This window comes from Mirounga leonina, unplaced genomic scaffold, assembly GCF_011800145.1.
Source record: "Mirounga leonina isolate KUSES-001 unplaced genomic scaffold, KU_Mleo_1.0 Mir_151, whole genome shotgun sequence".
In the NCBI taxonomy this organism is placed as follows: domain Eukaryota; kingdom Metazoa; phylum Chordata; class Mammalia; order Carnivora; family Phocidae; genus Mirounga; species Mirounga leonina.
The window spans coordinates 43,937,121-44,009,209 of NW_023270377.1; the positions used below are offsets into that span (position 1 = coordinate 43,937,121).

General features: G+C 36.7%; 1 protein-coding gene across 2 annotated transcripts; it reads right to left on the reverse strand.

The window, feature by feature from the left end:
* Window positions 1-3,510: 3,510 nt before the first annotated feature.
* Window positions 3,511-38,229, reverse strand: WDR75 (WD repeat domain 75). 2 transcript variants are annotated; one of them, XM_035007552.1, is made up of 21 exons: window positions 38,080-38,229; window positions 32,315-32,444; window positions 29,272-29,337; window positions 28,082-28,172; window positions 24,574-24,698; window positions 23,019-23,089; window positions 21,918-22,037; window positions 21,508-21,596; window positions 16,261-16,419; window positions 15,355-15,414; window positions 15,148-15,263; window positions 13,713-13,888; window positions 12,222-12,379; window positions 11,581-11,761; window positions 10,652-10,746; window positions 9,735-9,830; window positions 8,928-9,097; window positions 8,316-8,375; window positions 5,650-5,796; window positions 5,047-5,138; window positions 3,511-4,352 (listed from the first exon to the last, which is right to left on the reverse strand). In XM_035007552.1, the coding sequence occupies exons 1-21, from the start codon at window positions 38,163-38,165 to the stop codon at window positions 4,148-4,150; spliced, it is 2,493 nt and encodes an 830-aa protein (XP_034863443.1). In that variant the 5' UTR covers window positions 38,166-38,229; the 3' UTR covers window positions 3,511-4,147. The 2 variants fall into 2 exon arrangements, with proteins under 2 accessions (XP_034863443.1, XP_034863444.1); XM_035007553.1 differs by lacking the exon at window positions 38,080-38,229 and adding an exon at window positions 37,606-37,713.
* Between the last annotated feature and the right edge of the window lie 33,860 nt (window positions 38,230-72,089).

Sequence of the window (72,089 nt, forward strand, 5' to 3'; positions counted from 1 at the left end):
TTTAATTTCTTCATTAATCCATTGGTTGTTTAGTAGCATTTTTTTTCCTTGTGATTTTTAGTTTCTTGCCATAGTGGTTAGAAAAGATGTGTTATGAATTCAGTCTTAAATTTAGTAAGACTTGGGGCACCTGGGTGGCTCAGTCAGTTAAGCATCTGCCTTCGGCTCGGGTCATAATCTCAGGGTCCTGGGATCGAGCCCATCGGGCTCTTTGCTCATCGGGGAGTCTGCCTTGCCCTCTCACTCTCTCTCAAATAAATAAAATCTTTAAAAAAAAAATTTAGTTAAGACTTGTTTTGTGGCCTGTCATCTATCCTGGAGAATGTTCCATGTGCACTTGAAAAGAATGTGTGTTCTGATGTTTTTGGATGCTATGTTCTGAATATATCTGTTAAGCCCATTTGGTCTAATGTGTTGTTCAAAAACAGTTTCCTTATTGATTTTCTGCCTGGGTGATCTATCCATTGATGTAAGTGGGGTGTTAAAATTTCCTACTATTCTTTTATTAATACTATCAACTTCTCCCTTTATGTCTGTTAATAGTTGCTTTATGTACTTAGTTGCTCTAATGCTGGGTGCATAGGGATTTACAGTTGTTTTATCTTTTTGTTGGATTGATCCTTTTATCATTAGGTAATGCCCTTGTCTCTTGCTATAGTTTTTGTTTTAAAGTCTATTTTGTCTAATATAAATATTGTTACTCTTTCACTTCCATTTGTCTGTATCTTTTTTTTTTTTTTAAAGATTTTATTTATTTATTCATGAGAGAAAGAGAGAGAGAGAGGCAGAGGGAGAAGCAGGTTCCCAAGGAGCAGGGAGCCCGATGCGGGACTCGATCCCAGGACCCTGAGATCATGACCTGAGCCGAAGGCAGATGCTTAACCATCTGAGCCACCCAGGCGCCCCCGTTTGTCTGTATCTTAAGGTCTGAAGTCTCTTATAGGCAGCACATTAAATCTTTCTTTCCTCCACCATTCTATGTCTTTGGATTGAAGTATTTAGACCATTTAAGGTTAATTATTAATAGGTATGTACTTACTGCCATTGTTGCTTTCTGGTTTTCTTAGTACTTCTCTGTTCCTTTCTTCTCTTGCCTGCTTTCCTTGTGATTGATGATTTTCTTTAATGTTATGCTTGGCTTTTTATTTTTTGTGTACCTATTATAGGTTTTGGGTTTGTGGTTACCATGAGGTTCATCTATGACATTCTAAGTATAGTCTATATTATTGATAATCACTTGTTTGAACACATTCTAAAAGAACTTTTACTCCATGTTTCATGTATAAACATTTTCTATCTTTATTCATAATTTTTCTATTTCTACTTTTTTTTTCATTTAAAGAAGCTCCTTTTAACATTTCTTATAAGGCCTGTTTAGTGGTGATGAAGTCCTTTAACTTTTATTTATCTGGGAAACTTTATTTCTCCTTCAATTCTGAATGATAACCTTGCTAGGTAGAGTATCGTTGGTTGTAGGGTTTTTTTCCTTTCAGCATTTTTTTTTTTTTTTTTAAAGATTTTACTTTTTATTTGACAGAGAGAGACACAGCGAGAGAGGGAACACAAGTGGGGGAGAGGGAGAAGCAGGCTTCCCACTGAGCAGGGAGCCTGATGTGGGGCTCGATCCCAGGACCCTGGGATCATGACCTGAGCCAAAGGCAGACGCTTAATGACTGAGCCACCCAGGTGCCCCTCCTTTCAGCACTTTCAATAGATCATGTCATCCCTTCTGACCTGCAGTTTCTGCTGAAAAATCAGCTGATAGCCTTGTGGGGTTTCCCTTTTACATGACTATTTGCCTCTCTTGCTGCTTTTAAAATTCTCTATCTTTAATCTTTGACATTTTTTATTTTTTAAAGATTTTATTTGACAGAGAGCAGGAGAGCACAAGCAGGCTCCCCACTGTGCAGAGATCCCAATGTGGGGCTCAATCCCAGGACCCTGGGATCATAACTTGAGCTGAAGGCAGACACGTAACCAACTGAGTCACCCAGGTGCCCCGAATCTTTGACATTTTAATTATGTGTCTTGGTATCGACCTCCTTGGTTTCATTTTGTTTGGAACTCTTTGTGCTTTCTGAACCTGGGTGTCTTCCTTCTTCAGGTTAGGGGAGTTTCCAGCTATTCTCTCTTCAAATAAGTTTTCTGCCTGAAACTTTTTTCTTTTGGGGCCCCCTATACGTGAATGTTTGTTGGCTTGATATTGTCCAACATATTCCTTATCCTATCTTCAGTTTGTAAATTTTTTTTTTTTTTTTTCTGTTCAGCTTGGGTGCTTTCCATTAGCCTGTCTTCCAGATTGCTGATCTATTCTTCTGCATTCTCTGTTGATTCCCTCTAGTTTATTTTTCATTTCAGTTATTGCATTCAACTCTAATTGGTTTTCTGTATTTTCTCTTTATTGAAGTTGAGTTATTCTACTCTTCTTTCCAGTCTGGTGAGCATCTTTATGATCATTACTTCAAATTCTATCAGGCATATTGCCTATCACCATTTCACTTAGTTCTCTGAGGTTTGGTCTTGTTCATTTGGAGCATATTCTGTCTCAATTTGCTTGACTTTCTGTGTATGTGTCTATATATTAAGTGGATCCGCTACTTCTCCTAAACTTGAATGGTCTTGTGTATGGTCATCTTCTATATAAACTGTGTATGCCTGGCGACTTTGGCTGGCTGGCGCTGTGGCTGGCATGGGCTGGAGATCCCAGTTCACTCTGCTGGGGCTGCCCTGGTAGGATGTCTGGGCTTGGAGTGTTCCAGGGTGCTCTGCACCCATGTCACCTTGGCAAGATGCCTGGAACCACAATGAGGCCTGAACAGGGGTGTCCAGTGTATACCACACTGGGGCCACTTTGGTGGGATGGCTGGGGCTGGTATGGGCTAGGGGCCAGGGACTCACTGAAGTGGTAGGCTGGTTAGGGTGCCCTGACCTTACTCCCATCCATGCTATCCAATATGGAGAGAGAACATAAACTGTGGCACCCACCAGGCCTTCCAACTTGGAGAAAGTTCCAGCAGCTCTCCCACCGGTTGGCAGTTCTAGGGCTGAATACTTACATTCTAGTTGCTCTTTTAAACCATGGCTTTTGTTCCTGTGCCCCAAGGCAGACAAATCTGCTTGCATGTGGTTCTTCAGTATTATCTCACCCCACTGCAGTTTGCTCTTCATTACTGTCTCTCTTGCTGTTCTGTATGTAGTCTGTCTTTTGTTGTGCAGAAGCTGTTCAGTCAGCCCTCAGTTCTTCTGGAAGTGCTCCAGAAACAGGTATAGATTTGGTGTGTCTGTGGAGGAGGTGAGTTCAGGGTCTTCCTATGACACTATCTTGGACTGTAAAGTTGTATACTTTACTGTTTTTGTGTTAACTTTTTAATGTCAGTTTAATAGGAGTAAAATAGGAAAACTCCAAATGCTAAATGGTTAAAAAATAGTCACCTCACTACTTAAATATAATACAGAGGCTTGGATCCTAGTCTACTAGCAATGGGACTTTGGTTAAAAAGTAGTGGTTCCTACACCCATAACACTGACAAAGTAATAGCAGCTCTTATATCTTCCAAGGCTTTCCAAGTAGAGTTAGATAAGCCCTTATCTGAAAGGCTTGGTGCCAAATGATTTCACTTTAGAATTTTTCAGATTTTAGGCGGCCCATATTATTATTATGATTTAATACCCTCGATGTGGTCTCTGGAACACCACATAATCAAATTATTTCTCTAAATTTCTCTGAGTAATAAACACACTAAGATGTATGAAGCAGGACTAAAGAAAACAACACATCTGTTTAGGTCCTATTGGCCACCAAGTAAATTTTGCTGTTAACAATATCATCAACAAAAACTTTTGATTTTCAAAACTTTTTTGTATCTCCAACTTGCAGATAAGGCGACATACGCTGTAATTGCTTGTGAAGAAAATAGCTAGATATTTCTAAGGCTGTAAAAATGAGATGGTGTGTATATGAATGCACCCAGCAACTCTAATGCATGATGCAAACACAGCTTTGTATTACCAATTATTTAAAAAGTAAAGCCTGTTCATATTTAATATTTTAAGGAGAGAAATAACATCAAGTAGATGTTTTTGGAGTATCAATATATAATTAAAAAAAAAAAAAAAACAAAATGCAAGAACCTTCCATCTCCAAGGCTCAAAGAACAGTTATCCAGCTGTAGTCTACTTTCCTGAATCTTCTTAGTTCTTTTTCTTCAGATTTTGACAACTGGTGTAAAATGTCTTCTCCCAAATCTGTGTCGTTTGTATCCTGGGTCTTTTCAGTAAAATCATTTTCTTCATCTGAATCATCACTTTCTTTTTCTTCTTCCATATCTACATCATCAGGGACCTCTTCACCACTTTCATGATAAGAGAATAAAATATAAACTATTACTTAAAAAGTTTCTAAATAACTTTCTAATTTAAGACACCTATGTAGAATTATAACCATACAGGGAAAGTAAATGAAAAATCTTGTTATTGAGTGCACTTCAAAAATGGGTTCTTATAAAAGAATAGGTGAATTTACAAAGTGTAATTTTTAGTTATATCAATTCCTTAAACCACACACACGAGATCTAATAATTATTTTCAATGTATTTTATTCACTTGGTTTAATAGTCTTATGTCCTTTAACTGCATATTAAAGCTAAAATAAAGAGAAATACAGTTGACCTTCAACAACATGGATTTGGACTGCACCCATCCACTTATACATGGATTTGATACAATACTGGAAATTTATTTTCTCTTCTGTATGATTTTAATTTCTCTAGCTTACTTTATTGTAAGAATACAGTATATAATATACATAACATATAAAATGTGTGTTAATTGACTGTTCGTTATTGAGACTTCCAAGCACCATCAGGCATTAGTAGTTAAGTTTTATGGGAGTCATAAGTTATGTGTGGATTTTCGACTATGCAGGGGGTCGGTGGTCCTACCCCACACACTGTTGAAGGGTCACAGTTTAAGAGTATTCTAAGAAAGGGTAACAAACTATCCTGTTTCCCAAAACAGTATCTAAACATATTTTAAAAACTGCTTTACCTCTTTGTCTCCTTAGACAGCAGCAATGAATTTACAAACTTGGAGCACAGGAAAGAAGCAGATGGCAATACATGGGCTGGAGTATGAAGAAGCTAGAGTAAAAAAACCCAGAAAAATAGGGCTTCATTTAAAAAGACTTAATGCCACCAGCTAAATGCAACAGGCTTTTTCCACAGTAAAACCAAACCAAAAAAAAAAATTTATGCCTGCCTTCTGACAATTATACAAACAATCCTCTCTCCCCTCCTGTCAGTTCAGACCACAGTAATCTGGAATCATAAATTTATGTTATTTGGTTTGCGTATTAGAACTGCACAGTATACAAATAATTATTCAAAAGTTATCTGTTACAGGGGCGCCTGGGTGGCTTGGTCTTAAGCACCTGACTTGATTTCGGCTCAGGTCCTGATCTTAGGGTGGTGAGATGGAGCCCTGTGTCAGGCTGTGAAAGGTTTTCTCTCTCCCCTTCTGCCCCTCCCCCTGCTCACACACACTCTCTCTCTCTCTGAAATAAATCTTAAAAAAGTTATGTTACAAATTATAGAAACTCTAACTTAAGGTGCTTTAATGTATTTAATCTGTTTCATATTGTGAATTACTTACCTCACTAATTGCAGGTATGTTTTCTGTTAAGGGTAGTTGTACTAGTTCACTCTCCAAAGCCTCATTTATTTTTTCATCCTGCTGTTCCCTGTGCTTTCCCAATATGAAATAAAACGGTGTTGTTGGAAGACTTTCTTCTGCTAGTAGCTATAAGGATTTAAGACAAAGGAAAATTTCTTCAATTAAAAAGGAGGAACTGCCTTGGACTCAATAAAAAGTGTTGCAGTCCTAAAATGTCAGGGATGAAAGGAACTTTAAAAATTATCTGGTATGATTCTTTTCACTTTACAGGTAAAGCAACTGAGGCCTAGCAGCCCATTTATTAGGGAAAAAGCTAACAGTGCACACTTAGATGACAGAAAAAATACACACTACTGCTTCTCCCCCAATGAAATGACAGCAAATGGGTTTTCAAAAGGACATAAACCCACGGTGAGAAAGAAAATGGGTAAGATGCTGGAAGGTGGAAAGCAAGTTCAAGGGTAGTAGGTAACTTAGTAGACCTGAGAAAGAATTCTAAGCTGGCTGGGGGGAAAGCCAAGAAACATCCCAATTTATACTGCTGAATCCTGCAAATGCTCAGGAATTGGTACTAATAGTAACAGTACCTTGGAAAAAGGCTAATAACCAGGTAGCCTGGCTGAAAGTCCATTTAGAGAGCATTCATATTCCTAGATCTCCTTCTGAGCCCCAAGAGAGGGCTGGAAGTACATTCTCTGGAGAGTGGAACAAAAGTGTGTCTTTAAACTGAACTGCCTGGGGGGCTTGGTGGCAGTGTCTTCACAGCTGAAGGCAGCTGTGCTTCATAGAGGGTGCTTCCAGGCTGCTAGCCTCCAGGCAAGAATTTAGAAGAATTTTATCTGGGCAATCTGACCAGCCTAAGACAAAAAACCTAAAAATAATGACTTTGGAGACTTTCTCAAAAACAGCCAGTGGTAGAGGCCAGCAGACAAATTCCACCTAGGCAGAGACCTTCCAAATGGCTTTTTGGATCACTTTTAAATAAAAGCAGACAGTCGAGAATCATGAGATTCTGATGAAAACCTGTGAAATGAAAGAGACTAAAACAGATGGAAAACAAACAAATGATAGAAATGGGACTATGCAAAACAAAAAAAGCAGATTAGATGATAAAGATGAAACAATCTCCCAGAAAACAAAGAAAATAGATGATAGTTCAGCACTAAATAACAAGGGTTCCAGAAAAAGAACAGAAAATGAAGGAAAAGAAGTAATTCATTCTTAGTCATTTCTTGGATTAAAACTCTCCAAGGGGCTCCACATATTACTCAGAGGAAAAGCCAAATTCTATTTTATTCACAAAGCCTACTTTGCCTGGCCTACATAAAATGGCAAGCTGCACCCCACACCCTTTTCCTCTATTCCTCCACCCATTATTCTTATCACTTCTAAAGTACTACATTTCACTTATTTAATGCTTGTTGTATTTTCCTGCTAGATTGTGAACGCTGTTAAGTTTAGAGAATTGAATGTTAGCTCACTGAGTGTATTCCAAGCATCTAGAACAGACCCTGGCTTATTGCGGTTCAACAAAAAATTGTTGAACAAATTCAATTAAGTTTTCAGAGGATAATAAAGCTAGTTTACACATAAAGGAACAGGAATAAGAATGGTATTAGACTTCTAATAACACCCAAAGCTATAAAATAGGACAATACCTTCAAAGTTCTAAGAGAAAAAGATTTTCAACCTATAACTTTATAACTCGACCAACCAATCAAGTGGGAGAAGAGAAACATTTCCAAACACACAACGTCTTAAATTTGCCTCACATGGCACTAACAGAATGTGCTTCACACCAAAGCAAAGAAGTGATCGAAGCAAGGGGAAAGCTAGAAGTGAAATGATTCCCCAACTGATGGCGAATGTAGATCCTATGCCTCCTGGGCAGCAGGTATTCATAGAGCAATCGGTCCAGATTGAAGCAAGTCAGAGGCTCTTGGAAATATTCCTTTAAGACTTGAAAGAATACCTAATATATCTGAAATACTGAGAGAAGATTTAAACAACTTGAGTTTGGGGGTGAATTAGATGAGAAGTAAATAGAAAACTATGCAAATAAGAAGGTGGCAATCATTAACTCCAGAGAAAACAGTGTTGCAAAAAAGAAAACAATCTGTCTGGTTACTACATGACTCAACTGTGTTTACACAGTTATAATGAATACGGACCTGATTTATCTATACTGAGAAAACTGAGGAATAGGAAAGGTGTGTGTGTTATGTACATGGGGGAAGTGGTGGTATGAAAAAGAGTAATAACTTGAATAATCAGACAGTAACTAAATCTGAAAAATCCAGAATTAGCAATATAAACACGTTTCTTAGGAAGGCAAATAAAAACTCCAGCTAAAAGAGTTGAAAGTGATTATCTTTGCGGGTAATGGCAGTGGTGTTAGGAAGTTTTCCTGAAAGTCTTGTATAACTATTTGACTCAAATCACAAGCATATATTTTTGACGTTACAAATTAAAACTATATTTTAGAAGAGTAAATATAACCTCAAAGAGGCAAAGTAGCTTTCAAGTGTATGTTTAATTCCATGTTAGGGCAGGTGGAACATTTTTCTCATAGCTAAATTTCAAACAGATAAGGTTATCTCTGTAGGGAGGCAATGCAGTCTGCACCATGAGTGGCTAAAACATACCTGTTTGCTTGTTGGTGTGAGTTTCTCTTCTGGAGACTTTGTACTGAATGTCAATAAACTCTGAAAAGAGAGATTAATGATGCAAAATCTAAACAAAAATGTTATAGTTAAAAAATGAGGTCCATTTTTCATCTTGATATATATACACACATATATATATCTGCCCAAAGAAAAGTAATAGAAGGCTTAAAACATAATTGCTGTGACAGTTACAAGATTGTTCTGAGAACACTTATTTAAGAACTGGTAATGAAATAGATTCAACTGATGGATCAAACTGAAGCCAGTTTTTATTATAGCAAATCAAATACTAAAATTAAAAAAAAAAAAACACACTAATAAGTACCATTTAAAGTATTTTTTTTTTTTTTTTTTTTGCTGTCATGGAGATAATGCAAACAATACTTAAAGAGCCTCAAAGGTGTGGGGTAAAGTTGTGCTAATACACTTAACACTAGTAATACTGTTTTATTGAGCATATTAGATTACTTCTTTTGGGAAGTAATCCTTTAGTACTACTGTTCCACCTGTTATGAGTTATTACTTTCAAATATAAAACGAACTGAAAATTACATATACAAAGTGGTTGCCTTTTTGAGGTGGGATGGTTACCTGTGACTTTGTTAGGAAGTAAAACTGGGATCTGTTCAGCCACTGGTAAGCTTCTGAGGTGAATGATTCAGGCACATCTCGCGGAACAAATACTCCCCACTGAACTTCCTCTCTGGAGATATTCTTTTGAATATACAATGGTCTTGGCTCACTGGGTTTAAATACAAACACTAGAGGGAAAAAAACAAACAGACCATAACATTTTGCATGCAAAGGTTAGTTCCAGCCTCAGGTTGACAGCCCACACTAATCCTGGGACTTACCCCATTGAGTAAATGGTCCAAGTCATGATTATTTTAGGCTTTAATTCAAATATCTACTGGATGCCTGCTATGTGCCAAGCAGTTAGGAATGAGGGCTCTGAAGATGAAGAGGAGGAAGAAGAACCCCTGCTCCAGAGACCAGGGTGGCCAACCGCAGAAGACTGACACCAAAATATTGTGATATTTTGTCTTAGGTACTGGAACAGCGATCTGCAGATAGTGCTTCAAGAAGACGGGGGAAGACTGATTAAAGCCTCTTAAAATGCTCCAGAGGGGCAAAATCTCTCTTGGGACGTTCTGAATGTGGAGTGGGACTGGCATGGTGAAAATGAGAGATGTACTGGAGCTCTCCCAGAAGTCAGTATGAGTGCACACAGAACAAGACGTCGCGGTAAGAACTCAAGAGAGAACAGTACCTCTGGCAAAATGGCCTAAAATAAACATTTGATTTAAAGGCAGTTTGACTCACTTTATATTAAAGATGTTAAAAAGAAAATTTAGGTAATAGATCTCCTCTTATTATCAAACTATGGTCTGTACTTACAGTCTGAACCCACCGAAGACTGAGAGATTGCAGCAATATTCTCTGAATGAGGATCAGGTTCCATAACTCTAATGTTTAATTTTGCACTCCATTCCACTGGCGGGAAAAAAGAACAATTCATTTCTAGAAAGAGATTTACCAGAAACTTTTTTAAGCTTGTTATTTAAAGTAGGTACTCAATTTTTACTGGGACAATTCTATTCTTAGGAAGAGGGATATTAGACTTCCAAATAACACATGGAGACAAACTGAAAATGTCTGTGGAAGCCTGCACTAGAGCAAGGGGCAGGAAGCAGAACAACCAAGTACTCCTCCCACATACTATGAAATGGTTATTATTATTTCAGTGCAACTACTGTCTGGTGCTTTTGGCAGCTTAACACAGGCAAAATGTTAAGAATCACTGTAGAGAATATATATAAACAGAGTATCATACATGTTCATTACTAAACCACCACGCCTTCCAAGCATACTCAAATGTGTAAAATGCCAATAAGTAAAAATGAGTAAAAACGAAGTCCACATTTGTTAGGAGGCTTGTGAAAGGAGACATTCAAATTTAAAGCTGCCATGGATGCTGCATGTTAATACAGGTTACATTTCAGCAGAAACATTCCTCAGGCTGTTATGAGAATAGAGAAGATGGAGGACAACAGAAAGTTATACATGGCAGAGAAAGGCAAGGATAATAGAAATCAATTTATGGCCAATTAGGCAGATTACAAATAATGTACATCCCTTACAGGCTCAGCACTTCAAATTTTGATGCATAATGTGACATGTGAAAAACTGTAAGTACTCTCTGGATAGAGACATGAAGATATGATCCAGAAGTCCTAAAATACCAAAATTTAATGGCCATTTATCATATGATTTGTCAAATCACTTTATAGTAAAAAAAAAAAAAAAAATCTTACATGCACAACTGAGCAGATTCCAACAGCAAAGAATGCCATTTTCAGTAGCACCAAGAAGATACTTTGAACAAGTCAATCTCCCAAAGCAAAGGTGCCTATGTTAAAACCACAAGAAGTTAATCATCAGTTTTAGCACGCTGAGTTTCGGACTGCAGACTTCTAGTATAGTTTTATGCAATGCAGACTTTTAGAAAGATATATTTTTGTTCACAATTATCCTGCAGGAAAAAGGGACTAAGGAGAGCAAAAGGAGAGGTTTATTTAGCTATTTTGTTTCTTTACAAAAACAAGTTTGATGACCAATTCTTTGCTCTAATATGCTGTATAATTTATTGGCACACACTATAAGCAATATGTATGTGAAATGTACAAAGTCATTTAACAAAACCCTTTTTTATGCTCGTTTAACCTAGAAGAAAATTTGCAGTATAAATTCTGAAGAATTTTTACAAAGCAAATTCAGAATCAGGTATGTTGGGAATTAAAAACTGTCTTGTTAGCCCTCTGCCATTCTGTCCTCAAATGCCAGCTGCCTGAAGTGGCAGATGTTGCTGTTTTTTCTTTTGCCCTTTTTGAATACAAACAAGGTTTGAGCATGACATTGTTTTTATGGGAAAACAGAAGATAAGCATTGTTTGGATCCGTGGAGGCTTATTAGCGTCTATTTTTAGGTAGCACAACCACGAAAAGTATCTATTATGAAGAAAAAAATCTGTAGGTTAAGAGTTAAATGTTAATCCTCATTTCAGAAATGGGTAAAACCATAGCAAATAGTTCACATACCCAAAATTTTTAGCTTCCTACCACTTTGGTTTGCTACTGACCACAGACCACCTTTAGAAGAAGCATAAGTTACTACTAAAAGTTTATGTGGAAAGACTCATTTAAATTAAAAACAAACAGTATGACATACTCCCCAAATTATTTACCTTATATTCCCAGCTCGTTGACAAAATGTACATTTAAGTTCCCATGTCTCTGAATCCCATATTGTAACTATTTCCTCAAAACTAACTGCTAGTAGAGAACCATCTTCAGAGAAACAACAGTTAGTTGCTTGGTATTTGTGATAACTACCCACAAAGTCACAGGTCCAGCCAACAGCTTTTTCTGTGGAAACATAGATCATATAGTTCAGAAATGGTATAAATGCTAGATAATACTTTAGGGTAGTTATAAGCAGTAAGGATTACAGAAGAAGCACAACAAAAAACCTTGGTCCTTGAAACTTGAGTTAGAAATGCTCCAAAGCACTGACTGGTTTGAAATATATACCTCTTCCAGAAAATCTTGACCTCCCTCTAGTGGAACAGTGAAAGAACTGCCTTTTTTCCCCAACACTGTACCCTCACAGAAATAATCAGTACATGATTGATTAATCAAGACTGTCATAAAAAAATACAGATTTTGGGGAAAAGGCATGTAAAATGTAATCTCTTAAATCAATTAGGCAATAACCCACAGAAGTTAAATAAGGTAGAAAAAGTCCTCCTGGAATGGACACAATTCTTAAAGATATCAATTCTTAAAATTATGCACTCTGTAGACATACCATATTTAATTAACTTACTGTATATATCAGAATCATCTGTTAATATCCACACTTTGAAGTGACCATCTTTACTAGCTGTAACCAAGGTGGGGTTTTCAAATTTTTCTGCATTACAGAAACAGAGAGCTGTGATGTGGTCTTCATGTGGCATGTTAATCTTTGTATTAAGAACAAACCTAACAGAAAGGAAATCATCAACTTAGCCTTACATCAGAACAGTATTATATACTGTCATATGAGTACAAGAATTTTTTACTGTACATTTTATAATAGTATCTTTAAGAATGAGCAACGGATACATTATCATCTAGAATGACAAACAATTGAGTGCTCTACCTCTAATGGCCACAGGATATAAAGAGTTCTAACACATTATCTCTGCCTTTGTGTAACTTATACAATATAGAGATCATTATGTATACTGTCAACTTGTACAAAATGAATATAAAATAGGAGTCGTCACAGAATGATACATGAAAACCTACCACATTAAACTCTGTAAGAAAATTGTACAGAACTCAGATGATTATCTACTTTCAAAAATAAGCAAAAAATGGAATGGCCGTGAAAGCCCCTACTTGTGACAAGAAAATACAGAAAACTACCTCTTCAAATGCAGGATAACCTAAGCTAGCACACTGTTCTTAAAAGAACATTGGGGCAAGACTGTGCTGTGATTTTTTATTTTTATTTTTTAAAGATTTTAGTCATTTGACAGAGACACAGCGAGAGAGGGAACACAAGCAGGGGGAGTGGGAGAGGGAGAAGCAGGCTTCCTGCGGAGCAGGGAGCCCGATGCGGGGCTCGATCCCAGGACCCTGGGATCATGACCTGAGCTGAAGGCAGATGCTTAACAACTGAGCCACCCAGGCGCCCCTGTGCTGTGATTTTTTAAAAGTCCATACTACCAGAAGAGTGACTAGCGATAATCTATTAATCCCTCTCGGCCTGTTTCTTTAACCTGTAAAATGTGGAAAAGAAATTTATCTTACAGTATTTCTATGAAATTGGTAGGACAATAGATACAAAAGCACTAAGCCTAGGTCTTAGCACACAGCACGGACTTGATAAACGGCCACTATAATCAAAGTCTGAGAAACCAGTGAACTCTATGTAATCAAACATACATGCTACACTACAGTATACCTCTGCTGCCTACCACTGCCATGCTCCCCGAACGTAGTATAATGTGAATAGAGGAGCAAAGGGACTGAGAAATTTGGATTCTAACTCTGGCTTTGCTTGCAATTAGGTCTGATGTCCTTGGGAGGCAGGGGGGTCACTTTCCCATGTTTCCTCATTTATGTGTGGAGATGACATTACAACTTGGGGGACACCAGTGCTTTCTCAGAGCAAAAGCTGACAGGCTTTATTAGGAGAGTAACACCTCCCTCATTGGTCTAAATCTAAAATTTACCAAAATGAAACATTCTAAAGACAAATGAAACATAAAATACAAAATCACATATTTTCTACTCTGAAGTTAAGTAGCCACATAGGTAGTATTACCCTTGTGTTTTCTTATTATACATCCACAGTTTCATCTGCAAGTCAAGCTCTGTTTCCTTTTCTTGACGTTGTTCCACTGTTGCAAGCCAGTTACCATAGCAGCCGAATGCAGCCTTTGTTAGCTCAATCTGGATCAGACCATAATCATTGATATATTCTTGCTGTATAATATCTAACTGATGGATTAAAAAAAATCCAAAATGCTCATTAATGTAAATATGTAAATGTTAAAGTTTTCAAGGAATGGTAACTAACCATAAACATAACTTCTAGAATCTATAGTAATAGGTTCTCAGATAAAGGAAAAAACAAACTATTAGTTATGGATATCAAAACTGCCATTAAAAAAAGCACATTATATAGCACCAGTTCAGTAGCAATTATTCTTTAATGACCTTTAATTTTAGTGATGACTGACTGACCCATGTACGTGATACAACAGAACGCTTAATTGATAGTAATGCTTTTCTCCCTTGTTTCTATCAACAAAAAGCTTTACATAAAATCCCAAGTTAAATTCCACATCACTAAAAACAAGAAAATAAAATCTACAATTTTTAAGTGGTGAAGAAAGATAGCAATGTTATAAGTAGACTTTTATTTATGATTTTTATCCCATTCCCTTGTCTACTTACCAAACATATATTGAGTAATTATTATTTCTAGTCACTGTACTGAAAATGTACAAAGAATTAAGTTTCCTTTCTTTGGGGGGTTTAAAGGCAAGGGAAAGAAAGATCAAGTGTACAGCTGCTGACGGAAATAAAGGATACTGTGGGGCACAAAGTAGAAAGTCTGGATCAATAAGATCCCTCTTTAGACTGAAAATTTTATCACTGGTAGGTACACAGGACAACACTTTAGCAGAAAACAGAGACATATTTATATTTATAGTCCTTATATTCTTTTTTTTTTTTTTAAAGATTTTATTTATTTATTTGAGAGAGAGAATGAGACAGAGAGAGAGAGCACGAGATGGGGGAGGGTCAGAGGGAGAAGCAGGTTCCCCGCCGAGCAGGGAGCCCGATGCGGGACTCGATCCCGGGACTCCAGGATCATGACCTGAGCCGAAGGCAGTCGCTTAACCAACTGAGCCACCCAGGCGCCCCTATAGTCCTTATATTCTTATTTCCCTATTCTTGTAACTCAAGGCACAGGTATGTGACAGCTAATTAGACTGCAGTCTGAAACATAATTAAATGGAGAGCCAGCACAGGAGTGCCAACTGACTTACGTGTAGCCTTATTTTGCCACTGTGGCCTCATTAGAATTATGCTGTAAACAACTAAGTAACCAAAGACAGTATTGATAACTGTTCAAGCAAACAATGGCACAGGATCTTGTTTTAGAAGCTACTAAATAAGTTACTTAACCCTGGTGGTGCTGTTGGAAACTTTCATTAGTTTTAAGGCCAGTTAATGGATCAAAATCTTACATTGTATAACTGCTTATCATGCTGCAGAGAATAAAACTGCAAATGGCCAGGTTTTCCATTCAAAACCAAAGCTTTAGTTCTGGGATCAATCATCAAACCGGTAAAGATACTGCTGTCTGCAAAAGAAGTGACAAACAATAGTTAAAGTCATACAAATATTCATTTTTAAGTTGTGTATGATTACAAATCCACTGGGTTTTGTAATACCTTTCACTAGGCCTTGAATTACTGCAGATGCCTCAAGGTTTCGGTGAATTATTATAATCTCTGTGGGTAAAAAAAACAAAAACAAAAAACAAACCATAAATTGGTCAGAACTTCAAGGTCAAAAAAAATCAACTGAATTTATGTCATTCTAAAATATACCAGATTCTAAAACAACTTAGTAAGTTCAGGAACTAAAATCAGGAATAAAAAAAGAAAATCAGGAATATATTTTATGATTTAGCTAAAAAACGGGCTGGGGAAGAGGGTTTTTTTTGTTTTTTTTTGGAGGCTTTAAGGTTTATCAGTTGTGCCTATGAATATATTTTAAGTGTTAATTCAGAAACTTATATACTCTAAAAGAGACAGTTTACTTTGAAATGACTCATTGCACTAACGGATTGCTCAGTTATGGGTTTTTTTTTTTTTTTTTTTTGAAGGGAAAGGAGGCAATGGGCCCTGAGATTTACATTTAGGCTGAGTAGTAACAGGATGAGCAAAAAGTTTTGGAGGTATACAAGACTGCCTCTATTCCTGTCAGAACCCATGGGACCCCCACACCAAGTGTGGCTACATTAAGTGTTCTTTTGAAAACATCATTACATTTGTGAAGGCACAAATGCCCACTTCAAAAACCCTCCCTCTATTATCCCCACATCCACATGTAAAGGTTTTGAAATGGAAATGGTACAAGAACCAAATACACTTGGCCCTACATTTTTATCAAAACAATCCTGAAAATGTTGGATTTTGGTGGCATCTAGAGTCAAAAAAGGAAACCGAGAAAAGAGGAAGAATGGAAGAAATAATGCTCATTAAATCTTACACTCCTCTTAATTAGTTTTATGTCTCTTATTTTCCATTCCCTAGTTGTACAATTCTATCTCCTCACAACAAAGTCAGACTTACTGTTATCAGAGTGAGAAGTACAGAACAAATCCCCTGCTGGTGAGACTGAGATATGTTCAATAGTAGCTCCCAAACGGGGGAGGAACTCCTTATTCTTCTCTGTTGCATCTCGCCACTCTACAAGGACAGATTCACGACCACCACTCAGAAGACTGGTGCCTTCTCATCCATCCACGGAAATGAAAAGGACAGTATTTTGGGGAAAAAAACCAAAAATATAATTAACACTTAAAATCTCCCTACTATGTTAGAGATAGAAACTATTTTTAAAAATACGCAAACAAGTATCTTCCTATCTTTTAATAAACTTAAGACAACAGACTTTTTAATTATTAACATATAATGTATTATTTGTTTCAGGGGAACAGGTCTGTGGTTCATCAGTCTTACACAATACACAGCACTCACCATAACATATACCCTCCCCAGTGTCCATCACCCAGCCACCTCATCCCCCTACCCGCCTCCCCTCTAGCAACCCTCAGTTTGTTTCCTGAGATTAAGAGTCAACAGATTTAACAGTCATTGATTCTGGGATTTTCCTTTCCAACAATATTTAACTAGTTTGTTGCTGATCAACTCTTCTGCCAATAACAGAAAAACTGAATGACAAACATCCTCTAGGACCAGATGGCTTCAATGACAAATTTTTCCAGACATTTAAGAAATGAACCAATTTTATACTCTTCTAAGTAACAAAAAAACCCCAAAAACAAAGAACACTTCCCAACTTGTTTACAAGAACAACATAATCCTTTACCAACCTAATAAATTATAAGAAAGTTATAAGCCAATTTCATGATCGATGAAAATTCCCAAAGTATTAGCAAGCTGAATCCAAGGATATATTAAGAGGATAACATATTGCAGAGCTGAGTTTACCGTAAAAATGTGAGGTTATCTTAACACTTGAATAATAAGTGTAATTAATTCCATTTACATAATAAAGGGAATAATCATAAGTATCTTAATAGATGTAGAAAAAATAAATGATAGAATTCTACTCCCATGATAAAAATTCTCAGTAACTTAGCATTAACTGGAGGTCCTAATATACTGACATGAGACAAGAAGGCATTAAGGATTGGAAAGAACTAATTACTTCAGTGCTCACACACAGTGTGACTGAGTGCAAAGTACAGCCAAAACAGTTTATACTGTTCATATTTGCCTGAACTTATAACCAGTTCTCAAGGCAACTATACTTTGTAGCTCATTTACATAGACAACTAATTTTCTTCTTGTTTTCTCTTACACAGATAGATCAATGCTGACATTTTACTGACAACCCTGTACTATATGTATATGTATATACATATATAGGTGTGTGTGTATATATTTTTAAAAATTTTATTATTTGAGAACACCTGTGCACACGAGAGCAGGTTGGAGGGACAGAGGGGGAGAGAATCTTAAGCAGACTCTGAGCCCAGTGTGGAGCCCAATGCAGGGCTCAATCTCACAACGCTGGGATCACAACCCAAACTGAAACCAAGAATGGGATGCTCAACTGACTGAGCCACCCAGGTGCCCCACATGTACTATATTTATTCTTATTTACAAATACTCACATGACTTATAAAACCAGGAATTCAACACTCTAATAAGCCAAGATTAGCTGCAGTACCTCCTATACCAAAGCCTTGGCTCACGGTAGAGGTGCACTGTATTTTTTCCTTCCCTTTGAGTGCCAAATAGTCTACTCCTTCTTCCCCAAGACCCATCTGAAAAGGCCAGGCTCAAATGTTCCAGGGCTTAAGTAAAGCCCCCCCAGAGAGCTGTGACTGCTAACTGGTGTGAGAGGAGGCAGACAAGATGAACAAGGTAACAAAACAGAGAAAAGTCAGTGACAGTAGTATCAGCTGGTCTTGGCCCAGATTAGGGCAGGGGCCACAGCAGAGAAAATGAAACTGAGGATGAAAGGCAGAATGATGCTGCATGGAATATGACATCCGTATGTACACACACATGCCCCCACCATTTGTATTTTGTGGAGGGGCTTGTGAGAAGGGTGGAAAAGATAAGAGCAGCCTACATCTTTTATCCAGAGGGTTAAATATCCTCTTCATTCTCTATTCTTACTTCCCATATCACAACTGTTATACTACTCTGTCAGGGTCCCACCCCCATATACACCAGTAACTGTTCCCCACCCCAACCCACAAGTAGGCTGAAGATGCCTCCTACTTCCTGAGGCTCCAGTTCCAGTGAGTTAAACCCAAGTAACCCTGTAAGGATCCAGAGCACATGGTATTAAGACTTTTTCTGACAGTTCCTAGGAAGAACTGCTGAAAGAAAATTCACTTTCTCCAGGCACATAATCTTCTTTAGCATCCAGTCCCCCTTTTCAGAAACCAGCCAAAATATACTGATATAACTTTTACTACATAGGTGTGAGGGTACTAAAAGTAAAGACAAAATGTACCTCCCCAAATTTATGTTGATCATCCTATTTTCAAGGAAGACTTTTAAATATTTTTAATAACTTTTAAAAAGTTTTAACTTAAATTCCAGTTAACATACAGTGTAGTTAGCTTCAGGTGTACTATATAGTGATTCAACAATTCTATACAACACCTGGTGCTCATCACAAGTGAACTCCTTAATCCCCATCCCCCCACCCACCTCCCATCTGGTAACCCCCCCGTTTGTTCTCTTAGAGTTTGTTTCTTGGTTTGCCTCTTTCTCCCTTTGTTTCTTAAATTCCACATATGAATGAAATCATATGGTATTTGTCTTTCCCTGACTTATTTTGTTTAGCATAATACTCTCTAGTTCCATCCATGTCTTTGCAAATGGCAACATTTCATTCTTTTTCTATGGCTGAGTAATAGCCTATTGTATATATACCACTACTTCTTTTATCCATTCAGCAGTCGATGGATACTTGGGCTGTTTCCATAATTTGGCTATTGTAGATAATACTGCTATAAACATTGGAGTGTATATATCCCTTTGAATTAATATTTTTGCGTTCTCAGGGTAAATACCTAGTAGTGCAATTGCTGGATCGTAGGGTAGTTCTATTTTTAACTTTTTTTTTTTGAGGAACCTTCATATTGTTTTCAAAATGGTTGCACCAACTTGCATTTCCCACCAACAGTGCAAGAGGGTTCCCCTTTCTCCACATTCTCACCAACACCTGTTATTCCTTTTTTTTTTTTTTTTAATTTTAGCCATTCTGGCAGGTGTGAGGTAGTATCTCATTGTAGTTTTGATTTGTATTTCCCTGATGATGAGTGATGTTAAGCATCTTTTCATGTGTCTGTTGGCCATCTGGATGCCTTTTTTAGAAAAATGTTCATGTTTTCTGCCCATGTTTATTCTGCGCAAGGATTATTCATTTTTTGGGTGTTAAGTTGTATAAGCTCTTTATATATTTTGGATATAACTTTTATCAGATATGTTCATTTGTAAATATCTTCTCCCATTTCATAGGTTGGCTTTTGGTCTTGTTGACTGTTTCCTTTGCTGTGCAAAAGCTTTTTATTTTGATGAAGTCCCAATAGTTTATGTTTGCTTTTGTCTTCCTTGCCTCAGGAAACTATCTGGAAAAATGTTGCTACAGCCAATGTCAATGAGGTTACTGCCTGTGTTCTCCTCTAGGATTTTGATGGTTTCATGTCTCTAATGTCCTTAATCCATTTTGAATTTATTTTTGTACATGGTGTAAGAGTGTTGCTCTTCAGTTTTCCCAACACCATTTGTTGAAGGGCCTGTCTCTTCCCATCCCGTGTTCTTTTCTGCTTTGTCGAAGATTAACCGAACATAGAATTGTGGGTTCATTTCTAGGCTTTCTATTCTGTCCCTTTGATGTATGTGTCTATTTTTGTGCCAGTACCATACTGTTTTGATTACTACGGCTTTGTAATATAATTTGAAATCTAGAATTGTGATGCCTCCAGTTATGCTTTTCTTTTTCAAGATTCTTTGGCTATTTGGGGTCTTTTGTAGTTCCACAGAGATTTTAGAATTGTTTGTTCTAGCTCTGTGAAAAAATGCTGTTGGTATTTTGATAGGGAGTGCATTAAATGTGTAGATTGCTTTGGCTAGTACTGACTTTTTAACAATATTTGTTTTTCTAATCCATGAGCATGGAATGTCTTTCCATTTCTTTGTGTCATCTTCAATCTCTTTCATCAGTGTTTTACAGTTTTCAAAATACAGATCTTTCACCTCTTTGTTAGGTTTATTCCTAAGTAACTTACTGTTTTTGGTGCAATTGTAAATGGACTGATTCCTTAATTTCTCTTTTTGCTGCTTCATTATTGGTGTATAGAAGCAACAGATTTCTGTACATTGATTTTGTATCCTGCAACTCTACTGGATTCGTTTATCGGTTCTAGCAGTTTTTTGGTGGTCTTTTGGATTTTCTATATACAATATCATGTCATCTGCAAACAGTCAAAGTTCTACTTCTTCCTCATCACTCTGGATGCCTTTTATTGTGTGACTGCTGAGGCTAGGACTTCCAATACTATCTTAAATAACAGTGGTGAGACTGGACATCCCTATCTTGTTCCTGACTGCAGAAGAAAAGCTCTCAGTTTTTTTGCATTGAGCATGATATTGGCTGTGGGTTTTTTCACATATGGCCTTTATTATGATTAGGTTTGTTCCCTCTAAGCTTACTTTTTGAGGGTTTTATCATAAATGGATGTGGTACTTTGTCAATCACTATAGCCACACTCTCATGCAGCTTAAATGAAACACAAGTTCTGAATTAATTTTAAATTGTGAATGCAAATGAGGCATTCTAATAGTTAAAAACAAATTTTTGAATTAGACCTAGGTCCAAATCCCACTTACTAGCTGTGCGACCTTAGGCAAGTTAGTTCTCAACTACAAATCTCACTTCATCTGCAAAATGATGCCTATTTCATAGCTTCAAGAATTAAATTAGGTAGTGGATGTAAAGCATAGCATAATCATTTGTACAAGATAAACTATAAGCTACTCTTATGGACAACAAGCACTTAGCCATGGCTAATTATAATTACATTTTAAAAGACTAATGTAATTTAATAGGTTCTTTATGTTAACAACAAGGACTTTATCACAAGTGTACATTTTGATACCCTGAAACCTATAGTGTATGGCACTGTGCTGAAGAAAGTTCAAACCACAGGGGAGATATACTAGTGTTTACAATTCTTTTGGTCCATGCAACTCTAAACCTTTCAAACTATAAATGCAGTGAATACTGATCCATATACTTCCAAAGTTTAATTATTAAACTTCACTTACCTGTCACTGAAAAAGCCAAATCCATAACCATATCATGGTGCCAATGTAAACATGTGTATGTGTATTTCTTACCATCATCAAAATTCCTCCTATTGGAGAAAACTAAAATTGTTAATTTGACCAAAGGCATTAAGTTAGGAAAGTAATGGCAAAAAATGATTAAAAAGTTCTTAAAACAATTACAGGCAAAATGGAAATTTTAACTCCTCCCACAAGCCCAAGGTTAGAAATTAAAAAATAAGCCTATGCAATGAAGAGCACAGAAATACAAGAAAGGGAGGATGTCAGCAAAGCCTCATCTCTACTACCAGTACTATCCTTTATCCTGAACCCAAAGATAGTTCTGTTCTGCAGGACTAACACAAAATAATAATATAAAGGGTCACCATGCATTTCATAAGTGAACTGACCAAAGACGAATTTTGCCATCCTTGTGACCAGTTGCTATGCAATCTTCCTTTGGGTGACATGCTACACATGTAAAATTGTTCTTAGCATGTTTCTTATTTTTTGATGATGATAAAGTGAACCTAGAAGAAAAAAATTGTCCCTTATTAAAGTCTCTTGATAAGTGGTGGTGTAGTTAAGTAAAAGAGAGTTCACACCCTTATCAACCAAACTGGAGAGCTCCAAAAATTCACTGAATATAAATGCATGATTTAAAAAAAAAAATTGATTATCAAGAATTTTTCTTGCAAACACGTATTAATATACAATATAAACTCCATGTGACCAACATTCTACCATGATAACTTGTCTACGGAGGCCACTGACATCAAAGTAAAGCCAAGACAGTCCTTTCAGTGACTTTTGCCTGAGCCAAGTTTGTTCAAATTTCTTGTCAACCGAAGCTAAATTTTAACATTAGTAATGAACAAGCCTAATAAATTATATCTGAGACAACTGGCTAATGTGTCCAAAGATAATAAGGATCCTTATTATACTGCAAAGAGAAACATGTTAATCTTGACACGGTAAAAGGGAAGAGGGGACAGTGTCACTTGAAGAGTCACTACTTGTGTTTGACAAGAGTCTCCTTAAATACGTTATTTTATTCATCCTTACAATTCTATTAGGTAGATATTTTCCCCATTTTAAATATATGTTAATTTGAGGTACACTGAGCTTTAAAGAGACAAAATTTGACTCACTTTAAACCCGGGTATCCCAAAGCCTACATTCACTCCTATAACCAAAAAAAAAAAAAAAAAAGAGGCAGTTAAGGTTCACCTGGGCTAGCCTTTTCAAACTACATCCAATGTTGACATCATATATGCACACCAGAATCTAAGTGGACAAGGGGTTTTGGTTGAACAAAGCTCCCTAGGTTTTTGTGACTAATAATTCCTTCAACCTTATCCATTGTGGGTTAAAAACTCTACCTCTGTAATGAAGTGGTTTCACAATCACTTGCAACATGAAACTAGAAATAGCTCTGGATCACAGGTATGAAGATGAAATAAAATTACAACCAACTCAAGTAAATAAAGCTATCAAAAAGAAATTCTTACCTCGATGTTGTTTTCTTTTTGAAAAAATAGACAGACAAGTAAAAGTCCCGTACTGCAGCAACATATTCTCCCTAGTATTTCAAAGAGATGACATTCACAAAAATAGGTAACACTTTTCGAGAAATGTTCTCATCACAAAAGTTAATCATCAGTAACCTTTTTTTTTTTTTTTGCAGATTGAGCACATTAATATAAAACAACGTAGTTAGCTATGGAAAGAATAATCCTTTTAAAATCGTCATAGAAAATTAAAAGATGAACTTAGGTCCTATATTTGAATTTTTTCCATTAAGGCACAACTTATATACAAAACATTGCCATATTTGACATGTATATCCATGTCACCACCACCAGATTTAGAACATTTTCTTTACCTCAGAAATGTTTCCTTGTTCCTTTTTCTAGTCATTCCCAATGTCCCTGCCCTTGTCAGCAACCACTGATTTCTATCACCACGGTTTACTTCTCTGTCTGTTCTAGAATATCATATAAACAGAATAGTGCAATGTACAATTTTGTGTCTGAACTCTAGCTCACCTTCCCCTTTTTGAGAGTCATTCATGCTCTTATCTGTATCTTTAGTTTCTATTTTTATGAAGTAGCATTCCAATAAATGAATACGTATCACAAATTATTTATTCTCTTGTTGATGAACATTTAGGTTATTTCCACTTCGGAGTTACTATGAATACTAATCATTGTGGTACATGTCACTTTATGGTCATTTTCTCATTTCTCTACCTAGGAGTGGAACTTGCTGGCTCATGGTAAGAACGGATGTTTACCTTTGCTCCATATCTTGCCAATGCTCAGTACTGTCCATCTTTAATGTTAAAGTGTTTTCTCTATTATAAGAAATTAGCTTTCTTTAGAACAAAACCAAAAAAATGCTACAAACTTAGACTACAGTAACATGCCACCACAATGTCATCTAGGGACTTCCGGTGCTGCTTGACTTGAAAATAACAAAGTGATTATTAATAGGGAAAGGCTAAATCATGGTAGAAACATCATAGTTATTATTTCTGATGAACATGTAAGTATACACTTGTATTGCAATGTTAAGTAAAAACAAAGGTTAAAAAGCCTTCAGATCCTATAATTCAGTTTGGGAAAAATTATTTTATATGCATTTAGGAAAAAGCCTAGAAAGAGATTTAAGATTTAATTTCTTCACTTTATTTTTAACTTCCCAATTTTCTATAATGGGCACACTGATTACGGACAGGGAGGTCATATTTTCTAAAGACACATAGTCTAAAATGAAAGGATGTGAGTGGCTTTTACATGGAGCAGGCTAAGAAAGAGTTCAAATGCTGAAATATTGGTATTTTTTGAACAATTAGAGGGTTTACAAGAATAAGTATATAAAGATTAAGGATCCTAAAATATCTACACCATAAATACATGCTAAAGTAATGGAACAAACTTCTTAGCTCCTAACAAAAATACTGTAACTCAAGGCAATATTCAGTGACTATAACATAAAATGCTCAAAGGAAACATTGCTGCAAAGAGATTTTATGTACAAAATAGAAAACCAAAACAAATTTACCTCATTTCCAAAGGCAATGCACTTGGGTGACTGGTTTATATGATCCAAAACAAAGGAGAGCTCCTTAGCTTCTATTTCCTGGCTTGATGATTTTGGCAGTTTCACTGAAACCAGCTGAAAAACATCTAGCCAAAGGTAACTATATTAATATAAATCTTCTCTAGAGAAAATGAACATGTGCACTTATTCATATGAAACTGTTACTTAGTACTCTAGAATTCATTTGATGGCAATAAATCAGGCCATCTTGAACAAAATGTGCCTTCAAGTTGGACTGTTCATTTGAATATACAAGTTTTAAATGGAAGTCTAATTTCTTAACTCCTACACATACGTGCTCTATATATGTTAAAACAGAAAACAATTTATCTTACTGGTATATTCTGTATTCCAAAGTATTAAGCTGCCCTTTACAATGGAGATGGAATATGGTGTATTGGTGAACTGAGCAGCCAAAGGCAACAACCCATCCGAGCGATTTCAGAAATGCTATGTGCTTGCCACACAGTCACAAGATATATCTCCTCTTCTATAATACTGTCACGTGTTCTCTTTACATCCCATTTAAAAAACCTCCCAAGAGAAAATAGCTGTATTTTACTATGCTATTTCCTTATTCCTTCAGACATTAAAATGAATATAAACTTCTGTAACACCTCAATTTACCATTTTCCAGCCCGATTATTTGCTCTGAACTCTTGGTTCTTCTAGCCTTCTCAGTCATCTCAAACTTCACATGCCCAAACCCTGAACTCTTGATTTTCCTTTTTAAATTAGTCTTCCCCAACTCTACCCACTGCAGGAAATGGCACCACCATTTACCCAGCTGCTTAGACTTCCTTACGTTATCTTAGACTTCTCTTTCATATCCCACATCAAACCATCAGCAAACCCTGTTGGCCGTATCTTCCAAAGGTACCCAGAACACAATCATTTCTCACCACCTAAGCAAGGACCTCTTAACTGTACTCTGTACTTCTATCCTTGTCCCCCTATAGTCTATTCTCGTCAAGCCAGAGAATCTAGTACAACTAAGTCAGATCATTTCACTCTTTTTAACTACTCAGCTTTTTAACTACTCAGAGTAAAAACCAAAATCCTTTCAATGGCCTATAAAGCTGTTTATTACCTACTCTCCCCTGGATCACTCCAATCCAACCTCCCTGCTATTCCTCAAACATGCTAGAAATGCTGTAGAACATGCTTCTCCAATACTGCTGCACAGAGTATTCTTCTCAGAACCACTTAAATTATTTAAATATGTACTTCTCCAATGCTGCCTCTGCTTCTCCAATTCTCCTCCCCTGCTATATTTTTCTCTAAAGCATCTTTCACCTTATTACATCTGATGACTGATCTAGTCTGCTTATTGTTGGGATTGTCTGTTTTGTTCTCTGCAACCAGAATAGTAACTGGCATGTAGTAGGTTTTCAGTTAGATACTAAATGAATAAATTACATACGGTCAAAAAATGATACCATAAAATATGACATGTAAATCAAAAATGTTTTTAAAGCAGCGAAGCATACTTCAACATGATTTATACAATTTTCAATCAGAGGCTGGTTTCGGATTGTGGAACAAAGATGAAACTAATGAAGGATATATGTATTTAGATCTATTCTATGAAATGCCATCTTAGGCCTGATTCACATTTTTACGTTAACAGCTAAACAGATTTTCACACGTTGAGGTCTCATGATGTGTTAAGTACTGGAGAGTAACACGAATCCCACCATGAATAGAATTCAGATTACATTATAGCATTTGGTTAACTCCAAAAGGCAAATGCCAAGATCTTTACTTTAGATCAGTAGTTTTCTATCCTGGCTTGCACATTAGACTCAACTAGGGAATATTTAAGTAAACAGGCCCCAGCACAGGGAATCTAAAGTTAGTTGGAGTGATTCTAACGTGCAGCCAGTGTTAAGAATCACTGACCTCACTAACATGGATGAAAAGTTTTGCTACAACTATTAGCAACTACCCTTGCAACTGAGGAATCGTGGTGTTAGTATACAGACTGGTTACCAAATGTGAAGGATGAGCTTAATCATCTGGGGAAATAAAAAACATGCAGAATCCTAAACTAAATCTCAAAACTAATGAATCAACTGTCAGTGAGGGAGATTAGGAATCTGAATTTTTAGTATGTGGACAGACATTAAGAATCCACACACTTATATATAAAACAGAACTTAAATACTGAAAAGGGCTATCTAAAACCGTCAACTAGGAAGGAGACTTAATTATTTTAAGAAATGTTGCCATTTCCAGAACATTTTTTGGAATATCCTTTAGAGGTGGTTTATGGGCTACATAAGAAAACTGAACTTATTGCTTTTATTCTTTCATGTCACATTTTTGATAGATAAAATATTACTCATTAACAAACTTCACCAAACAATTTTTAGCTAAAAAACAGATTTAGCTTTTATAGTTTTAACTATTCTCAGGTAATTTAAAAGTCCATGATATAGGGGCGCCTGCGTGGCTCAGTCATTAAGCGTCTGCCTTCGGCTCAGGTCATGATCCCAGGGTCCTGGGATCAAGCCCCACATCAGGCTCCCTGCTCCACGGGGGGCCTGCTTCTCCCTCTCCCACTCCCCCTGCTTGTGTTCCCTCTCTTGCTGCGTCTGTCAGATAAATAAAATCTAAAAAAAAAAAAAAAAAAAAAAGTCCATGATATAAAACAATCTGCAAATTTGTTCCAGCCAAAAACACACACACAAAAAATAAAATTACCATGCCCCTAAACTGAACCCAAAGAACAAACAAAAATATACCATGGGAAGGATTCATTTAGCTAGTGAGCCATGAGCCAACTTGGCAGACTGCTCAGTAAACATCTTAAAGCTTTCATTTTTGAATTCTGAAGACAGCTATATTTTATACAGAACACCAGAAGATGCAGTGGCCTTCTTGAATTCCAGTATTAGAACAATTCTTTGGATATATCCCTCATGTCAATGTTCTGATGTATCAAATTCACTGCTGAAGGACAATTTTTGTAACCACTGAAGATATTCCAGGAATTCATAAAATGCTCTGAAACATGGCAATTTCAATGAAATCATGCTCCAATGATAATGAATAATTTAATCACACTACTAGCTCTTAGTATCAAACTGTTTTCTATACCATTTCTGACAGATTCAGGATCAACAAAAGGGGTGTTCAATAACGGATAAAATGAACAGCGACGCTTAAGAATGGCCGATTAAGGTTAGTAGAAAAACAAACTCTAGCCCACCTCTGCAAAACAGCTTTGAAATTTGAGCTCTGCAATCTATTATTACAACTATATATTTAGTAATCATTTTTGCATTGTGTATTTCAGAACTAGGGGGAAGCTTCCCCAAAATGAATGCAATAATAAGAGAAGCAATTTAAATTCCAGCTCCAAACACTGTTAACTTCAGACTAAAACCAAACTGTTACATTTTGAGAAACTATGGAAAGAGTAATCCAATGCTATATAAAACAAAATAAATTAATTATACTATACCTGGTTTTTCTTTATTTATTATAACAAAGACAGAATCCTCAGCACAGGCTAGAGTAAAGAGGGCATGAAGTTTATGCCCTACTATGAAAGTCTGAAAGATAAAAAGTACCATATTGTTTATCGTCTGTCTACCCTCACCTCAACCCCCAAACATAAGTTCCATAAAGGGCAAGCATTTTTTTTTTTTTTTAATCCATTTTGCTCACCACTGTATCCCAACATCAGAATACCTGGTATACAGAAGACACTCGATATATATTTGTTAAATAAATTTTCAAATTAATACATATAGGTCCACCTGTTTTTTTCAATGGTTACATGGTATTCTATTGAATGAATATGAAACTTTAACAGACATCAAGGTTATATTCAGTTTTTTTCCATAAACAATGCTATAATTATTACACACATGTCATTATTTCAACAAGAGATTCCTAAAAGTGAGATTGCTGGAGCAAAAGTTATTTTTTCATTTTCATTTGTACTCTATGTACAAAAATAAAAGTATCTGTTTCTCTACACTTTACCTATCACTAGATTGTTTTTGCAGTCTGTAATTTGGCTAAACTGATAAAAAAAAATGACACAGCATTTTCCCCTATTACTGAGGTTATTAAACACCTTTTCATGTTTACTGGCTGTTATTTTTTTCCTGTGAATTACATATTCTCACCCTGTGCCAATTTTTTCCTACTAGGTTATTAGTTTTTCCTTATTGGTTTTCTGTGTATTTTCTGGATATTAGGGATAGTAACTCTTTTAAGTATTTTCTTCTGATTTTATTGCTCATCTTTTTGTTTCAAGTTTAAAATTTTCAAATAGTCAACTTTCTTTTCTTTTATGGTGTGTGACTTTCACAACTTGTTTAGCAAGGCTATCTAGGGGCGCCTGGGTGGCTCAGTCATTAAGCGTCTGCCTTCAGCTCAGGTCATGATCCCAGAGTCCTGGGATCGAGCCCCGCATCAGGCTCCCTGCTCGGCAAGAAGCCTGCTTCTCCCTCTCCCCCTCTCCCTGCTTGTGTTCCTCTCTCGCTGTGTCTGTCAAATAAATAAAATCTTTAAAAAAAAAAAAAGAAAAAAAAAGAAAGGCTATCTAAAGATTAGGCCTTACAGAAGAGAACAATGTGTCTGTCATTAAATGATGTTGCCATCCCTTTTCAAATAAGAAAAATAGAAGATCAAAACACGTACCTTTATTAAAATGCCATCTATATAGTCCCATAGCTTAATGGTGCCATCAAAGGAACAAGAATACAACTAAAAGGGTAAAAACAGTACAAAATTATAAAATAGAACTTAAGATATCAAACGAATAATTATGTGATACAGAAGACATTTTCTGTTCATTAAATTATTAGCCTTAAAGAGACAGAGTCATCTACTCATACTGTTTTTACAAAATAGAAAATCTAATCACAGCTTTTGTATTTTAAAAATTTTTTTTATTGTTTTGTTAATCACCATACATTACATCATTAGTTTTTGACGTAGTGTTCCATGATTCACTGTTTGTGCATAACACCCAGTGCTCCATGCAGAACGTGCCCTCTTTAATACCCATCACCAGGCTAACCCATCCTCCCACCCCCCTCCCCTCTAGAACCCTCAGTTTGTTTCTCAGAGTCCATAGTCTCTCATGGTTCGTCTCCCCCTCCGATGTCCCCTTCATTCTTCCCCTCCTGCTATCTTTTTTTTTTCTTAACATATATTGCATTATTTGTTTCAGAGGTACAGATCTGTGATTCAACAGTCTTACACAATACACAGTGCTCACCACAACACATACCCTCCACAGTGTCTATCACCCAGCCACCCCATCCCTCCCCCCCACCCCAGCAACCCTCAGTTTGTTTCCTGAGATTAAGAATTCCTCCTATCAGTGAGGTCATATGATACATGAGGGGGGACAAAAGTCAACGCTCTAGCTTCAAGAGGGAGATGGTAAGTCATGGAGCTATGAATAGCACTTCAGAGCTTGCTAGTATTTCTCCTAGCACCCAGTGCACTTTTATTAGCAGAACCGCTTTCATCTTACGTGGGTATTAAAGGAGTGCTTCTCAGATGACCTGAGAATGTCCTGTTTTTCAAAAAAAGGAAAGAAAGAAATGTCCAACACATCAAGGAACAATACTTTTGTAAAACACAACAGAAGTTATCATGCACTTGGACCCGTGGCAATGTTGAAGTGCTCTTTAAGTTTTGGGTCACTCCATTTCTACACTCTTCTCATTGCAGAGTGGTAACCAACCATTTGTGGCACTGGTTTGTGCACCACACTTTGGTAGCACCAGAAGGCCTTAGTAACATGTACTTTTACTTTTATTTTTGTCCCAACAGGCTTAATTTTACTAAGGTCACAGTGGATTACTTGTTGCTGTTACTGTGAAAAATACTTCGCTTATAACGTTTATGAAGAATTTCAAGTTTTCTGAAAGTGGCAATTTTAAGATTTCTGCCAGTGAGGACATGGAATCAGAGAACAGAAAATGATGACTATTACCTATTCAAGTAAAAGAATTATAATAAGTAGAAATATACATCACAAGTACTACATACAAAGGAAAAATCATGAACATGGATCAGTAAAATATAAGGCAACCATACAATCACTTTCAATACAATGGTTAGCACACAAATCCCATGACTCCGAAGTCCAGAGAATCTGCACTCCCGATCACCTCAACCAAACCTGTCAATAAAATTGTCCTCCTCTAATTTTATTAACTTTCAGTAACATGAAATAGATCTTTTATCCTTTGTACATGTTTTTTGTTTTGCTACAAAATTTGGTAACACAGACTTCACAAATTCCAATTTTAAAGAAAGGATATCTCTGCTATGAAAAACATTCAAATGCTACACATAACAATAAGCTGTTTTGTCAAACCCTCAGGGGACAGCAAGGAAAAAGAAATGTGTGCTTGCACCCTGCAGAAGAGCTACTTAACTTTGATTTTCACAGTAGCTCATTTAATTTTGGAAAGAAAAGATCATTGTCACTTTATGTCCTACTTCCTCTGTGATAATACAGTAAATAGCAATGCAAACCTATTCTTGTATCAAGCAATAACTTCCAAGTTAGCTGTGACTAATCTAGAAAAATGGAACTTGATCAAAAACGAGAGCAAGAGTAAAATGTTTTTGAGATCTCTTTAGCAGCTGCTGAAATGTAAGGACAGAATTAAAATGACATTTCATTATTTTTGAATTCTGAGAAAAGCTGCTTTGTGGGGTGAATGGAAGGATCTGCATTAAACTGGACTCCCAAGTTCGTCCTGAAATTAACCGGTCCATCCATTGAAGCCCTTCTTGTCCAGCACTGGCCTTAAGATTAGGTAACATCTGCATCAACATTGAAGAGCCTCATCTATAAGGGAACAGATCTACAGAATCAATCCCTTTTAGCCATCATTTTCAAAAACGTGTTCCAGAAACCAAAGGGTTCAAGGGCATATAAGCTTGGGAAACACCCCTTTTGGATATTCACAATGCTTATAAAAGGACCTGAGAGGATCTAAACCAAGAAATTCATCTAACTGTGCCTAGCCCTGAATTTCAGAAACTCATATAGCCAAGAATGTCTTCTTTCAAGCAACATCTAGTAGCATCCTTTGGAACAAATGGTTCACAGAATGAGGGGCAATGCAGTTCTAGGCTGTGACCCTATTTTAAAAACTAAATATATGTGAAAAATATCCTGAATCAGATAATCAACATACAGGCTTCCCCTGCTATGAGAAAGTATTCTTATGAAATCTTTTGTAGTAGAAATGATGTAAAACAAGCAGCAGTTACCATTAATTCATGTGGAAAAATTCTGAGTGTTCCCAGACCCCAAAAATAACCTCTCTTAGGCTTTTCTGATACCCTAGGACTCATCTTGCTAATGGATGTATGATGTGAGCACGGATGCTCACAGCAGTTTAAAGCTACGGTGGTTTGGTGCTGAGATGCTGAGTGTAGCTCCTGGGGAAGGAGACTGATGTGCTACTCTCGCTGGAAGGTGCGCACGCTGCCTCTATAACACCTCGCTGCAGAATAAGTACTGAACGCTATTTTTGCTTTTCTTCTTTCTTTGTAAAAACGAAGTAGCATAATACAAACTTTTGAAAAGCAAGGGATACCTGTATTTTTCTAATTACACCCTGGAAAGTTTCCCAGCCCAAATCAATTCACAATCTTCAGGCAACAACAAAGCCAGTATTAAAATAGTCAATTATAAATCGTTTGACACCTGTAGATGATTGTTGGGGTTGAGCTGGATTCCAGTCACCAGATTTCTGTGCCCTTGCAGTATGTGTACACATTCTTCTGTAGCTGTGCTATGAACTTTAACAAAGTCTCCAGAAACACAGAAGATATACCTGGAAATAAGGAAAAATTAAGTTTCATGCATTCTATCGAGAGCATAATTTTTTTCTATAGTCCATGAAAAATTTTTTAACTTGCCAACAGAGGCTTCTTTCAAAACAATACTTTCAAGAACTATATATTAAAAATTGTGTGCTATGTATTCACTTACTATACACCATTACTCTGACAGCATCTTCCCATGTCCCCCACTCTTCACTGTTCACTGGAGACACCACCTTATAAACACTAAGTCAAAGTTCTCTCTAGTTGGCAAGGCCTCTTTTATAGCAGAGTGTAAAGACTTTGTGACAGTTCTTTTTCTTGTTGCTAAAATGTTGGTTTTGCTTTTTGGATTTGTGGCAGAGGCTACTAAATTACTAAAAGTAGTTAAGTGGGGGGCAATATTTATTTGACAGTTTTCATTATGGATATAAGCAGAGAACAAAGCTCAGAGGTACAAATCTTCTAATGTCTACAAAGTAAAAAATGTTTGTTCTGTGCCATTACTAAACATACATGCCTGGCAGGGGGTTTTCCCACACACTACAGAAGGTACAAACCACAGAATTCCTAGGCTAGACCTCTTCTCTGTGCTCTCAAAGCACCCTGTACATGACTTGATCCTAGTATTTTCCATGTTGTGCTGAAATTGTTTACATATATCTCTTTTTCATGTTGTGCTGAAATTGTTTACATATGTATCTACCTTCCTTATCTGGCCATAAGCTCTGATAGGGCAAAGGCCTTAATTTATCTTTGATTCCCAATGTCCACTCTAGTTTGTTTAACAGAACCCACACGATCCTCAAAGATTTGGTAAACTAAATGGATAAAATGAACCAATAAAAATTACAAAGTAACAAAAGAGTAAATCTTCTAATGCTGACCAGGGTTACCATTACCCTATTTTATCAGTTCTAAGACACTTCCTTTTTCACATGTTCACCTCTCTGAAATCAGGATGCATTTTATAAGTGCTGTTGCCAGGAGACAGTCAGGAAATGGTTGTGTTTAACCGTCTAATAGATTAAGGAAGTTCAAGCAACAAAACATCTGAGATTTATGGTTACCCTTCTGGCTGGATCCTCCTCTTTATTCCCATGAGTAACGTAATTCAGAGTCTTAGCATCTCCAGCCTGGACCACTCTTAAGGGCTTCCTTCCTATAGTCTCTAGGTGTGGCCCTTCAATTCATCTTTCCTACTCATACCAGATTAATTTTGCAAATTTGACATTACTTCCTTAGACGTAAAGTTAAATTACAATTTGTCAGTGTTTTCCCACTGCCTTTAGGATATGATCGAAACTCTTAAGGCCTTTGGTGATTTGAGTTGGTCTACCTGGAACTACTTTTTCACTTGAAAACCATGCTCTACTTAAGTGGTTCACAGCTCCAACAGCCTCGTACTCCCCACAGACATACTCCATTAGTACTAACAGGTCCTCTAGGCAGTCCTTTAGAAGATGGTGGGGGGAGGGGGTACGGTGTGCCAAGAAAACACCTGACTCTGATATGCTTCCCCAGAGGAAAGGAATTTCCTCTCTCCTTGCTCCTAGGTAGAGAATGGCTTTAAATTTGAATGCAAGCCCCCAAATGATATGCTCTCTCTATACTTCTGTAAATTTTTCGGTCTACACAGAACACTCTTTCTTATGAGTATTTCCTTAAGATAAGATTCAGCTCAGGTGAAGCCTTCCCACATTTTCTCATTCCAGATCAGCACCACTCTGAATGTTTCTACAAGATGGTAGGTAGGCTTAGCTCTATCACGGCACTTACCACATGGCATACTGAAAGACTTCCCCTACCAGACTGTAAGCTCTTTGAGGGGAGGAAGGGTGTGTGTACTTATTATAAATCTAATAACAGAAATATAGTATAGTAGGAAAAGAATGCATTTTTAACTAGTCAAACACAAATGGATTCGAACGCCAGCTTTGCCACATATGGGCTGAATAACGTTGGGAGAATTTACTTCTCTAAAACATCACTGTTCTCCACTTTAAGATGCAGATAACACTTCCTCACAGGGTTATTATGAGGACGAAATGAAACAACACATGCAAATGCACCCATAATACACACAGTATACACTCAATAAATGCTTCCATAAAATTAGGATAATACCTAAATCCTGCAGACAGAAATGCATGTAAAGCACCCACCACAATGCCTGTCACACAGGACTCAATCATCTTTGCTGATGAAGTGGAGAAGAAAGAAGTTAGGGATGCTTTCAAGCAGGAACCAGAACTTAAATGAGGCTCTGAAGGATGCATAATTTAAGAGCTGGGAAGGAAAAAGAATAGCAACATAAACAAAAGCTGGGAAATAACGAACACAGAACCTACAAGAGACAGGAAATGTACCTATCTAACAAGCAAAGTGTGTACAATGGGTTATGTCAGGAAACACAACGGGATAAGCAGAGTTAAGCTAGATCAGGGAAGCTTCATAAGCCAGAAAAAAGAGCTATAGTTAAGGAAGGCAACAGAAGATTGTTACAGGGTTCGGAGTAAGACTAGGAATAAGGGTGAGAGTAATAATATTATGACAGTAACACTTAAGGAAAAGTATTACAGCAGCAGTACGCAGAATGGTCTGCAAAAGAAAAATATTTAGAGTCGGACATTAGCTTTGTGGGAATTTAAGAATGCAAAAGGCAAAAATGACCCACTTTTTAAATTTTCTATATCCTAGCAACCTAATGCAGAGCATCCTATAAATGTGGGAAGTAACAGGATGTAATACAGTGCTGGACCGGGAGTCAGTAATATCTGATACAGGAATGCCATCTACTCTCATGTATACTCACCTCTCGGCTTGCCTCTCATAACAACCTTCTCAAGTAGGCAGAACAGTTTTTGTGTCCCTAGTTCCAAGAGGCCCCAGTGACCAAGAGGAGACAGCTAAAATCCCACAATTCTATTATTTTATTTACTATTTCAGCTTTCTTGATAAGTTCCTTGAAGCAAAATACAAAATTACCTTCTTTCTGCATAACCTAGCCAACCCCTATAGTATCTTTTAGATAATATTCAAATCCTTGATGAGTTCATTATAACCCTATTAATTTGCTAGAGAACTGATTTTAATTACTACCTTCTATACAGACAAAAACCAAACAACAACAACAACAACACGTCTAAATCTTCACCAAATTCCCCAACCTTCAGGACTGAATTTCTACCTACCGCTTGCTTGGCCCACCTGGTTTGTTTCACAGGTACCTTACACTCATCACGCCCCAAAATGAACTCAACATCTTCTCGTTAATCCTAATTGCCAAATCACTCCAAAATTCTGTCTTTTCATCTTCAATATTATCTTAGTTCAGGCCAAAGCAATCTCTTGCTTGGATGCCTGCATTCGCCTTTTAAGTCCTGTCTATACTTTTCCAGATTCTTCTACCACTTCCCTTATGCTGCAACTATACCGACTTACACACATGAAACTCCCTACCCCCAGTCCCACCCCAGCAATTTCAAGCTGCACACTTTGCCTGGATGTCCTCACCCAAAATCAATGGTGGGGCAAACTCCCATTAGTCTTTCAAGGTCCCACTACTGAAGGGAAACTTTCACTACATCACTCTCCCTTCCATGCCAACACTGTACCTCAAGTATGCTAAGCCAACCCACCTCTGATCTTGCTGTTCTCCACCACTTATTACATAGTTTTATACACAGTTTTTGGGTTAATTTTTCTTGAAGAAACCACAACATGTTACCTCCCACCACCCTCCATCTAGGGAATTAAAAAAAAATACACTCTTTGGACCAAACAAGAACTGGCTTCACGTTCCTTTTCCAACCACACTAGCTCTCTTCATATACCATTCACACTAGCTAACTGTACCACAGTCTGTTCAGCAGTCTGTTCATTCCTTTTGCTTGTACTGTGCCCCCTATTTGGAATGCCTTCTGTCCACATCCCCTAGTCAAAATACCATTCACCTGTTTAGGCCTAGCCTAAAGGTTACTTCCTCAGGAACCTCACCAGTCTGAAGTACTCTCTCCTTTTTTTTTTTAAAAGATTTTATTTATTTATTTGACAGAGACAGATACAGCGAGAGAGGGAACACAAGCAGGGGGAGTGGGAGAGGGAGAAGCAGGCTTCCCGCTGAGCAGGGAGCCCAATGCGGGGCTCGATCCCAGGACCCTGGGATCATGACCGGAGCCGAAGGCAGACGCTTAACGACTGAGCCACCCAGGCGCCCCAGTACTCTCTCCTTCTTATGAACTCCCAAAGTACCACAGTATGAAACATGTTACAATTATTATTAATTATAAAATTATTTAAATTAACATTATTATTTTCTTTTCCTCATTAGATTGTAAGGTCTTGAAGGTAGGATCCATATTAAAGTTAGCATTTGTTATGTCAGCCTGTTATAATAGACAGCTGACAAATACTTAAATTGTAGGACTGAGCAAATGAAACACAGTGAATCTCCTTATAGCGAATAAGGTGTAGAGTTCCAGTACACTGGAACAAGAAACTGGCTATCTAGATGTAAGTCCAAAGTGGCAGAACTTTGGCACCCTTTTGAAATCTGGGTTTCTTCCTGATTTAGAAGATGAATATCAACAAAATCCTCTTTCATGTAAAGACCAAGGATGATTCTTTTTTCTTTGCCTCTAGGACAGTTTATGAAAATTCCTTCAGTCCTGTATGCATTCAACAACTATCATATACTCATAAGCAAGATATTGTGAGGGATACAAACTTTCATAAGATATAATCTTTACTCTTCTAAGATAGCGTTTTTACTAAGGGCTACTCTGTCCTTAAATGATTTGAAATCTCTTCCTACATTGCGTCACTTCGAGATGCTGCTGACAACAGAGCAATAATGATGACAGCTGACACACACTAAGCCAGGCTTATTTTAACTGCTTCATATGTATTAAAGCAATTAACCCTCTTAACAACCCTATGAGACAGACTACTAAACAGCATTCCTGTTTTACAGATGAGGCAACTGAGGCAAAGATTAAAAACTTGCAAAGCTCACACGATGGGAGAACCGGGTTTTGAACCCAGCGAGTAGTGTGGTTTCCAGCTATACTGAACTCCCGAGAAAAGGGACCAAGGTGTATATATGTTATTATCCCGCACAGAATCTAACATCCGTACCCAGGAAAAGCTGCAAAAAGGTTGCCAAAATACCTTTCCAGAGAATAGGGCAGTGTGGAGAAAACGGACATCTTCACTCTCTCAGTAACTCAAAGCCCCGATTCTTTCCGAAAGAGGAAGACTCCTCGTGGTATTGCAAGAGCGGCAGCGTACATAACCTGTGCCTGGCCTTTTTCGCTGCCCCCAACGCGGAGCTGATTCTGGACACACGGGCTCGCCCCCGGTCCCTCCATCTACTTGCAGGTAAACTGTGCTGCGAAGGAGAAGCGCGCCCCAGCCTGCGGTGCCACGGCACGAAGTGGTTTCTCCCTCCTCTTAACAGCACTCAGGCACCGGCTCCCTCACGCGTGCCCTGGGAGCTCCCCCGCACCCTCCGCCTTCCCGGAGCCCAGAACGCGGGTTTGCGAGTCCGGACGAGCCAGACAGTCCTTTCCTCCCCCCCCGCCCCCCCCCCGCCCGGCGACTCACGTCCCTCAGCCCGGTTGGCAATGCGCGGGGGCCCCATACTTAGAATCTGCAGAAAACACCGCTCTCCTGAAGTTCAACTCGCTGCCGCCACAACGAACCACGCGGACACTCTCCTCCTCCACCATCTTTGCGCAGATGCCGGAACTCACGCCCGGGAGCCCGCCCAGAATTTCCTTTAGGGAGGCCGGGCCGTAGAACACGAGTCGCCGCCCACACAGCCCGTGCCTGGGCCCCTCTAGGCTTCAGTCTCGATGGTAGGACCCAGCCTAGGTGCCGCCATCTTTTGTGTGGGAAACGTTAAATTAGGACACATGTAAAAAAGGTGGAAGCGAAACAGGGACACCCCTGAACTTTTATTTAGTACTAATTTTCTTTTTTCTGGCCCTGTCAGTTTGATTATATATCTTCTTCCGCCAGAAGAGAAGGGTGTCCTATCACGTGACCTCCAGTCCCCTCCCTTCCCCACCCACCAGGCCGCTTCTCTCTCCGCTTTGATTCGGGCTCTGCGGGATGACGCCAGCGTTTTGTACCGCTTGGTTTCTCGGCCGCGCAGTTGAGTTCTTGGGTGGAAAGGCAGCTGTCTGCTTCTTGCATAGCTGTCTCCCCACCCATTAGCCGTCATTTTCTCCTGTTCCGCTGAGCGTACCATAGGTTCCTGTAGAATCTCCACAACTCCGAGGGCCTTGCTTTTTCCTTTGGACGCCTGGCTCCTGCTCCGGGATTCTGGTGCATCTTTCTTTCACCGATTCGATGGAGCCGCTCGGACTGATCTGACATTCCCTCCCACCCCCGCCCAAGTTCCGTGTCTTGCTACGGGTTCTTCTGTGCCTGTTGCTTTGGTTTTAGCTTCCCCCCCATTAGTCGACCGTGCCTGTGGGTGAGGAAGCCTTAACATACTCTATACTCTTTTTGTAAAGTTATGTACTTTTTGTTTTTTGTGGTCCCTGTATATTAGAGGCGCTTATCTTTATTCACTCATCCAGTAAACATTTATCGATCCTCTCTGCCAGCTCTGTATCACTACGAAGAGAGAAGAGCCACTGACAGCTTAATTTTAGCAGGAACAGGCGATCTGACTTGTACGCGTTACCTCTTGATATGTTAAAATTTATAACTCTTCAGTTTTTCTGGAGACAAATAACAATTATTAAATAATTATTGTGAGGCACAGCGCGAGACAGACGGGATTCAACGGGAGAGAGACAAGTAAATAAGATTGTGTGCTGAAGAAAGTAAGACCGTAACATGAGAAAAAAAGATTTCTGTGAGGATGTTTAACATGATGAATATGTGTTTGTTAAAGTTGTGCAGGTTAAAAAATATTTTAAAAATTCAACGTTAGTACAGATTTGCAGTAAAATAATTTCGGTACAGAAATATGGTTAGAATGATCCCAGCCCATCTTATACCCCACAAATATCTCCACCATTGAAAATTTGGTGTATGTGCTTCCTGATATTTTTCTAGGTATATATATACCTTAACATTATTCTTCAATACAGTGCACTACAGAATTCTTTATTCTCTTATGCTTTCACTGCATACAGATTTTATCTTTTTAATGACTGCATAGTATTCTGTAGAGCAAATGTACCATAATTGATTAAATCATTGTCTCAAAGGTGGATATTTAGTCATTTCCATTTTTAAAGTGGCAAATAGTGCTATAGAACACATAAATTTGTTGCTATTGCTATAGGAGAGCTTCCTAGAATAGGTATTGCAGGATTGAAAGATACCTACATTTTTATTTTGAAGGAATGTTTTGTGGAATTGAGACATGAGTTATTGGGGAAACTAGGAGGAATAACTAATGGCAGCCAAAAAGGGAAAATACTTAACTTAGCTTTTAGTCTAAAGTTTGGGGAAAATCCATAGGAAGAAGAGAGTTACAAGAGAGTATGTTTTCTTAAGAAGAAATCGGAAGGGAAAAGGACTGATGAAATTGTATCAGGCAAGCAGTATTGCCTATAGATAGATACTGCAGCAGTAAGCAACAATTGGAAGATAGCCAGAGCTAGGTAGTCCACTATTTGAAATTTAGATTGTGTGGGGTTTCACTTTGCCAAGAATTGTTAAGTATAATGAATTCTGCTTCCTAAGTCTGACAGTTTCTTTCATATGCTGGCATTTGTATAGTAATACATCAATCTTTGTTGATTGGCTCTTTTTTTTTTTTTTTTAAGATTTTATTTATTTATTTGACAGAGAGAGAGACAGCGAGAGAGGGAACACAAGCAAGGGGAGTGTGAGAGGGAGAAGCAGGCTTCCCGCGGAGCAGGGAGTCCGACGCGGGTCTCGATCCCAGGACCCTGGGATCATGACCTGAGCCAAAGGCAGACGCTTAACGACTGAGCCACCCAGGCGCCCCTGTTGATTGGCTCTTAAGCACTAATACACAAGCAAAATTTTCTAAAGCGTTTGGAGGACCAGAAAGAATTAAGATGATATTGAGGATGATGGAAGGTGGCTTGATATTCTCTGCATGTGCTATTAAACTATCAGTTACTCCCCTAGGCATTTCATAGAAGAGAGCTAGGAAAGCTTGGCTCCTTTGTTAAGAAGGGAAGCTGAGCATATTTGACAGATCCCTAGTTCTCTCCAGTTCTCCTCTTTTCTTTCTGAGTCCTCGCCAGAATCATGTTTAAAAGTCCTTTAATGGCAATATTGACTTTTTGTAGCACACACCTTAAAACTCTTCCAGCCTGTACCCTTATCCAGTTCCAAGGCCACTTTCACCTTTTCAGGTATTTGTTAATTACAGCAGCATCCCACTCTCAGTACTAAAATCTGTATTATTCAGAGTTCTCCAGAAAAACAGAACTAATAAGATCGATCGATCTCTCTATCTATTTAAAGGGATTGGTACACTCAATTATGGAGGCTGAAAAGTCCCACAATCTGCATTCTGCAAGTTGGACACCCTGGAGAGCTGGTGGTGTAATTCAGTTTGAGTCTGAAGGCCTGAGAACCTGGGGAGCTGATGGTGTAAATCCAGTCTAAGTGCAGGAGGAGACCAATGGCCCAGTCCAACAGTCAGGTAGAGTGGAACAAATTCTTCATTCCTCCTCTCTTTGTTCTCTTCAGGTCCTTAATGGGCCCTGAATGATGCCAACTCACATTGGGGAGGGCAGTCTGCTTTACTGAGTCCATGAGTCCATAGATTCAAATGCTAACTTCCTCTGGAAATACTCTCTTAGACAAACCTAGAAATAATGTTTAGCCAAATATCTGGGAACCCCACGACCCAGTTAAGTTGACACATAAATTAACCATAACCCAGGCAACTACTGATTGGTTCTTTGTCCCTACAGTTTTGCCTTTTCCAGATACTCATATAAATAGCATCATATAGTACATAACCTTTTGAGTCTAGCTTCTTTCACTTAGCATAATGCATTTGAGATTCCTGTTGGGTAGATCAGTGGTTTCCTCTTTCTTATTGCTGAGTAACATTCTATTGTATGGATATTCCACAGTTTGTTTATTCGTTCTTTTGTTGAAGTCTTCTCCCCCCCCCCCCGCTTCTAATACTGCTCTAAACATTCATTTGTAGGTTTTTGTGTGAATAAGAGATTTTCTTTCTCTAGGATAAATACCAATAAGTGGGATTCCTGGGTCAAATCATATCTTTAAATTTTTAAGAAAATGTTGGACTGTTTTTCTAGAGTTTCTGTACCATTTTCATTCCAGTCAGTAATGTATGAAAGTCTTACTGGCTTCACATCTTAATCAGCATTTGGTGTCAGTATTTTCTATTTTAGCCATTATATTAAATTTGTAGTAGGACTCCATTGTTTTAGTTTTCATTTCACTAGTGACTAATGATGTTAGGCATCTTTTCATGTGTTTATTTCCTATCTGTACATCTTTGGTGCAAGGTCCTCAAATCTTTTACCCATTGTTTTATTGGGTGGTTTTTTTTTTTTTTTTTTTTTTAACTTTTAAAAGGAAATTTTTGTATTTCAGACACCATTTATAATATTTACATTATTATAAAATATTGTTAAATCATTTGATTTAATTTCTCCCAGTCCTTTATTTACTTTAATGGTCCTTTGTGTATAGATAATTTATATTATCTCCACTTTTTTATGTCTATTTTTCTCATCTAACATATTCTAATAAATGTCATATTTAATGACATTTCACGATTTTCTTACTGTTGAGTTTTGAGATTTCTTTATTTCGGATACACTTCCTTTGTCTGATATGTGAATTGTAAATAGTTTCTCCCATTCTGTGGCTTGTCTTTTCATTCTTTTAAGTGTCTCTCATGGAACTAAAGTTTTAAGTTTGGATGAATACAGTTTTTCAATTTTTTTCTTTTATGCATCATGCTTTTTTTTGTTGTCCTAAGAACTCCTTACCTATTCCATGCTCATGAAGATTTTCTCTTATGTTTTATATGAAGAATATTATGTTTTACACTTAATATTTAGGTTTATGATCCGTTCTGGGTTAATTTCCATTTGGTTCTTTTTTACAGCCTCTATTTTTTTCATGAAAATTTCTATCTTTCAATTTCTTTTAAGTGAATTTTGCCTACTTTTCGGAGTATTGTTATAACTGAATTAAAGTCTTTTTCTAATAATCTCAACATTTGGGTCATCTTGGGGTTGGTGTTTGTTGATTGCCTTTCCCTTCAGAGTTATTGAGATTGTTCTGTGTGTTGAATTTTGTGTGTTGAATTTTGTGTGTTGAATAATTTCATTTTGTGTGTTGAATAATTTCATTTTGTGTGTTGAATAATTTCATATTTTATCCCAGATATTATGTTAAGAGATCCTGGATCGTGCTGAAATCCTTCCAGCCTTGGCTATGCATGCACAGTTCAGAAGTGAGCCCAGTATTTATGATTTAAAGGATCCCTTTCTCCAATTCTTCCCTCTGTGATACTCTTTATATTCTTGGGCTCTTTTTATTTTCCTCCTTGGTGTTCTGATTAGAAAGCCCAGGCTTGGAGCACCTGGTGGCTCAGTCAGTTAAGCATGCAACTCTTGATTTTGGCTCAGGTCATGATCTCAGTGTTGTGAGATTGAGCTCTGCACTGGGGCTGCTGGGCATGGAGCCTGCTTAAGATTTTCTCTCCCTCTGCCCCTCCCCGCCAACCCCTGCTTATGCTCTCTTTCTAAAAAAAAAAAAGAAAGAAAAGAAAAAAGAAAGCCCAGGGTTTTTCCTCTCACAGTGTTGTATACTTTTCCACACCAAGGCCTGTAATGGGGCTAAGGGCAAAGACTATGGGGCCACCACTGCCATCTCCCTCTCTGCCATATTGTTATTGCTCCTGAGTCACTGTACCTTTATTATTGGATCTCATCTGGGGCACAGCCTGGAGAATTAAAAGAGCTCCATCTCACAGGGGACATTACTCCCAGATGGGGATAGGGTAAAGAGAGAGCTGCTTCATTTTTGTCGCTACTTGTAGTCTTCATTTCCTACTTCGTCCACCCACTTTTGTCTACCTTGCAGAGGCCTCTGTTAGTTTATTTTGTGTTTTGTTTAGAGTTTTTAGCTGTAATTAGTGGAAGAAATAGAGTGGAGTGTCCTGATTCCATTTTGACAGGAACTGAGAGTCTCTAGGTTAACTTCTTAACAGAATCACTCTGATTCTTATATATAAGAGACTGATGGGGGAAAGGACTGAAGCTTGAAGCCCTATTAGGAGCCTCTTGAAATAGTGCAGTTAAGAGATGATGGTGGTTTAGACTTGGGTAATAAGAGTGGTGAGAAATATTTGTGTTCTGGGTATATTTTGAATGTAAAACAAATAGTATTTTCTGATAGAGGAAATGTTGTATGTAAGACAATGGAAGACAACATGACTCCAGAGGTTAGACCTGGGAGTCTTGAATATTGAGATCACTATGTACTGTGAAGGGAAGACTAGGGGGAGAACAGATTTTGGAGGGTGGAACTAGGTATAAACTTCTTATCAGACATCAAAATGAAGATGTTGAGTAGGCAGTTGGATATCCTATTGGAATCTAGTGCAGAGGTCTCTGCTGGAGATATAAATTTGGGAGTCATTGGCATACAGATGATATGGAGGAGCAGTGGGACTGGCTGAGGTCACCAGTGGAGTGAGCCTGAGGTGCTTTAATATTTAGGGGTCAGGAAGATGAAGAGAAAACCAGCAAATGATTGGCCAGTTTTAGAAGGAAATCGGAAGGATATATGCCATGAAAACCAAATGAAGAAAGAGGTAGAACTGATCTTTTTGTCAACTGTGACTGATAGATTAAATAACTGGAAGGCAAAGAATTGACTATTGCAGTTAGCAATATGGAAATCATTGGGGGCTTTGATAAGAGCAGTTTTGATGGAGTGATGGGAATGAAAATCTGATTTTCAGGTTTAGGAGAGAATGGAGGAGTGAAATTAGAGATAGTAGGACTCTTTAAGAGTTTTGGTGTACAAAGAAAGGAAGAAACATGATAGCTGGAGGGGAAGTGAGGTCAAGAGACAAGGGCTTTTTTTTGTTTGTTTTTAAGGTTGAGATACAGCTAATAGAAAGAGGACACAGGAGAAAGAGAAAAACTGACGATGAAAGGAAGTAAGGATATAATTGCTGGCACACTTCTTAAATAGGTGAGAGAGGATGGAATCTAGTGTATAAGTAAAGGGATTGGCCTTTGCCAGGAGCACAGACACTTCAGCTATAGAAATGAAAAGAGATTAAGATGCAGTTGGATGGGAAGATGTACTTCTGGGAGCTTTTGAAATTTTTCTTTTGCTTGCTTTCTGTTTTTGCAGTGAAACAGCAAATAAGATGATCAACTGAGATAAGGATTGGGAAGGAGTTGTTGGAGGTTTGAGGAGAGAGGAGATATGAAATAATCATCTTTTCCACATTCTTTCCACATCAATATTTAGCAAACTGGCCTGTAGGCCAAATGTGGCCTGTGATCTCTCTTGAAAATAAAGTTATTAGAACACAGCCATGTCCACTTGTTAATGTATTGTCTATGACTGGTCTTGTACTACAGACTCAGAGGTGAGTAGTTGTGACAGGGATCGTATGTCATGAAAGCCTAAAATATTTGCTATTTGGTCCGTGATGGAAGAGTTGTGTTGACTCTTGGTTTAGGAGGTAGGAAGGGAGAATGGAGGGTGTCTGAGAAGACAGGAAACATAGATAATATTATTTTATTTTTTACAGATTGAAGATGTAATTCAGTTGGGATTTATCATTGTAAAAGAGAACTTTTGTTGTTATACACTTTTTTTCTCAGATTATCAAAATGACATCTCAAAATTTAAAAATTCTAATTGAACTCTCAGAACTCAATTTGAGAGACTAGGCAATAGGGAATAACTTCATAAAGCTAAAAAAGTTGCACATTTTCCTTACAGCTGTGCAAAAAAGCCCTTAAGTAGACTCTGAAGCCCTATCCCCATAAAAATGTACTTAGGCAAAACACTATACTTTTAAGTACCTGGTGTTAATAAATACTTTATGCCAGTCATATCCCCAAAGGATATTCTAGCTATTGATACCACTCTCTTACTAAATTTTCATTACTATATATAAACAACTAGTTAACCTTAGCTATACACAGTAAGTACCTGGAGTGTTTTAGAAAATAATGCAACCTGGTCCAACCCCCAGAGATTCTATTGTAATTGGTCTGCAGTGTCACCTGGATATCAGAGTTTTTTTGTTTTTGTTTTTGTTTTTTAAATTGTGGTGACATACACATAACAAAGTTTTTATTAGTGACATTTAATATATTCACAGTGTTGTGCAACCATCACTCTATGTATCTATCAAGAACATTTTTGTCACTTCAAAAGGAAACCCTTTACCATTAAACATTCGCTATGTATCCTTTCTCAATTGCTAGTATATAGAAATAAAACTGATTTTTGTGTGTTGATATTGTATCCTGCAACTTTGATGAATTCATTTATAGCTCTAATAGTTTTTTGTTGTATATTCTTTAGGATTTTTTTTATTTATCAGATCATGTCATCTATGAATATTTACTTCTTCTTTTCCAGTTTGGATATTTTTTGTTTCTTTCTCTAATTGATCTGACTAGAACTTCAATAAAATGCTGAATAGCAGTGGTGAAAGTGGACATCCTTGTCTTATTCCTGATCTTAGGGGGAAGGTTTTCAGTTTTTCACTATTGAGTATGATGGTAGCTGTGGGTTTTTCATAAATTCCTTTTATCTTATTGAGGAAATTCCTTTCTATTACTAGTTTGCTGAGTGTTTTTTTAACCATGAAAAGATGTTGGATTTTGTCAAATGAATTTGCTGTGCTAGTTGAGATGATCGTGTGGGATTTTTGCTTGATTCTATTAATGTGGTGTATTGCCACATTGATTTTCATATTTTGAAACACTCCTGCATTTCTGGGATAAACCACTTGGTTATGGCATATAATCCTTTTGATATGCTATAGGATTTGGTTTGCTCATATTTTCTGAGGATATTTATTCCTACATTAATAAGGAATATTGGCCTATAGTTTCCTTTTCTCTGGTGTTTTGGCTCTGGTATTAGACTAATGCTTGCCTAATAGAATGAGTTAGGAATTGTTTCCTCATCTCCAATTTTTTCTAGGTGATTGTGAAGGATTGGTATTAATTTTTTAAAATATTTGGTAAAATTTACCAGTAAAGCCATTTGGTCCTGAACTTTTCTTTGTTGGGAGGTTTGTGATTGCTCATTCAGTCTCTACTTGTTATAGGTCTGTTGAAATATTCTGTTTCTTCTTCTGTTAGTTTTGGTAATTCATAAGTTTCCAGAAATTTTCTCACTTCATCTAGGTTACCTAGTTTGTTTGCTTATAATTGTTCATACTATTCTTTTTTATTTCTGTAAGATTGGTAGTGATGTCCCCACTTTTATTTCTGATCTTAGTTATTTGCATCATCTCTTTTTTTTTTTCTTAGTCTACCTAAATGTTTGTCAATGAAACATCTTGTTGATCTTTTCAATTTTGGTTTCATTGATTTTCTCTATTGTTTATTATTTTCTGCTTTGTTTATCTCCACTCTAACCTTTATTTTTTTTCAACTGGCTGTGAGTTTAGTTTGCTTTCCTTTCTTTAGTTCCTTAAGGTGTAAAATTAGGTTATTGATTTGAAATCTTTCTTTTGGGGCATCAAGTTTTTAAAAGCTTTCCAGTTGATTCTAATGCTAAAAGACAAGGTTAAAAATACTGCTGTGTTTGGAGACAGGCTAGGCCTAGCTTACTGGTTCTCTACCTTGGGTGCCCATTAGAAACATCTGAAGATAGTTCTAAATTTGAATTGGAATCATCATTATGAACTTATGATGTATTTTGTTTTTTAAAAATGTATTTTGTCACTAACTTGGGAGCAATGGGCACTTAACACCCAGATATGGCTTCTAAATTCCATTTTCCACTAAAAGGAAACAAAGCTGCTTGAAGAAATGGCTGATTTTAGGTATGAGACACAGATGTACAAAACATCTTATCATACCAGAGCAAGAGAGCTATCAAAGACTCCTGGGGTTGAGTCAAATGGACTCAGGAACAGCTTGAAGATGGTCCCACTGAGTTGGGACATTTTGAATATCAAAAAGAATAATAACTGCAATGGATTGAAACATATGTTATGGTTAAAGTCATGAGTTCATCATAATACAAACAAAACAAAGTCATTGGTCGTCTTTGAAGAGTACTAGGAATAAAGTTATTACTTCAAAGAACTTACTGAAAAAAAAATTAAGAATCAAGCATTTATAATAGGGGTAAAATGATAGAAGTAGAGTTTCTCTAGTGGAGGAGCTTTTATCTAGTAATAATAGTTTTATAAAACTTGTGCTATATAATAGCATAAATAACTGATATCAATAGATATTTCATAGTGGAAAATAAACTTCAGAGTGTTTTTAAATTTGGTTAAACTCTTACTTGAGAATCAGATCTGTATTTACCAAGGAGATAGTATTAAGTTAAGTGGTAGGAGAGTATTGCCTATAGTTTGCAGCCCTAAGCAAGGTTCTATAAGAAAAAGATTAACTCAGATAAAATTTACCTAAACTGAAAACTGAGAGGGAAAGACATGGAAAATCTGGGTTCATTACTCCAAGTGGTTAGTGAGAGAACATGGGCAGAAAGGCAGAAAATTAATATTTGGCAGGATTTGATGGAGTCAAACAATAAAGGTAGTACTACAGCTCTTTCTCCAGCCCCTCCCTTTGAGACTATTAGAGGTAAACCAGTGGTTTAAATTAGATTATGAGTGGTAACTCCTTATCTAAAACCATTGCAATATTTCATCAAATCTATGAAACATTTTTGGATCTCTGACTGAGCTAGGTCTAATGGTCAATGGCATCTTATAGTTGATGACATCTTAATTCACTGTCTTTCAAAGAAGTCATAATGTATTGTCATTGTCTGTATATATAGACTGGGTCTTTGTTGTTATTTCTGGTGACATGACTTAATACCTACAAACTCTTGATATTTCAGTCAACAGGCCATTTAGGGACATTTCTTATTCAGTAACAAGGAACAAGTAACAGTCAAATCTCTCAAAAGAATATAGCTGTAAAAATATTTTGTTTGTTTGTTTTGTTCAATTTTGTTTTAAGAACTCTTAAGTAAACTTGAGGCTTATCTGACATACACATCTTAGGCACTTGTGTTTCTCAAAAAGCCCCCATATTGTAAACTTCTTTCTCAGTCCTGTATGCTTGATTTATACTTGATTTGAGTTGCTTGACCTGAGTGAGGTTTGAACTAATTCCTGTAGTCCCCAGTTCTGCATTCTGGGACTATCTACCTTGTTCATTGTTCTCCAATGCTATGTCTGAGATGGCATTTGGCAGACTGCCCTTGGGGGGGCTATATACTTTCTGTGGTGCATTTCATGTTGGTATATATTCATTCAGAGACTCAGGGATTAACTAGGGATTGAGCTGTTGCAAAGCAGTTTTGGGCCAAGCTTAGAGTTTCTTTGAACAAACTCTGTAAAAATTGAAGTCATTTAGTCAGTTTGCTCTTGGTCAATTTCATGGTAAAAGAGTATGATGCACTGAAGAAAATCATCACATGTATAGTAATATAGTAATATTTCAAAAGTCTGTTCTCTTATTACTACTGGTAACATATTACCCCCCAAAATGTAGTGGCATAAAACAATTTTATTTTGCTCACAGTTTTGTTGGGTCAGGAATTCAGGAAAGGCTTGGCTAGGCACTTTGACTTGGTGTCTGTTGTGCAGCTGTAATCTTATATTGGCTGGGCTGCAGTCATTTGAAGGTTTGATTTGACTGGATATCCAAAATGGCTCCCTCATGGTTGGCAGTTGATGCTGGCTGTCAGCTGCAAGCTTAGGCTGGGGTCAATCTAGGCCCCTAAACCTGGCCTCTTCAACATGGCAATCTTAGGGTAGTTGGAATTTTTACATGGTAGCTGACATCCTGCAGAGAGAGCATCTCAAGAGAATCAAACAATAGCTTCATGACCTTTTACGACCTGTCAAAAGTCTTAAGGATCCCCACTGCCATGTCAAAGTAGCATGTAAGGAGCATAGAAGTCATTACTCTCATCCTCCCAGCAAGAAAAAGCTGAACAAACTGAAAACCAACAACTGTTCTTAGATCTTTCAAAGAATTGAGGTTACAGGAAAAAGTGCTGTCCCTGCTCCCAAAATGGGAGACAGGCAGAAACAGAGAATCATGGTTTATTAGAACAGATGCCCAAGAGCTATAACCACCACTGCTGGAGCCAGTGTAGGGGGAAAAAAAATTTAAACTGTAATTGACAGATTACTGAAGGCTCAGTATGGACAAGCTTAAGGGTTAAAAAAAAATTCGTGAGGGCCTAGTCTCAGGAGTACCCCAACACGTTCATGTGTTTTGCCTCCAAGAACCCTACCGGATTCTCACAGTGAAGATGGGAAACAAAAATTCCCTCATGCGTCCAGGATAGGGAGGGGAAAATAGCCATTTTTAAATAGGCCCAGACCGTTCTATTCTTCTTAACAAGTCCTGCCCTTGACAGCTATCTTACCAGAGCCTAACTGACTGGGTTTTTACTGGAGTCCAACTGACCAGGGGGAAGGGAAATACTCAACTCTGCTCTCTTTAGCCTTTTTGTCTCACCTAAGGGGGAAAAATCTGAGAAGCACTCATGTCATAACCTAGGGGAATAGGTTCACTAAAAGACTAAGATCTAATCATAGCACTGTAGAAACTTCCCCTCCCTCACACTTTACCACCACATCGATAGAGCTCCTGTATACTGAAGGGGGAATATCACTGAAATAACTGCATAGCTCAGACCCTATTTAAGGATAAGTCTCTAGGGAAACCCAAAGACAATATGGAAACCTAAAGACAAGAAGGGAGACGAAAATAAGGATGCCACAGGATATTTTAGCCTCTGACACCTAAAGTTAAATAAAAGCTAAAGCTACTAAAACAGTAAATACAGCTTAACTAAAGCTACTGTAAACAATAAATAGAGCCCAAACCCTAGCTAGATAAACAGAAAACCTTATTAAGCCTATTTACCTCAATTTCTTTTACCCAGTGCATCATGTCTGTCTTTCAACAAAGTTATGAAGCATACTAAAAGACAAAAACTAGTTTGAGGAAACAGAGGAAGCATTAAAAACAGACACAGATATGGTAGAGATGTTGGAATTATTAGACTGGAAATTAAAACAACTATGATTAATATCCTCAGGGCTCTAGGGAAAAAGTGGATAAAATGCAAGAACATATAGATAATGTAAACAGAGAGATGGAAACTCTAAGAATCAAAAGGAAATTCTGGCAATAAAAAAATACCTTAACAGAAATGAAGAATGTCTCATGTGCTCATTAACAGACTGGACACTGCCAAGGAAAGAATCAGTGAGCTTGAAGAAATTCAATAAAAATTTCCAAAGATGAAATGCAAAGAGAAAAAAGAATGCAAAAATGGAACAGAATATCTAAGAACTGTGGGCAATTACAAAAGGTGTAACTGTATATATAATGGGAATACCAGAAAGAGAAGAAGGAGCCATAGGAGTAATAATAATTGAGACAAAACTAATAATAGACACCAAAGAAGAGATTTAGGAAGCTAGAAGAACACCAGGCAGGGTAAATATCAAAAATATTTACACCTAAGCATATCATACTCAAACTGTAGAAAATTAAGGGCAAAGAGAAAATCTTAAAAGGAGCCAAAGAGGGAAAAAACCCCACAGTAGCTGTAGAAGAACAAGGATAAGAATTACATTGGACTTCTCTTCAGAAACCATACAAGCAAGAAGAGAATGAAGTGGAATATTTAAAACATTGAAAGAAAAAAAAAATCACTGACTTAGAATTCTGTATTTGGTGAAATTATCTTTCAAAAGTGAAGAAGAAGACTTTCTCAGACAAAAACTGAGGAAGTTTATCTTCAATACACCTGTCTTGTAAGAAATGTTAAAAGTTCTTCAGAAAGAAGGAAGATGAGATAGGAAATATAAAACTGTTCATTTTTTTTTATTAGCAGTTTGTTCAAAATAAAAATACCAACAATGTATTGGATGATTATAGCATATGAATAAGTGAAATAACTGACAGAAATGTTATAAGGGTGGAAAATAGGGAGGGATGGGGGATATTTTAAAGTATTTGCACTACCTGTGAAGTGGTATTGTGTTATTGGAAGGTGGACTCGTAGTCGTAAATGTATATCGCAAATTGAAGGACAGCCACTAGTGCTCATTTAAAACAAGAGAAGGCAGAAAATGGATGGAAGACAAAGAAACAAAGAATAAGGGTAACAAATAGAAAATAGTAAAAAAAATTATGGTAGATATTAATCCAACTATAACAATAATCACTTTAAACATCAATGATCTAAACATACCAATTAAAAACTAGAATATCAAAGTGGATAAAAAAACAAGACCCAATTCTGTTTTCTGTAAGAAATTTATTTAATTTTTTATTTTTTTAAAAGATTTTATTTATTTATTTGACAGAGAGAGACAGCGAGAGAGGGAACACAAGCAGGGGGAGTGGGAGAGGGAGAAGCAGGCTTCCCACTGAGCAGGGAGCCCGATGCGGGGCTCGACCCCAGGACCCTGGGATCATGACTTGAGCCGAAGGCAAACACTTGGCTGAGCCACCCAGGCACCCCCGAAATTTATTTTAAATGTAAAGACACAGATAGATTAAAAGTAAAGAAAGATGTGCTATGCTCACTCCAATCAAAAGAAAGCTGGAATAACTGTATTAATTTCAGACAAAGCAAACTTCAGAGCAAGGAAAATTATAAGATATAAAGGGGGAATAACCTCATGATAAAGGGGTCAATTCTCCTAGAGGACATATCAGTCTTTAGTGTGCATGTGCCTAACACCAGAGCATGAAAATACATGAGGCAAAAACTGATAAAACCGCAAGGAGACATAGATGAATCCATTATTAGAGTTGGAGACTTTAAAGCAGGCCAAGGCTGCCCAGTTTCAAGTAAAGGGGAAATGGACTCACCTTTCAAGGGAAGAAGTGGTACCATCATATTGTAGAAAAGACTAGGACAGGAGATATAGCTATTTTGGAAAATACAATCCTCAAGAGTCTATAGCCATCCAAAGGAAGTCTCATCTTTTCCAGGTTTTACTCCCCTTTATGGAATGTTTTAGTCTCACCAGTTTGTGTGTTCTTGGTGAGGTTACTTTTTGTCAAGGCTTATACTGGTGTTGGGATTGTCCCTATAATTAGAGCCTCTCCCAGCAATATAGCTGCCCTATTGCTCTAGTCACTGCTGCTCTTTTGAGGTTTGCCTGGCTCTCCAACCAGTAGGGACAGTCTTACGCTTTCAGTAATCCCTAAAAGCATTCTATGAACCTGTGGCAATGTATCTTTTCATTTTACTACAGGAGCACCTTTAGAGGATGAGTACATATGCAGTTAAGAACAGCTTGAAACAGTACTGGGAACCACTGTTCTCCTGACTCTCAGGCCCTAAAGTGTTTTCCAGTCCTGGGGAGCTTTTTTCTCAGGGGTGCAGTTGAATGTCCTTATAGTCTGGCCTTTTTTGTTCTACCCCTACTTTTTAGTCACTCTATCAGATGAATATCTATATCTCAACCCATATGTATGTAGAGAGGGATAAATTTCTTTCTTATGGGTCATAAGAGTCCCATGCACATTGAGATATTTCTGGGCAATCATTGTATTCCCCGAACATTCTTGGAAGGATATTTGGGAGGTGGATACAGTGCAGGAGAGAGGCGTGCATCTAACTCCACTAACACTCTCTGGCCCATGTTTTATTTGTTCAAGAGCAACTTCAATCAAATCTGTCAATGCTAGTTAAGTACATTAAAGAACCCATTGTGAGGACTGTGGGTAAAGGATTTAATAAAACTTCTACTGCTTCTACCATAGTAATGTGACCTTTAGTTAACTTTCTATCTCTATTCCACTGGAAACCATATAAAGATAGAATATCATGTATATTATAGGCAGTATTATCTATGGTAAAATGACCCCGGATTAATAAATTGCATCTGGACGAGGAGGAACTATAAATGAACCATACATACATACTTGATAAGGACGCTTTAATTTATGCTCCTCTGAGTGTGTTCAGTCTTGTAATTGAGCATGTCCCTCATGTGAACTCTGGAAGTAATGCTTATGGATTTGTTAAAAGAGATAATGCCTCTTGTGGGTCATTTGGCTCTCAAGCAGGACAGCTTCTGCACTTGCCAGATGAGATGAGAATGAGATTAATACTAGAGGTAAGTTGCAGTTAGACTTTTGAAATCTCATGTCCCCCAGCTTCATCTTACAAATGACCCCCTTTGGAAACTACTGACTCAGAGAAATCCCACCAAAGCACAGATAATTGGAGAGGGTATCCAAACCAAGGAGCCAATCAGATTCTCCCACATAGGCACTTGGGATACAAAAGTTGAAACTGAAGGCCACAAGGATTTGGATTCTGAAGCTCCAAGTTAGGTTTCTTATGATGAGGTCATTTGTGCATAGAAGAGATATCAGAGAAGAATGTCCTAATTCAGTAGGTCTATGGACCTACAAGATTGGAGACCAGTTTATATTTAAGTGAAGTATATTAATACTTTCAAAACACAACAAAAAATAGAATACCTATTGCCAATCTTAGCTTTTAAAATTATTCTTGGATTAGTGAGTTCATGCAGCTCTGTTTCTAAAGTAAATTAATTTATCAGGACAGCAGTTGATTCATTATTGCCTCAAATATTAAACAATAGTATTATTTTAAGTAGAGTACTTCAAATATATGTAAATGAAAGGGACACAGTGCCTTATAAGTAAATAATATTTACTTACAAATTGTTGTTTTAGTGATCATTTGGTTGCAAGAAACAGAAATATTCTCAATAAATGTCCTTATTGGAAAAGGGTAGGGACAGGGATTTGGGAAATCTCATGGATTCAAATTGTAGGAAGTATAGCTGGGCTTGATGGAGAATAAAAGCAGGAAGGCCCTAAGAAACAGTTTTTCTACCTTTGTAATAGCATGGCCAGTCACTGCCTCTAATGAGGGTCTGATGTCGTTAATCTCTCTTTGTAGCTTCTCTGATATCATTTCTATTTTGTTTTTGTGTTTAGAAGATATGAGTGTAGTACTAAATATATATATTTCTATATTTACATGTTTATATGTATAATAACATCTATAAATAAGTAAATACACATATGTTTGAGGATGTGTACTAAAATTATTTTTTAAGCTATTGGGGTGCACAGTTAAACAAGATTGGAGACCAATTGCTAAGAAATGAGTGAACATGGAGGAAACTTTTGACATCTCCAACACGGTATTATTTTCAAGCCTGCATTCTACAACAAGTTGGTTTTCCAGATACTCTAGGACTTTAAAAAATTCTTAATTACATGTAGCAATTGTCTACTCTGTTTTGTAATCTTATTTTTATTTATTTATTTTTTATTATGTTATGTTAATCACCATACATCATTAGTTTTTGATGTAGTGTTCCATATTCATTCATATACACCCAGTGCTCCATGCTGTATGTACCCTCTTTAATACCCATCACCAGGCTAACCCATCCCCCCCACCCCCCTCCCCTCTAGAACCCTCAGTTTGTTTCTCAGAGTCCAGAGTCTCTCATGGTTCATCTCCCCCCCCGATTTTCCCCCTTTCATTTTTCCCTTCCTGCTATCTTCTTCTTTTTTTTTTTTTTTAACATATAATGTATTATTTGTTTCAAAGGTACAGGTCTGTGATTCAACAGTCTTACACAATTCACAGTGCTCACCATAGCACATACCCTCCCCAATGTCTATCACCCAGCCACCCCATCCCTGCCACCTGCCACCACTCCAGCAACCCTCTGTTTGTTTCCTGAGATTAATAATTCCTCATATCAGTGAGGTCATATGATACATATCTTTCTCTGATTGACTTATTTCGCTCAGCATAATAGCCTCCAGTTCCATCCACGTTGTTGCAAATGGCAAGATTTCATTCCTTTTGATGGCTGCATAATATTCCATTTTGTTTACTAATTTGTAATTCATAAAATCTGAATTGAATGAGCTCCCAATTTTCCATTCATACTTGAATCATGGAATTCAATTCAATTCAGCATTTGGATGGATGAATAGTCTGAAAATGAATCATGTTATTATATTTGTGTGTGATGAATTTCTCAAGGCTGTTTTTAAGGTATTAATCTGTTTTCTACACCTTAGAGTGGACATAGGACCATTGTACATTAATTCAGTTCATAAATTTGACAATTATTCTCTGAAAAACAAATGAAAATGTAAAAACACATATCAAACAAGTATAAGATTGTAATAGTCTATGGAAATCACTATTATGTAAAATAGCTCATCCAGTTTATCTTTTTTTGCCATTTTAACAGGTATATAGTAGTATGTCGTTGTTTTAATTTATACTTTCCTAATGAATTATGATTTTTTTAACTTTACTTTTTGGAGCAGTTTTAGGTTTATGGCAAAACTGAGTGGGAGGTACAGAGATTTCCTATATACTTCCTGTCTCTGCACATGCATAGCCTCTCTCATTATCAGCTCACACACCAGAGTAGTACATTTGTTACCAAGGATGAACCTATATTGCCACAACATAATTACCCAAAGTCCTAGTTTACTTAGGGTTTACTCTCAGTGTTATACATTCTATGGGTTTGGATAAATGTATAATGATATGTATCCATTATTATAATATCATACAGAGTATTTTTACTGTCCCCTAAATCCTCTGTGCTCTCCCTAGTCATCTTTCCTCCTCAGCCTCACCTTTGGAAACCACTGATCTTTTTACTGTTTCTATAGTTTTGCCTTTTCCAGGATGTTTTAGTTGGAATCATAGAGTATGTGTCTTTTTCAGATTGGCTTCTTTCACTTAGTAATATGCATGTAAGTTTTCTTCATGTTTTTTATAGCTCACTTCTTTTTGATATTGAATAATATTCCATTGTCTGGATATACCACAGTTTATCCATTCACTTGCTGAAGGAGAGCTGGGTTGCTTCCAAGTTTTGGCAATTATGAATAAAGCTGCTATTAAGAAGAGCCATGTGTAGGTTTTTGTGTGGATATAGTATCTCTTTTGAGTAAATACCCAGGAGTATGATTACTGGATCATAATGATAAGAGTATGTTTAGTTTTGTAAGAAAGTGCCAAACTGTCTTTCAAAGTGACTGTACCATTTTGAATTCCCACCAGCAATGTATGAGAATTTCTGTTGCTCCACATTCTTGTCCAGCATTTGGTGTTGTCAGTGTCTGGATTTTGGCCATTCTGATAGGTGTGAATTTTATCTTTTAAATAAAATATTTACCGCTTAATTCAACAAACATTGGACATTTAGTATAAGACAATGACCTAGGTTCTGGAGATGCAAAGATAAGTTAAGACATGGTCCCTATGTCAAGGATCTCATGTTATATTGAGGAAAATGGACATACAAAGTAATCATTATGTTATGGTGTATTCAAGTGTGTTAGGTATACACATGATGATATGCGGTTAAAGAGGAAGGATACCTAACCTGGCCTGCATTTTTGAAGATGATCATTTACCTAATTCTTTTTTTTAAAGATTTTATTTATTCATTTGAGAGAGAGAATAAGATAGAGAGAGCATGAGAGGGGGGAGGGCCAGAGGGAGAAGCAGACTCCCTGCTGAGCAGGGAGCCCGATGCGGGACTTGATCCCGGGACTCCAGGATCATGACCTGAGCCGAAGGCAGTCGCTTAACCAACTGAGCCACCCAGGCGCCCCTCATTTACCTAATTCTTAAATGATGAATAGAAGTCAGCCATGTAAAGCGATTCTATAAAGGAAATTATAGGCAGAATTGACAGCATAAAGAAAGACCCCAAACTGAGGATGTTGGAACAGCTATACACAATTTAATATTTCTGGAACCCAGGGAGAGAGTGATGAAAAATTGGGCTGAAAGACAGAGTGTGAGTCACAGAGGACTGTGTCTGCCATATTTAAAGATCTAGCATTTTTATTTTAAAAATCAAAGGTTTCCAACACTGGTCTGTAGTCCAGGGACAGGTGGTAACTTTTATTTTTATAAGGCTGTATTTATTCAGTCTAATTTTAAAAACTCTCTTGTTTACCTGGAGATTGTCTTCCTACACTTTTTGGTGTTTAAATGTTTCCTATTTCATAAAAGAATGGTCATAATAGATGGTAAGTCTTTTATTTCCTTCCTTCTTCAATTTATATATATAATTTTGTATTTATATATATAAGTATATTTAAGAGGAGATTCATTATAGGAATTGGCTCATGTGATTATGGAGGCAGAGAAGTCCCATGATATGTTGTCTACAAGTTGGAGAATCAGGAAAACTGGTGGTATAATTCAGTCTCAGCCTCAAGCCTGAGATCAGGGGAACCAATAATGTAAATCCCAAACCAAGTACAAAGACCCAAGAATTGAGGGACAATGGTGTCTGACCTGGTCTAAGACTTGAAGGCCCAAGAACTAGGTGTGCTGATGTATGAGGGCAGGAGAACTTAGATGTTCCTGCTCAAGAAAAAGAGTAAATTTACCCTTCTCCTGCCTTTTTGTTTTATTCAAGCGCTCAGTGGATTGGCTGTTTGGTGCTGGTGATCTTTATTCTGTGTACATATTCAAATGTTAATCTCTTCTGGAATACCATTACAGACACACCCAGAATTAATGTTTTATCAGCCATCTGGGCATCTTTTAGCCTAGTCAAGTAGAAATATAAAATTAACCATCAGAGGTATTGGTGCGACCTTCAAATACTTCGTTGTTACATCCCTCTTAACTCATTATGAAGGTGATAGAAGAGTTTCAGAGAATGACAGTGGAAATGGTAAGTTATTTGAGAAAACAAATTCTTATTAAAGGACTAAAGTTTGAACAAATGGAAAGGCATTTCATATTTTTGAATGGGAAGATTATATATAATAAAAATGTTAATTTCCCACCAAATTAATATATAAATCAAATAGAATTCCAACTAGAATTCCAACAGTGATTTAATTGGGATTGAGCAAAATGATCTAGAAACTTAAATAGGAACAGAAATGCCATGGAAGAATCAACCAAATATGAAAAACAAAAGTTAAAGGAATAGTGAGGAGGACTTACCTTAGAGAAATCAAAGCACACCACAAAGACTCTTATAAAAAGACCAATATATCATTAAAATATAATAGTTAATGCAGAAATAGATTTCAAATAACATAGGACAAAGTTAGGAGATCAATGAGAAAATGGATGAATGAATGAATGAATGAATAAATAATGCTATCATTATTGAAAGTAATTAGAAGAAAATAGAAACAGACTTACATACCATAAACATAGGATGGAACAATGAAGTAAATGCAAAATCCAAACCAGTTAAAAATTTTGCAAATGCAAATTTATAAGAATATCTAAAGACTACTTAAAATTTAGAGGGAGGATGACCCCCAACGCTTGCAATCTTTCAGTCATAAAGAATAGATAGACATATTTAACTTTACAGAAATAACGATCCTTTATGTACAGAAAAACACCATACACAAATTAATAAATAGACATATGAAAGATGGGAAAAATTATTAAGCAGATGAGAAGGAGTTAATATAAGAAATATATAAAATGCTTCTATTAATTGACTTCTGCTACCATCCACCCCAAACAAGCCAGTGGGAAAAGACAATATTAGCAGGAGAGCAAACCCAATAGCCTACAAACATGTTATCTGAAGACACAGTCAAGAACAAGATACAGAAAGTTTGAAAATGAGGGCAGGAAAAAATACAACAAAAATGCTATAAAAGAAATGTAGGTTTAGCAATATTTAAATCAGTATAAGTTAGGGAAAAAGTCTTTTAAAGGAACAAGGAAATACTTTTAGATATTTTAAAGTACATTAGGTATTTTAAGGTACATTAAGGAGATATGAATCATGAACATTTTATGATTCAACAACAAAGCTTCAAACTACGTGAAAGAAAACTGATAGAAGTTAAAGGTGAAATTGGCAATCACAAATCAACTGACAAAGTGGACAAAAAAGTAAAGATGTAGAATGTGTCAATAACACAATTAGCCAGATTGATCTAATTTACATACCTATCCAACAGACAACATACTTTTTTCTCCCCAAAACACACTGTAGTTTTCACAAAAGCAGACCATGATTTAGATCATGAAGACTATTTAAATAAATTCCCCAAAGCGTATATCATGCAGGCTGTATTTACTGATCACAGTTTGAAACAATTAGAAATTAAAAACAAAATAATTGACAAAAGAACAACAAAGAGAAAAACCCCAATTATCATTTTGAAATTAAATTTTCCCTAAATAATTGAAGGTTAAGTATAATCAAAATAGAATATAACACTATTAGAGGGGCGCCTGGGTGGCTCAGTCAGTTAAGCATCTGCCTTGGGCTCAGGTCATGATCCTGGGATCCTGGGATGGAGCCCCAGGTTGGGCTCCCTGCTCAGTGGGGAGCCTGCTTCTCTCACACCCTCTGTCCCTCCGCCTGCTTGTGTTCTTGTGTTCTCTGTCAAATAAATAAATAATCTTAAAAAAAAACTATTATAAATAACGAGAACACTAACTTATCAAAGCTACAAAGAAAGCAATATTAAGAAGAAAATGTTTTCTTTAAGTGGCATTTATTAGAACATAAAAGAAGACTGAAAATTAGTTAAGCTTTTTTAAGAGGCCAGAATGATAATAACAAGATAAACTTACTTCAGAGTTTTTTCCATTATATTCCATTAATCCTTGTTATTAATGGAAGGGAATATCATTCCTTTGTTTTTGTTGATCCCTTTTAATCCTAATATTTGAATAGATCCTCCTGTTGCTTTTCTATCATATAGAGAAAACTCGGCCTATGAATTTTTCTTACCTACAAAATATAAGAATTAAAGAAAAGGCTTGAATATCTAATGTAGCTGTGTCTTATGGCTAAGGAGCAGCATTTAAGGAGCAGAAAGCTCTGGAATGAAACAATTAGGAGTTGTTAGGTCCCAGGAATCAGTTTGAAACCTTGGGAATAATGGGAAACCATATCTACTTTGCACATCGATGTAAAGAGCTATTGTTTAGAGGGCAGAAACATCTGTGCATATCATGTTAAATTAAGAGAATGTTTTCATTTACAAGACGAACTTTTACTGTATTTCTTTGGCAATTACTGTTTTTTCCTCAAGAGGGCTATGTATAAATTTCCTTTATGGTTTTGTACAGGTGACGATCAAGGAACTTATTTGAATCTCATTCTGGAAATCCTTTATTTATGGTGCTCTGTAGCTTAATTTTTAGGAACAAATCAGGAGAGCATCCAATAGTATATGACCCACAATAAGCTTTTAATTTTATTTTTTGAATTTTTACATCCACTGTTTTAAGCAAATAGACCCAAATGTTCGAGTTTTTACTTTTACCTGGACTTAAGTGTCACCTTGCAATTGTCCTAGCCCTTCATTCCTTTATCTGACTCTGCCTCTCCCCAACACACTACATTATACTCTGCTGTCAGAGGGGCCTGGGAGCCTAAATTTCTTCCCCTTCTTTGTTAAAATTCTTCTCTTTCTCTACAGAGCATCCTTTCAGAACAGAACAGAAGATCTCAATAAAATATTAGGAAGCATGTTTCACATCTCCCTGGGCCCAGTCATCATCCTTTATAATACTTATTTATCAAAAAAATTTGCTCCCTGGAGATTTGGCAGTGATTTACAGATTGACTTTGATTTCAGGGCTCTGGTAATTTCCAATCACTTACTCAAGGTGAGTGAGTAGAGGATATGAGCTGCTAGATCATTCTCAGTTCGGGAAATAAATTATTTTCAAATAAACTCATAGATATTCATGTGGCTGAGGGTTTATATCTACAATGGGGAAAAATGCATGGTATGTTAAATCAAAAACTGACTCCCCATGACCTATAGGCCAAAATTCAAGCTTCTTGGCTTGAAAGCCTGCCACAAATTGTCCTGACATGTTTCTGATCTGTTTTTTTCCTTACCTCTCTGAACTTCACTATGGGTGTGGTCTCCTAGCATTCCTGAGGATTCTAGACATGTACCTTTTTTTTTAATGTTATTTCCACCTGAAATGCCTTCTTGCTTTCATTCTGTATATCTAAATCTTTTCCAAGAGCCACAAAACTTAATTCTTTTCCGTGAACTTTCTCAAGTGTCTTCCTATTTTCCACTCAGAGCACTTAAAATTTTCTTTACTATTCATTCCTGTCCAATTATATAATAGCTCTGGAGTTGTCTCACATTAATACTTCATTTATCTATGTTTAAATTTTTTTTGAGTATAGTTAACACACAATGTGACATTAATTTCAGATATACAATATCACTATACCGTATGCTGTGCTCACCACAAGTGTAGCTACCATTTGTCACCATACAATTCTATTACAGAATCATTGACTATATTCCCTGTGCTGTGCCTTTTATTCCTGTGATGTATTCACTGAATAACTGGAAGCCTGTATCTCCCACACCCCTTCACCTTTTTTACCTATCCTCCCACCCCCCCTTTCTTCTGGCAACCATCAGATCTCTGTATTTAAAGGCCTGATTCTGCTTTTTTTTGGTTCATTTGTTTTGTTATTTAGATTCCACATATGAGTGAAATCATACAGTATTTGTCTTTCTTAGTCTGACTTATTTCACTTAGCATAATACCCTCTAGGTCCATCCATGTTGTTGCAAATGACAAGATCTCATGCTTTTTTTGATGGCTGCATAATATTCATATATATATATATACACACAAACACACCACATCTTTTTTATCCATTCACTATTGATGGACACTTGGGCTGCTTCCATATCTTGGCTATAATAAATAATGCTGCAATAAACATAGGGGTGCATGTATCTTTTTGAATGAGTGTTTTCATTCTTTGGGTAAATACCCAGTAGTAGAGTTATTGGATCATATAGTATATAATTTAAAAAATATTTTGGGGGAAACTCCATACTATTTTACACAGTAAAAAAAAAATTGGTATATCACCAATTTTTATTCCCACCAATAGTAGTCAAGGGTTCCTTTTTCTCCACATCTTTGCCACCACTTGTTATTTCTTGTCTTTTTGTTAATAGTCATTCTGACAGATGTAAGGTGACATCTCATTGTGGTTTTGATTTGTATTTCCCTGATGACTGGTCATGTTGAGCATCTTTGCATATGTCTTTTGGCCATCTGTATGTCTTTTTTGGAAAAATATCTATTCACTTCCTTTGCTGACTTTTTAATCAGATTTTTTTTTTTTTTTGGTATTAAGTTGTAGAAGTTCTTTATGTATTTTGGATATTAACCCCTAATTGGATATATCATTTGCGTATATCTTCTGCCACTCAATAGGTTGTTTTGTTGATGGTTCCATTTGCTGTGCAAAAGGTTTTTTTTTTTTCTTTTTTTTTTGGTGTAGTCCCAAAAGTTCGTTTTTACTTTTCCCTTGCTTTAGAAGATGTATTTAGAAATATGTTGCTATGGCCAATGTCAAAGAAATTACTGCCTGTGTGCTCTTCTAGGATTTTTATGGTTTCAGATCTCACATTAAGTCTTTAATCCATTTTGAGTTTGTTTTTGTGTATGGTGTTAGAAAATGACCCAGTTTCTTATGCATATAGCTGTCCAGTTTTCCTAGTACCATTTATTAAAGAGACTGTCTTTTCTCCATTGTATATTCTTGTCTCTTTTGTCAAAGATTAATTGACCATATAAATGTGGGTTTATTTTTGGGGTCTCTGGTTTGTTCCATTGATTTATGTGTTTGTTTTTGTGCCAGTACCATACTGTTTTGATTACTATCACTTTATAGTGTATCTTTTTTTGTCTATAATATTTCTTTTTTTTATTATGTTATGTTAATCACCATACATTACATCATTAGTTTTTGATGTAGTGTTCCATGATTCATTATTTGCGTTTAACACCCAGTGCTCCATGCAGAATGTGCCCTCTTTAATACTCATCACCAGACTAACCCACCCTCCCATCCCCCTCCCCTCTAGAACCCTCAGTTTGTTTTTCAGAGTCCATCGTCTCTCATGGTTCATCTCCCCCTCCGATGTCCCCCCCTTCATTCTTCCCCTCCTGCTATTTTCTTTTTTTTTTTTTTTAACATATAATGTATTATTTGTTTCAGAGGTACAAATCTGTGATTCAACAGTCTTGCACAATTCACAGCGCTCACCATAGCACATACCCTCCCCAATGTCTATCACCCAGCTGCCCCATTCCTCCCACCCCCCACCACTCCAGCAACCCTCAGTTTGTTTCCTGAGATTAAGAATTCCTCATATCAGTGAGGTCATATGATACATGTCTTTCTCTGATTGACTTATTTTGCTCAACATAACACTCTCCAGTTCCATCCATGTCGTTGCAAATGGCAAGATTTCACTCCTTTTGATGGCTGCCTAATATTCCATTGTATATATATACCACATCTTCTTTATCCATTCATCTGTTGTTGGACATCTTGGCTCTTTCCACAGTTTGGCTATCATGGACATTGCTGCTATAAACATCAGGGTGCACGTATCCCTTCAGATCCCTACATTTGTATCTTTGGGATAAATATCCAGTAGTGCAATTGCTGGATCATATGGTAGCTCTATTTTCAACTTTTTGAGGAACCTCCATACTGTTTTCCAGAGTGGCTGCACCAGCTTGCGTTCCCACCAACAGTGTAGGAGGGTTCCCCTTTCTCCGCATCCCCGCCCTGCTAGAACTCATACAGGAATTCAGTGAAGTGGCAGGATATAAAATCAATGCACAGAAATCAGTGGCATTCCTATACACCAACAACAAGACAGAAGAAAGAGAAATTAAGGAGTCGATCCCATCTACAATTGCACCCAAACCCATAAGATACCTAGGAATAAATCTAACCAAAGAGGCAAAGAATCTGTACTCAGAAAACTTATAAAATACTCATGAAAGAAATTGAGGAAGACACAAAGAAATGGAAAAATGTTCCATGCTCATGGATTGGAAGAACAAATATTGTGGGCGCCTGGGTGGCTCAGTTGGTTAAGCGACTGCCTTTGGCTCAGGTCATGATCCTGGAGTCCCTGGATCGAGTCCCGCATCGGGCTCCCTGCCCAGCAGGGAGCCTGCTTCTCCCTCTGACTCTCCCCCCTCTCATGTGCTCTCTCTCTCTCATTCTCTCTGTCTCAAATAAATAAATAAAATCTTTAAAAAAAAAAAAAAAGAACAAATATTGTGAAGATTTCAATGCTACCTAGAGCAATCTACACATTCAATGCAATCCCTATCAAAATACCATCCACTTTTTATAGTGTATCTTGAAATCTGGGATCATGATAACTCCATCTGTTCTTCTTTCTCAAGATTCCTTTGGCTATTTGGGGTCTTTTGTGGTTCCATAGAAATTTTAGTATTGTTTTTTCTAGTACTGTGAAAAATGCTGTTGGTATTTTGAAAGGGATTGCATTAAATCTGTAGAGTACTTTAGGTAGTATTGACATTTAACAATATATGTTCTTATAATCCATGAGTATGGAATGTTTTCCCATTTGTTTACATTGTCTTCAGTTTCTTTCACCAATGTTTTACCATTTTCAGAGATCTGTCAGTGTTTTGATGTTAACAGATGTATGCTCTTTGTGAATAAGACAGTATGTTGTTCTTCCAGATACCATAATGCAATGCTTCCTGCATTGTGGGATCCTAGTTACTACTTATTGGTTGATGATCCATAGGTATGTAACTTATCTGGGAACAGACACTATGTTCCTCAAGTTTTTGATAGTATTTGCATACCAGCGATTTGAGCTGATGATGAAGACTTCAGAACTAGGTATAAAAATTATTATTTACAAACTTAAACTATGGCTGCAAAAATACAGATATACCACATGGTGGCAGCAAAGGAACATCATTAGTTTTGCAGAGTTTGTATCATATTTCAGTCTACAAGAAATTATAATTGTCTATTAGCACATGAAAAATATTTTTAATGTCTAACAAAACTAGGGAAATGTTATTGAGTAAGCATGTCTTAATATAAAGAAATTCGAAAAGATTTTTGGATCTTTGTCTTTATTTACAGAAGCATCTCTTTAAATTCTAGCACTATATGTTGTTTTAGAATCAGATTCCTTTTCCTTTACTTTCTTATCCCTTTCAACTATAAAATGTTCATGAGCATTAGGAGCTGTTCTTTGACATTTAGGTTTTGAGACTGGGGTCATTTGGTGGCTCACAGGATATTAGGCTGTGTAAAATGTGGACCTATACAAATTACAGCTGTTGATGGTACATGGAGTTCTTTTGCAGACAGCCTTCTTAGGCATGTTGCCTAAGTTTAATTCCATGTATAAAGTCATACTCAAAGTATGTAAACTGAAACAGATGTTAGTACTCTGAGAATGCATTTGGTGCACGAAGGAATAGCTCCCTAGCCTCTTGTTCCTCCCCCACTGTATTTTGAAAGCTCTTTTGAATAGAAAAGGGCCCCTGGGGAATCATGTAGTGTCTTTGACCCCATTAGCATGTAGCAATTCATTCCTGGGAAACAGTTGCCCCAAATAGATGTTAGAATTTGCTTTAAAGTCCTTCCTTAATAACCATATGATTTTATTTCCTTCCCTGTAAGCTTTAACTATTCTTTAATTAGGAAGCTATTCACTCCAATAATACAAACCAAACTAGATCTTACTGATATGACTTATATAATAACTCTGAACTTTTATTTTCCTAAAGATTAGCAGTAATAAAGGCAGATGTTTGTGTAACACCTATGTACCTTCTCACTGCTATGTTGTGAGATATTAAAGTACCATATTTGAAAGACTTCCAAAACTGAATTATGTTGATAATAGTTCACAGAGTTCTAATCACACAATATGTGATTACAGTGATTTCCAGGAAAAAAAAGTAGAGTTACTGCAAGCAATATCTATTTATTTATTTTTTTTAATCTTCTTTCCTTCCTCTTTCCTTCTCTCCTTTCTTTTTTTCAAAGATATTTGTTAAGGGCCTCCCCCAGGTACTATTCTATCCTCAAAAAGGATTAAGATAGATCCCACTCTTAAAGAAAGAAGCACAAATTAAAAATCTTTGGCAGCACAGAAGAGCCAACCCATAATTCTGGGAAACTACAGAAGACTTTATAGAGGAGATAATATTGGAGCTAGGCTTGAATGATGGAGGAGAATTTCTCTAGGCAGTGAAAAGGAAAGCAGATTTTCTAGGCAGCAGAATGGTATGAGCATAGTAGGTTGGGTTTGTGGAACATGAAGGACTCTGCTATGGTTTACTTACAGATACTGGGGGAAGTAATTAGGTGATGAGATAGAAAGAATGGGTAAGACCAGATTTAGTCATGCCTAAAGGTTTGGAAATATAAATGCAAAATCTTTTTAAATTAAAAACTAGTGATTATATGTTTAAAGTTTTGATACATGTTTTGATTTATGATAAAGTTTTGATTTATGTTACTTCAAGGTGATAAAATATGACCTTTTTTCTGCATAGTAAAAATTTAGATAGGTATCATAATAGCTGATGTTCTTAAAGTTAGTGAGTTACTTTTCACATGCATCAGTAAAATATGTCAATTAACTAAAAATTTATGCAATCCCATGTAATTCACATAATTTTGTTTTGTTACGTAAACACAAAAAGTCTCCTTGAATTTGTCTTTATATTTAATCATCATTCAGATTCATAGATATTTAGCTTCTAGATTAAGAAGCAAAGTTTAAGTGAAAAATTATGCAGATGTATAATTATAGTGCTGTATTGGTAATTAATATTGGTGATTTGGCCTTTATTAATGGCTAACTCAGGTAGCTAAAGGATAGCTCTAGTATATGTTAAATAAAACAGGAATAATTTAATGTATATATTAAGTGTAACAGAAATAATTTAATTATCTAGATAGTGTTTTCCTCACAAAGTAAAACCAAGTTCAAAGTTTTATGTGGAGAAACTCATGTTCGAAAAATAAATTCCATGTCATTTTTGTCTAGCTTTTAGAGTCACTGATGGAAATGTTTCAGTAGCTCTTGGTTTTTTGGATAATACTATTTTATAAAACTAAGTTAAATTTTTCTACTTCTGGTTTTAGTATTTGTTTGATTCTCAAGTCATACATCTTTTGGTCTTGACACCACAGTCTTAGGTACATGGGAATGAATGATGCTTTTTGTTGGGGCAAATGTGGATGTTTTAAAAAATTTTGTTGGCTGTTGCTTTGTTCTGAGAGTATTTTATGTATCTCATCTTTCTATTGGATCAGAATAAAACATACTTCTAAATGAAGAAGGAAGCATTCACATTGCTTTTTTATACTTAATGCCTGATATTGATATATTTTTATTTTTTATTTTTTCACCCTGAATTATATAATTACTTTTTCAGCCTGAATTATATAATTCTTTATTTTTTCAGCCTGAATTATATAATTCTAAAACAAACAAATTCTAAGTACTTTGCCATTTTAAAGTTCTCATTAAAGTGCGGTTCGGAAGTGGATAGAAAATTTGTATGATATTCTTTAGGTTTTCTAGTCTGCTTGCATGATTTCATAAATAAATAGTAAAGCTTCAGTAATTTCATTTATGGAAGCCACTTGAAAAAATAATTCACTAATAATTATGTCACAAATAAATTTAGTTTTATAAAGGGGTGTTGTAACGGTTGTATTTATTTTTTGCATTAAGAGAATTCTATTTTTTAGGATGAAATAAATAATTTTTAAGGATTTAAGTCATAATTTCAATCTGAATTTTTGTTATTTCTTAAGGTTTCCCACATCACCTCCCAATTAGAAGTAGGATCTAACTCTTATTTCTAGGATTTCTCAGAGAAAGTATTGAGAAGTAAAAATAATTTCCTCATTTCATTGAATTCCTTACAGAGTAGGACAGTGCTAATTGAGCAGTTAGGCTTGCATTTCTGATTGACTAGGGCGTATGTCCTAGCATTGAGTGGATTTATAAAAATCAATAAAATGTAAGGGTATTTAAGGCTAGTGGCAAAAAGATAAATTAGTATGTAGGAATCATGGTATTTAAATGAAGGGGGGGGGAAATCGGAGGGGGAGACGAACCATGAGAGACTGTGGACTCTGAGAAACAAACTGAGGGTTCTAGAGGGGAGGGGGTGGGGGGATGGGTTAGCCTGGTGATGGGTATTAAAGAGGGCAAGTATTGATTGGAGCACTGGGTGTTATACGCAAACAATGAATCATGGAACACAACATCAAAAACTAATGATGTAATCTATGGTGATTAACATAACAAAATTAAAAAAAGTTTTTTTATTACATCTCAATTTATTTTTAAAAAAAATTTGTATGAGATTTAATTGACACGTAACATCGTGTAAGTTTAAGCTGTAAAAATGTTGATTTGATACGTTTATATTACAATTGAAGAATGACTATTCAAGGTCACCATATTCACTGAGTTTTATTTTCTGGATTGTTTTTCTTCTAATTTATATCCTGTGTTCTTCAAACCAGAATCAAGAATTAGGAGTCACAGAAATTTTTTTTTTAAAAGATTTTATTTATTTATTTGACAGAGAGATAGAGAGACAGCACAAGTAGGCAGAGTGGCAGGCAGGGGGAGAGGGAGAAGCAGGCTTCCCGCTGAGCAGGGAGCCCGATGCGGGGCTCGATCCCAGGACCCCGGGATCATGACCTGAGCCGAAGGCAGACGCTTAACGACTGAGCCACCCAGGCGCCCCTACAGAAATTTTTTAAAAAATGGCTTTATTGGGATATAATTTACAAAAATTATATGCATTTAAGGTGTATAACTTGATGTTTTGATAGACACAGATGTTTTTAAAAGTCTGATTTAAATGTTGCATGCCAAGTCTGTTTCCATAGCAATGCCATCGATGCACTTTCAACATCACACTGTTGGAGAGGCAAAAAGCAAAATTGCATATGTCCAAGCACTATAGTTTATAGTACAGTGAGCAGGATATTAATGTCAATGAGATTGAATTACCTTTAGCTTCAGCGTCCGGTATAGCCTCTTATTTCAGATAACTTAGTATTATTTTTTCTTAGATTTGTATTCACTTCCCATTGTCCTTTACTCAGAAAGAATAATGGCTTTCAGACTTGAAGTGGGTCCCTTGGGCTAAATAATTGGCTAAATAATATAGCACAGTTTTTTACACCACAGTCATTTGAGTGGATTTCATCTTGAACTGTAAATCAAGCACATCAATCAGGGTCAAGATTAACAGTTTAATGGGCCAGGTTAATAGAAGCAGCCAACCCAATCTTGGCTTGAACAGCCTAAGTAATGCATTCTAGTTTCACCATCAAAAGTACTGTACCCAGGGACCCCTGGGTGGCTCAGTTGGTTAAGCAACTGCCTTTGGCTCAGGTCATGATCCTGGAGTCCTAGGACTGAGTCCCACATCAGGCTCCCTGCTCAGCGGGGAGTCTGCTGTTCCCTCTGACCCTCCAGCCTCTCATGCTCTCTCTTACTCTCTCTCTCTAATATATAAATAAATAAAATCTTTTTTTTTTTTTTTTTTAAGTATTGTACCCATCCTCAGTGACAGATCTTTCATTTGCCGTAACAAGATCTGGAGTTTAAGTTGTTGTGGCTGAAAAGGCACCTTAATATTTTTCTTTTCTTAGAAAATGAAAAACAGAGAAACCCTCATTTCCTGACATGTCAATTGTTACAGATGTCTTAAAGAAAATGGAGTCTGCCTTTGTTCAGTGCAATAGTACTAGTAAAGAAGTGCCTTGCTGGGAGGTTCCTGAAAGTTAATTTATTTGTTGCTTTAGAAAGAAATTCTGTTTCCATTAAAATTATGTCTCCGGGTAGGTGATTCATAAACAGAGAACCTGGAAATGGAGTCAGTCTCTTGAGCCTATTTACATTCTTAATCATGCACAGCTGCTGAGCTGTGGCGGCTTTTGGATTTTTAAAAAGCAGAGTCTTATCTTTTGTGATTATAATGTTAGATCATGATCACATAAATACAATGCCAAAGTAACATGATCGTTTCGGAAACTAAGTCTTGAGGAAGGTGGATGTCCCTTTCAATGCGTAGTGAATCTCTTTTTTAGGTATTTTGAACTAGCTTTTAGCACGTTTAAAAAACATTTCCTTTGATGCAAAACAGCTGTAGCTATGTTTTGAGTGATGTAAACATTTCCCTCCACCTCCTCCTTATTCTTACACTTTCCCAGTTCAAGGCAAAGGATTGAAAAACCTCGCAGTTTCTTTTTACCATGCACTTCCTACAACTATTTATTTTCTAACTCAGTAACATTTTATAAGAAAACTTTTACAGAGATAGCGTTTGAACACGTACTTGAAGCCACAACCTGATAGTGGTTGAAAAACATTAAGCGTTTTTCTTGGAAAGAAGGTGTTATCTTAAAACGCCCTCTTAAGGTATAGCCATTAACAGATTTTCAAATGCATTTCCTGCTTGGGAAGAACTTGGCCAGCACAAACAGTACAAATTAATACATATTCAATAGATATTTGGGTTGAAACTGGTAAGCCAATTACAGTTCTGTCCCTTTTGAGTTTAAGGAAAGGATTCTTCCAGTTTCTTCAGCCTATATAAATTATAGCTCCATCTTTCTTGCTTTTGTGATGATTTATCTATGGGCTCTTCTCTGAACATTGTTAAGATCTTGCATGCACCATCGGTACATTTCCCACACCTTAGAAGCTGTGTTAACAAATTAATAGCTATTTCTTGTATTTGAATTACACCACACACGAGTGGCCTTTAAGATATATGTAATCCAGTCTAAGCCACTTTTAAAACAATTTTCCTAGTCATGTGGCTATGGGTCAGAGCTGGGTCAATCATGTTTAGTTATAGAAATTTTTCCACATAGGTATTATCTTCCAAGACCCTCAAGGAGTGCATTTTCTGGTAGAATATAGCAGGGGGAAGAACTTGATTTTAGACTAAAGTGAAGTGCAAGGATAAGATTATAATTGGTGGCAGAAATATGCACTAAAACTAATTTTTTAGATTTTAGCTTTTTGATGGCCTTGGATATTTCTCAACATAGTCAACTTCTATTAGTGTCTGAGATGTTGTCTCAGAGATGAAGCCTACGATTTCTTCATTTTATTTGTGAAATAATGTTTCCAAAAATATAATACGTTGGAATATATCTTAAAAAAACATTAATTCCATTATTAAAAATATTAATGTTTTTATGTTAAGCAAACAGAGCTGGACAAAATAATACAAACTCTATGTTTCCATATATATGAAGTTCTAAAGCAGTTCCAAATGTGGGATCTTTCTGGGCAGGTGGAAATATTCTGTCTTGTGGTAGGGATGTGAATTATATAGTTGTACTCATTTATCAAAGTTGTAGTTCCAAGATTTTTGTACTTCAATGTATGTAAATTATACGTTATAACTATTAAGAATAATGATAATTGGGGATGGATTGGGGAGTGGCCGAAGATATGGATAAAATAAGAATGGCCAAATATTGATAATTGTTGCAGTCAGATAATGGTACATGAGCATTAATGTACTCTTCTGATTACTTATATATG

Bases quoted from the DNA above. Each gene is read 5' to 3' on its own strand.
- WDR75 (XM_035007552.1), bottom strand. From the start codon at position 38,165: ATGGTGGAGGAGGAGAGTGTCCGCGTGGTTCGTTGTGGCGGCAGCGAG. The intron at 32,445-38,079 runs GTATGGGGCCCC...CCTTATTTCCAG, and splicing joins GTGTTTTCTGCAGATTCTAA to GTATATCTTCTGTGTTTCTG. The intron at 21,597-21,917 runs GTCAGTTCACTT...TTTCTCCAATAG, and splicing joins GATGGCAAAATTCGTCTTTG to GAGGAATTTTGATGATGGTA.